Source organism: Bombina bombina, chromosome 4 (genome assembly GCF_027579735.1).
Source record: "Bombina bombina isolate aBomBom1 chromosome 4, aBomBom1.pri, whole genome shotgun sequence".
Classification (NCBI taxonomy): domain Eukaryota; kingdom Metazoa; phylum Chordata; class Amphibia; order Anura; family Bombinatoridae; genus Bombina; species Bombina bombina.
Genome location: NC_069502.1, coordinates 310997698 through 311069786, shown reverse-complemented (window position 1 = coordinate 311069786; position 72089 = coordinate 310997698).

Sequence of the window (72089 nt, the reverse complement as noted above, 5' to 3'; positions counted from 1 at the left end):
TTAACTACTGACTTTTAATTGCGGTAGGAGTCTTGACAGGAGAGGGCTACCGCTCACTTCTTCTAAGACTCGTAATACCGGCGTTAGGAAAATCCCATTAAAAAGATAGGATACGCAATTGACGTAAGGGGATTTGCGGTATGCTCGAGTTGCGGGAAAAAAGTGAGCGGTACACCTGTACCTGCCAGACTCGTAATACCAGCGGGCGTTAAAAAGCAGCGTTGGGACCTCTCAACGCTGCTTTTTAAGGCTAACACAAGACTCGTAATCTCGCCGGATATTTCCTCACTCATCTCCAAATACGCTCTGACTCACCACCTTCCAGAAACCTTTGACCTACATCTCTCATATTATTTATTCTTCCCTCTCTCCAAGCCATCTCATGTGCTGCTCCTGTCCTATGGAATTCTCTACCATGCTCCTTCAGATTGTCTCCAACCTTGTATAGTTTCAGGCACTCTTTAAAACTCCAAAATAAAACTAGAACTGCCTGACTCACTGCACCTTCATCCTGTACATTGTAAGCACTTCAGTGCAGAGTCCCCCTCCTCATGAACTAACTTGTTTTGTTTTGTTTGTTATGAATTTGTATCTTACCAAAAATATTTATTATTTTACTCCCCTACTTTTGTACCCAGTAATACAGAAATTCGTAGAGCTATACAAAGAAATAATAATGATAATAATAATAGTAATAGTAATAATAATAAAAATAATAATAACAGTAATAATATACTATATGATACAAAACTATAATATTCTCCTCTACATGCATTATTTTTTTAACTGTAATATTGCTTAAGGTTATTGTGAGAAGTTGTTTCATTCTACTTATTAAAGGCTTTATAGAAGTCTGGTTACTACCAGGCATATCAAATCAATACTTGGCATAAATGTCTCAATATAAAGTTTTTTATATCTTTTTTTCACCAAAAACTTTCAAGAATAAAGGGAATTCAACATAAAGGAAATGACAGATTCTGGCATACTTCTGGGTGAGTATATAATAGAATACATCTGTAAAAAGTTTGCACTTTTATTATCATGGACAATGTTGAGGTCATGGCATTTACTTCAGAGTGCAGATTTATTTGAATTGAGAGATATTACACAAAATAAATGTCTGTGTTCTTTGAAAGTCAAGTTAACTATATGCAGATGAATAGTAATCTGGTAGCTTTCAAAGATTTTTAGTTTTATTAAATAAAAGAAGGTGAATAGTATTTTGTGAATATTAGAGAGCATTATTTAGGAATCTATAAATTATAATTATCACATATGTGAATTATTTATTTAAAATATGAACACAATCCTTTTTTTAAATGTATTATTAATATTGTTCCTCATGTTAGCAATATATGTAGTGTCATTCATTTTTAAATAACTTTATATACAAGCCTTTATATTACTTGCTTTTTAGACAGTTTTCTCCGAAATTCATTATTTTGTCTAGATTGCTCTATTAGGTAGAGAGTTCTCAAATAGAAAAGGACATCTGGAAAATGCACACATGAAGGAGATTGTACGGAGTACAGTGGAGGGCTGAGTATACCAGGGATAAGGGTTTCACTGAATGATTTTTTCTTTATAGATGTTAATATTAGTAAAATAGATTAAAAAAATATTTTTCAAACATTTAATTTTGTTTTTATACGAACATAACATAAAAAATGACGTCTGTTGACATAACTTATATTGTAATACATATATATACTGATGTTTACAATGGAATGAAAAGGAAAGAAAATCAACACATTTCCAATCAGGTAGACCTAAAATAAATCATCTTAATTTGCTGCAGTGTGGATACTGATTAGCATAGGACCAGTCTGATTTGGGACACCTTGTAATCACTTGGACATCCCCGTCCCCTGGTCTCACGCAAACCCTTGAGTCTTATTGAGTCAAACTAATGAGTCTGGTTTGACTGACATCTGCAACATTTGAGGTTGAATACATATTTAGAAGGAGAGGCCCCAAAGCTGATATGATGTTATGAAACAGATTCATAAAAGAGCACCATTTGAATACATTGCAGAAGGATTTTGGAAACATCTTCCCAGGTGAAATTCATGTATTACAGTGGCCCAAGGACGTATCCAATTGGTTGAAAGAACTTTTCCTTTTGCCGGGTATCATTTGAAAATTGCAATTGGACGCCCTGGATTCCCTGCTGCCTTATGTTCTGGTGAAGCCGTTTTGATTGATTTTTTGTACACTGCTGTCTTTTTACTTTTTTCTAGTAAGTGCATTACTAGCGTGTGTTGTGCCTGAATAAAGTACTCCTACCTTGAATCGGATGTGCGCTTTCTCTTTCTTTTCTACTAAAATAAATCATGTTCCTCAGAAGGGGAGATTATGTCCTTAAATTAACTACATTTCTGCCCTTATTGAGATGTGGGCTATCCATGGTAATGGCCAAAATCTACCATAACATCTAAAGTTTTTTGGGTATGGGTTGAAAAATTACAACATAATGTAGCGTGCCTTAGATGTATGTCAAGGTGAAGATTTAACATTTGCTTGACTACTCATTAATTTAAAGACTTAAGGTTGGTCCGGTCTTAACTTTTTTAAGTATACTCTGCGGGCCTTCCATGCATTGGCCCAAGTTAGGAGGTATGGCAATGTAAGGAGAGGGAAGGTGCACAAAGAAGGGTGAGAGGGCAGGCAGGTACCTAGGAGGGGTCAGAGGCAGGAGAGGACTCATGGATTGTTTTTTGGTCATCCCAAGTTTCTCAAAACATAAACCAGGTTTCCCACGTGGACCAGTAGGACCAGTAGGCATCCTCTTTATTGATATTCTGATAGAAACCTCTTTCCATCTTAGCAAACTGGTCAACTGTTTCAATTACCATAGACAAGGCAGGGTGAGTGGGATTCTTCCATTTTCTAGCCACATTAATTTTCATTGCTGGGAATATGAAAATCAGGAGTCTCGAAATGGTTTTTGACAACTTAAGAGGGAACATATTGAACAGAGCCACCTCTGGCTTTATTTCAACCTTACCACCCAGGTTCTTGTAAAATAGGAACACCTGTCTCCAGGTAGGGGCCAGAACTTGGCAAGACCGCCAGATGTGGAGATCTGAGCCTCTCTCTCCACATTGCCTCCAACCGAGGGGAGAGTGAGAAGGAAACATCTTGGACATCTCAGGGGATTGTAGTGCCAGCGAAGGAGTACCTTCATGTATAATTTGACCAAATTGGCACAATGTAAAGTTTTCTTTGTTAATGTTATAACTATAAGTATCTCTTTATGGGATAAAGATTTGGAACAGTCAGACTCCTAGGCCTTGACCTGCCAGAGCCTATAAATGCTAGAACATTTCAGAATTGCTTCATAGTGCCATGACAGAGTTTTTGGTAATTTGGAGCCACTTTCCCAAATCTTCTCCTAAAGAGTTAGGTCTCTCAATCCGCCTCTGGGGAACCCCCAGGAAATTAAGAGACTACACAGTCTAGTGTATTCAAACACGAGCCAGGGGGGGTTGTTGGGAAGATCTAATTGATTTGAATTGACCTGGTCTAGGGTCTTCAAAGAGTTCCGAGAGTAAAGTTGGGATATCAACAGAATACCTCTCGAACTCCATTGGGATCCATGTGAGTCTGGAAGAGCAGTAAGTAGACCCGGGGTTGAGTGGATAGGGGATGGATGGGGGATGATGTCAGGATAATGTCTCAGGTCTTTCCATGCCTTGAGACCCTCCCAGACAACATAGTTATGTACTTTTAGTTCCTTCAACTTATAAGTGGGGACCCAGGGTAGATCACTTAGTAGAATACCTGCTGACAGTGAGAACTGTACGACACCCTTCCATCTCTGAGTTTCCCCAGAATTAGTCCATGCCAGTATATGAGACAGCCTTGCCACTTCATAGTAAACTTACTATGTTCGGCATAGAGACTCCCCCTTTTTCGAATCTTCTATGAAGATTTTTGTCTGATATTCTTGTTTTTCCTTTCTGCCAGACAAATTTCCAAAACATGGATTGAAGGGTATGCAGGATGTTTTTGGTACTTTCAGTGGCAAACATCTAAAATAATAAAGTACCTTAGGAAGGATTGTCATTTTTTATGGTATCCGTAGACCACCTAAAATCATATGTAGAATGAAGGATCTTCAAACCTTGGTAAATTAAGAGGGAGGGCCTCCGTTTTGGAGAGGTTTACTTTATAATAACACATGGCCAGTTTACAAATTTTGCATTATGAGCGGCTCATTAATAACTTGCAAGTTATTGCCACCGATCACTTTTGATAGCGCTGCTATTACAGGTTTTCCAAAAACCTGTGTTAGCGGGCAATATGGTTGCGTTGAGCACCATACCGCACACAAATACCAGCGCTGCTTTGAGCTGGTTTTACGTGCTCGTGCACGATTTACCCATAGACAATGGGCCTGCTAAAAAAGCCTAACACCTGCAATAAAGGAGCGTAAAGCTCCGTAACGCAGGCCCATTGATTCTTTTGGGGTAAGAAAAGTTATGATTACACCTAACACCCTAACATAAACCCCAAATCTAAACACCCCTAATCTGCTGCCCCCAACATCACCGACACCAACATTAAACTTATTAACCCCTAATCTGCTGCCCGACATCGCCAAAACCTACATTACACGTATTAACCCCTAATCTGCCGCCCCCAATGTCGTCGCCACCTACATAAATTTATTAACCCTTAATCTGCCACCCCCAACGTTGCCGCTGCCACTATACTAAAGTTATTAACCCCTAAACCTCTGGACTCCCACATCACTAACACTAAATAAATATATTAACCCCTAACCCTAAGTCTAACCCTAACCCTAACTTTAATATAATTAAAATAAATCTAAATAAAACTTACTATCATTACCTAACTAATTCCTATTTAAAACTAAATACTTACCTATAAAATAAACCCTAAGCTAGCTACAATATAACTAAATTACAAAAAAAATAAACACTAAATTACAAAAAATTAAACACTAAATTACAAAAAAGAAAAAAGAAATGATCAAATATTTAAACTAATTACACCTAATCTAATAGCCCTATCAAAATAAAAAAGCCCCCCCAAAAATAAAAAACCCTAGCCTAAACTAAACTGCCAATAGCCCTTAAAAGGGCCTTTTGTGGTGCATTGCCCAAAAGAAATCAGCTCTTTTACCTGTAAAAATAATACAAACAACCGCCCAACAGTAAAACCCACCACCCACACAACCAACCCACCAAAAAAAAACTACCTAAAAAAACTAAGCTCCCAATTGCCCTGAAAAGGGCATTTGGATGGGCATTGCCCTTAAAAGGGCATTTAGCTATTTTTCTGTGCCCAAAGTCCCTAAGTTAAAAATAAAAGACGCTCAAAAAACCCTTAAAAAACACTAACCCCCGAAGATCCAATTACAGTTTTTGAAGACCGGACATCCATCCTCATCCAGTGGGCAGAAGTCCTCATCAAAGCGGCAAGAAGTCCTCAACGAAGCCAGGAGAAGTCTTTATCCAAGCGGCAAGAAGTCATCCTCAAGGCGGGCAGAAGTCTTCATCCAGATGGCATCTTCTATCTTCATCCTTCCGACGTGGACCGGCTCCATCTTCAAGACCTCCTGTGCGGAGCATCCTCTTCATACGGTCCCAGCCGTACACTGAAGGTACCTTTAAATGATGTCATTCAAAATGGCGTCCCTTGAATTCCGATTGGCTGATAGAATTCTATCAGCCAATCAGAATTAAAGGGTAAAAAATCCTATTGGCTGATGCCTTCTATTGGTGATTGGAACAGCCAATAAAATGCAAGCTCAATCCTATTGGTTGATTGGGCTTATTAACTTTATTTAGGTTACAACAATGTCAGGGAGTGGCGGGATAGGGGTTAATAACTTTATTTTATATCGGGGCGGCAGATTAGGGGTGTTTAGACTCAGGGTTTATGTTAGGGTGTAAACATAACTTGTTTTCAACCATATAAATCAATGGGATATCTGGCAGCATCGAACATAAGCTTTCGCTGCTTTCAGACTCCCATTGATTTCTATGGCATCCATGGCCTCCAGGGTGACAAATTGAAAACCAGGTACACTGGGCTGGAATAGCAGCGAGTGTAACTGTTAAAAGTTTGATAACTTTGAAAAAATGTCAGATAGAGCCGGATGTGTATTCAGAACATCTGTAATGATGTAAACATCGACCTGCGTTGGATTGAGACCGGCGGATCGTATGTTACGTCACAAATTTCAACTTTTGCCGGTCTGTAGGCTTTGATAACTAGGTCGAATCAATGTCGCAACAATTACGATGCGTTATTCCGGCGTATTTGCGGTTGAGGCTTTGATAAATATTCCCCAATGTCATCCTGACAAAGCATAGACATAACAAAAACGTTTACTGAATGCAATGAGCCTAAATGTGTGATACAACAGTTAGGTAATTCAGTGTGTGCCAGAGAGAATATACATACCTTGTTAGAGGTTATTAATATATGAACAGGGTAGGATAACATATATACAGCAATATTGAGAATACCATATTATGCAACATATGAGCCAGCGAAGAATCATAATACAGTAACATGCAAATAGAGAGTGATAATCCTATAAATCTCTTAGATTTTCAGGTGATACTTCATAACCAGAGACTAAATAGATCTCCTCAACCCCAGCTTGTTAAATAAGCGGCATTGGTAAAACTTCAGTTTACAGGAGTATTAAGTTCTGTGTTAAACATCTTGGTTGACAATAACGCTCTCTTTGCAGTCAATGTGTAGGTGTAAGTCACTTTAGGGGCTAGGCTATATATCTTTGCCTGAAGTCGATGGTCACCTAGAAGTAATAGCAATCTGTCAGTCCACTCCAGTCCTACAGATCATGGCAGCCCGTTATGTCTCTGTTTTGCATTGCGATGTGAGTTAACTGCAGCCGAACCACTGTTTAATCCAAAAGCCACTTGGTAGTTCTGTGACTTTGTCCTTTCTGCTGAGCTGGAGGAAATCTACCGGTATGGTGTGGTCTTGAGGAATAGGGTAGATGTCTAGTTCATCAATACATGTAATCCTAGTACCTAGTGGTTTGTTAGGTTTTCATCATGGGCTCCTGGTTCAGATGCAGCTATATGTTGCACTGCACTAAATCATCGAAGCATGTATAGGCTGTGACCACAAGATCCTTGAGGGAGGCAATGGAAAATGCAAGCCGGATCTCTGCAGTGAGCGCTGTTGTCCAGGAATCAAACAGGTCTGTCAGCCTGGTACACACGACTCTGGAATTAGTCGCCATGGTGTAATAGGTATTTTGAAATCACCTCCCTTGTACCAGTAGTATCTCAGAAATGTTATATGCGCCACATAGACCATCTACTGTACCACATCCATCTCATATATATGGGGTACCAATATTTTTTTGCATAGTATCACGGTGTCCCGTCAGCTTTGTTCTCTGAGATATGTGCAGCCTGTATTTATTGAACCAATGTCTCACTAACTGTAACTCATATGTCCATCTCAAGGATGGTGAGTGAAGGTCCGTGGACTAGTTCGCACCAAAAAAAAAAAAAAAGCTGCTGCTGTATCTGTACTTTGATTGTTAAGTGGTAGTTGCTGTTTCTAGCTTCTATAATATGTCGGAGCTCCGTGAAACTGCAGCTGAGTAAGGTTCACTACTTCCCCCTTGAAATCTGTGTGCCAGCAATGCTGTTCTTCTAGTTTTTTTATGTAGGTGATTACGATATAGTAATTGTGTTCCCGGAGCTCTCTCAAAGTGCGGCCATCATGATCACTGGTCAGCTCCGCCTCCCAGGGCAACGTTTCATTTATATTGAAAGATCAGAAATCTACCCTCTGCGTCATATTCAAGTTATAACTGTTCAATCCTAAATTTTTATGGAAGAATATTGCTTCATCCCTCGATTTGTCAGTGTAAGAGGAATGGACCAATGTGGGATTATTCTGGTAGACTAAATGGTTTGGGAAGTGATGAGGGCCAATGTGTTTCCTGTACGTAAAGGACTGCAACACTAAGGGATTTCATTAAATTATTTAACATACTTCTCTTTGTGGGGGAGTTAAAGCCTTTAGCCTTTAGGGATGCAAATGTGAGGGTTTCTAATGTACGTTCCATCCTCAATCACCCCTTTCTAAAAAAGAATATGTTGATATCAAAAACATAATTTTACAAGTCAAATATATTTTTGAACATAACAAGTTGGTGATCAATGTATTTATTTTATTTATTTAATGAATTTGTAGAGCACCAACAGGTTCCGCAGCGAGATCAATAAAAATGTTAATATTTATGTTATTATAGTCAAGGGATATTTTCTGCTAATTTATTCAGTGTTGCTTATATGTATGAATGCATATTGTTCACTTCACAATCCATCACATGTCTAATTAACTATTTCATTTCAGTTTTGAAAAAAAATAAAAAAAATTCCAATGTCCAAAAATTGGGATAATAAATTATTCTGATGATTGTATTTTAATGTTCAAATTTTATAGTTTACAGCTGTGATTTTAACTAAATATTTAACATTTTATTAAACCTGGAAATGACTGTATTTAATAGTAAAATGGGTGCAGTGTGCACAAATACTTTAACAAAAAAGCTCTCATATTTGAAAAAGACGTAGGACCTTTATGTTTACACATGTACTTAATACTACACACTGTGACATAAAATAAAATACATTTGATATATATTTGTAAATTGGTTTGGAGACTAAGGGCTCCATGTACTAAGCCGTCAATTCATCCGTCATTTTAGTCGCGGCTAAACTCGCCGTTACTCGCCGCGGGCGAAATGGTGTCCGCTGTAGCTATGTACTAATAATCCCACAACAAATAGACACCTCTAGCCCGCCGCGAGCAGTGGCGGAATATTGATAAATTTGACGCCTCGCTCGCCGCGAATAAGCTGATGTACTTAACTTTCAGTTCAATTGTCTGGCCAATTGTTAACACGTGACATGTAAGGTGTCATGAACGTCATAGTAGAAGCGGGAATAGAATTTTGCTCCTATAAATGGACAAGTTTTCTAAACAACTTTATTATTGTTCCAAAATTTTTGGAGAGTAATTACAGAGCGCTCGTTTTTGAGATCTTTATTTACTATTTCGATATGGCTTCATCTGGATCTGAAACCGCTTCAAAATCAAAGAATCCTCACTTTTCTCATCAGCAAAACGTCGTTTTGATTGATATGATTATTGACTCTTATGATTATTTGTTTGGATGTCGTGTCAAACAGACAAATTTTTCTAGAAGGAAGCAGATCTGGCAAACGATCAGCGACGCTGTTAGTGCCCAGGGTCCAGGAAAAAAGGATGTCGATCAGCTGAAGAAGCGTTACAACGACATTAAACGCTTCGCCAAAGCTAAATTGGCCAGAGAGAAAAATTCGGCACGTGCTACCGGAGGTGGACCAGCATATGTGGCAGACCTCAATGACTATGAGCAGAAGCTTGTTCAGCGTCTGGGACCGGAGATCATCACTGGCATAACGGATGATTGTGACAGTGATTTAAGAGGTAAATGTACAACATAGTTGACGTAAATGTTCTTTTTAAAGTTATGATAGGTTATTGTCTCCAATATATATTTCTTTAAAATAACATTATCTGACTTCTTACGCTTCAGTATCCTATATGCCATCTAGGCCCCAAATACTGTAATCATTTATGTCGCATATATGTATAAGGGATTGTACAAGCCATTTAGGCCCCAAATACTGTAATCATTTATGTCGCATATATGTATAAGGGATTGTACAAGCCATTTAGGCCCCAAATACTGTAATAATTTATCTCGCATATATGTATAAGGGATTGTACAAGCCATTTAGGCCCGAAATACTGTAATAATTTATCTCGCATATATGTATAAGGGATTGTACAAGCCATTTAGGCCCCAAATACTGTAATCATTTATGTCTCATATATGTATAAGGGATTGTACAATAATAGTATTGTTATACTGCCTTTTTTTTAATGGTCTAACGGAACTAAAGATTTGTTGATTATTACTATAGTGATCCCTAAAGATAACACCCATGTGTTTATTTTCAAACCAGTATTGCATAGAAACCTTAAAGAGATAATGACAATAGAAATAATGTAATTTGAAACTATTAAAATAATATTGTATGTCCGACATTAATCATGAGACTAACCCCAGATCACATGCCTTCTTAAATTTCTGATCTATTGACTTCCATGTTGCGTTATTTCACTATAGAATATTATTGTTAGCATCTTTCAAAATTGTTCTCCGCTTTATAAACATACATTTTTCAGATATAGCTATGCACATAGTTGACGCAGTCACATGAACCATCTATGTGCATCAACCAATGATCATTTACTGTGCCTGTATAGATTTGCTTTTCCTCAAAGTATAAAAATCCAATGAATGCAAAAACATAATACATTTAAATATTTTTAAAAATGCATTTTCTTATGCAATTTGTAAAGGTAATTATTTTTTTTCATGTCCCTTTAAAGGGCCACTAAAACCAAAATCTTTTATTAATGATTCGGATAGAGAATTGAAATTTAAACAACATATTACTTCAATTTTCTAGATATTCTTAGTTGAAGAAAAATAAATACACATGTTGAGCCAATCACACGAGGCTTCTTTGTGCATCAATCAAATGCTTTTCAACAAAGAATATCTATAGAATAAAACAAATTAGATAATATAAGTAAATTATAAAGATGTTTATAACTGCATTCTCTTTCCAAATCATAAAAAAAGGTGGTTGGCATGTCCCTTTAATGATTGAGCCTGCATTCACTGCTGTAATTATTATTATTAACAGTTTTAACTTTCAGTTTCAAATATAAATAAAAATAAACCTAATTTTTTTTTTATTTTTTTTTTTTTTAAGCAATGCCAACAACAGCAGAGCCTGTGAGGAGTAACGAGGTGCCCACTTGTTCTACTTCTTCTTCTGCGGTTTCGAGACCACCCGGTGCAGCTGTTTCAAGACCTTCGGACAGTTTTACACATGGACAATTTATACGCTCATCATCTAATGTTACACACACAACTTCCTCGGCGGACACACTTCCGGATCTAAGGACCAGCACTCCACAAACTGGTGTTGGTAGAGCAACTGGTAAGTACTTTACAAATGAATAATTTCAATGTTGTGTCTTTTATCTCTTTTATCTCTCAATTTTTTTTTTGTAATTTTTTTTTTAAATGTCAAATGTCATTATTGACATATTCTATTTCGAGATCTTGTACATATTTTTTTAAATGAGGATTCTTGTAGAGCATGCATGCTATATTAATCAACTTTCAATTTTTTTTAAAATTTATCATTATTTTCTTTTTGAGAATTGATCATAGTATTACATAAGAAAGCTGATAGAAATTCCATGCAATATATCTTATTCTCAAAAAGATTATTTTTGCTTCAGTGTCCAGTTAATTGCAAAATACATTTCCATTAATAATTTCGAATATATCGTTACATTGACAAAAAAGCATTTTATTTATTTATTTTTATGTTATTTATTTTTTTATAGGTGATTTGGGACGTCTTTTCCAGAGATTGACTGGACATTCATCTCCATTATTTGATGGTATGTATCACATATGTATATATATATATAATATAACTTAAATTGGTGTATGACGGTTGTATCTGCTCTCTCCTTCTATTCTATTTCTGCAAGTGTTTTTATAACATTTTATTTTTATTTACTAACAATTTGTTATGTCTTGATCTAGAAGAAGAAAACTCATCAAGGGAGATCACTATCAATCTCATGCCGATAGTGGAAAATCCCATTCAAGATGAACCACCAGGAGGGCATGATGGAAGTGAGACTCCGGATATTCTTGAAGATTTGGGAGATGCGCAACCGGATGAAATTCACACACCAGAAAACATTGAGGAACCTGTTGAAACACAGGCACCACCAATTGAACTGCAAACAGGTGGTGTAAATATTGACAATACACCGGCAGAAGGACAATTTGGCGATGTTGCATTGAGGGAAATGTTGACACTGGCAAGGCAATACAGAGAGGACCACAGAGAAATGCTGAATATTATTAACACTAATATTGAACGCTGGGCTGCTCTGTCAGAAAAAAATGTGGAAATCGAAAGGCAAAGGAATGAGATAGAGATGCAGAAATTACAGCTGCAAAGAGAGATGTTCCAGTGGCAGAGGCAGATGGATGAAGAGAAAAACCATCAAATTAACAGAGCTTTGAGCATCAGCGAAAGGACATTACAATCTCTGTTGGCTATTGTCAGTGAAAGGGAGGCGACAACAGACCCAAAGAGGCAACGTCTGGAGTGAAAAATTTTAATTATCTAGTCACTGTTAATTTTTTTACTCTGTATATTGTGTACAAAGTTATTGTTTGTGTATTTTTAAGGGACACTGTACTCAAATTTTTTCTTTTGTGATTCAGATAGAGCATGCAAATTTGATCATAGGAGTACATTTGAAAGTTGCTTAAAATTGCATGCTCTATCTGAATCACAAAAGATAAAATTTGGATACAGTGTCCCTTTAAGTTTAAAATGTTAGTCACTGTTAATTTTTTTACTCTGTATATTGTGTACAAAGTTATTGTTTGTGTATTTTTAAGGGACACTGTACTCAAATTTTTTCTTTTGTGATTCAGATAGAGCATGCAAATTTGATCATTGGAGTACATTTGAAAGTTGCTTAAAATTGCATGCTCGATCTGAATCACAAAAGATAAAATTTGGATACAGTGTCCCTTTAAGTTTAAAATGTTAGTCACTGTTAATTTTTTTACTCTGTATATTGTGTACAAAGTTATTGTTTGTGTATTTTTAAGGGACACTGTACTCAAATGTTTTCTTTTGTGATTCAGATAGAGCATGCAAATTTGATCATTGGAGTACATTTGAAAGTTGCTTAAAATTGCATGCTCGATCTGAATCACAAAAGATAAAATTTGGATACAGTGTCCCTTTAAGTTTAAAATGTTAGTCACTGTTAATTTTTTTACTCTGTATATTGTGTACAAAGTTATTGTTTGTGTATTTTTAAGGGACACTGTACTCAAATTTTTTCTTTTGTGATTCAGATAGAGCATGCAAATTTGATCATTGGAGTACATTTGAAAGTTGCTTAAAATTGCATGCTCGATCTGAATCACAAAAGATAAAATTTGGATACAGTGTCCCTTTAAGTTTAAAATGTTAGTCACTGTTAATTTTTTTACTCTGTATATTGTGTACAAAGTTATTGTTTGTGTATTTTTAAGGGACACTGTACTCAAATTTTTTCTTTTGTGATTCAGATAGAGCATGCAAATTTGATCATAGGAGTACATTTGAAAGTTGATTAAAATTGCATGCTCTATCTGAATCACAAAAGATAAAATTTGGATACAGTGTCCCTTTAAGTTTAAAATGTTAGTCACTGTTAATTTTTTTACTCTGTATATTGTGTACAAAGTTATTGTTTGTGTATTTTTAAGGGACACTGTACTCAAATTTTTTCTTTTGTGATTCAGATAGAGCATGCAAATTTGATCATAGGAGTACATTTGAAAGTTGCTTAAAATTGCATGCTCTATCTGAATCACAAAAGATAAAATTTGGATACAGTGTCCCTTTAAGTTTAAAATGTTATTATTTAATAAAGACAAATTTTTTTATGGCCAAAAAAAAAGTTTATTTACATAAATTCAAACTCACTTTTGATTCTTCAACACAAAACTTTTTCTCAGTTATTAATCATGACAAAACAAAAAATGAAATCAAATTACATATTTACGGTATAAAAAATCTACTTGCTCCATTAACATTGCCAAAGTTGCCCTAATTTTAGAAATTTTTTGTTTGACATGATCTTCTAGACAACTCTGAGTACTTTTGTCTGCAGTCTCAATAGTTGATGTTGAAGATAAATCTGTAGAAAAATAAATGAAAAGCAAAATTTAATTCAATTGTCATATACATATTCAATGTATGATAGGGTTTTTCATCACAAATATTACCTCCTGATGTGCTGTTATCTACGTTATCTACTATATTAGCTTCTACACTTATGTCCACTCCTTTAAAGCTTTCATCTGAGCCAACTCCTATTTGAAATATACAATATATGTATTAGTTAAAACTTGTATTTTCTTAGATTTAAGATTACTGAGTATGAAACATACCTTTATCTACCATCATTGTTGGTAAAACTTCTATCCTTGGTTGAGTATCATCTGAAGTTAATGCTTCAAATATTGTCACACTATCTGGATTTTGAAATTCTTCCATTTCCATACTAGTTTCCATTTCTTCCATGGTAATATCTATGAACGAAATTACAAAGATAGAAAACTATTAAATCAAAAACCTTGTATATATTATTTAAAACAATAATAATAATAATCATTACAAGTGACATAGAAACCAATTTCTAAGTTTCATGATTCAGATAGTGCATGCAATTTAAATAAACTTTATATTTTACTTCATTCTTTTTGTATCTTTATTTGAAAAGCAAGAATCTAAGTTTAGATGCCAGCCCATTTTTGGTGAACCAACTGTGTTGTACTTGATAATTGGACAGAACCAATCAAAGAGTGCTGTCCATGGTTCTCAACCAAAAATTGGCTGGCTCCTTAGCTTAGATGCCCTCTTTTTCAAATAAAAATAGAAAGTAAATGAGGAAAAAAATGATAATAGAAGTAAATTAGCAACTTGATTAATATTGCATGCTAAAACTTTTTAAGCCAAAACCTAAAATATATGATTTAAAATTTAAATAATAAGTCATTACCTGTCTGTGTCTCTTTATGACAAATTGCATATGGATTTGGAGATAATTCAATATCCAATAGTGTTATTGGCAAAGGTGGAGAAAGAGCTTCACTTCTGGGTGTTTGCACCAACATTGACCTTAAGTAGCGTGGTGGGTGTGCACACTTCATTCTCCTACTTCTCATATCTATAAACATATATATAAGAAAAAAATTTAATAAAAAAAATTGAAATAATTATGCTGCATGCTTACTTTTCTAACATGTTTCAATGTTATATAGTAATATATTTATATTTTATTCTACTAACTCAGTTCTGCATGTTTCAATGTTATATACTAATATAGTTATATTTTACTCTACTAACTCATTTTTGTATGCTAAGTTTTCTAACCTTTTAAGTGTATATAGTTATATAGTTAAATTTTAATCTACTAACTCAGTTCTGCATGCTAACTTTTGTAACTTTTTGCAATTGTATATACTAATATAGTCAAAGTAACAGTCAGGAAATATTATTTTCCTGGATTCGTCAATGATGACGCAGTTCAAAAATAAACCCTTTTTTTATATTATTAAAAATTATTTCATATATAATTTTGAAACTTACATGTCCTTATCAATCTTCGAATCGATTTATAGTACTTCGGTTCTCTTCTCTTCAAATCACTATATTTTCTAAGACACTGTCGTCTTGTTCTTTTAATTTTTGAAATACGATGCATTCTTCTCAGCATCTCGTATATAATTTTGTCTCGGCATTCCTGTCTCACTCCCCTCACACCACCAATCCGTTTAGGGAAATATTTATCCATGGCATAAACTAATATCACCAATTCTCCAGCACCAAAAGGTTCAGGACGCGACATGTTTGACGATGACGTGATTAATCGTTATGTCAATCATTAGCGCATTGATCCAGATATGTATCCCCGAAAAATAGAGAAAAATATAATGTATATGTAGATTAATGTATTTTATGAAGGTTTGTAAATATGGATGTTTATAGTTATTACAAATGATATTTGTTTCATATACATTTTCTTTGTTTCAGATGTGTTGATATGTATTAAAATTTACTTTGTTTTACAATTGTTATTTTGTTTCTAAACATTTTCTTTGTTTCAGATGTGTATGTATTAACATTTATACTTTGGTTTACAATAGTTATTGTTTCTAAACATTTTTTTATTTGTTTCAGATGTGTTTTTATGTATTAAAATTTAATTTGGTTTACAATTTTTATTTTGTTTCTAAACATTTAATTTTTTTAAGATGTGTTTATATGTATTAAAATGTTGTTTGGTTTACAATTGTTATTTTGTTTCTAAACATTTTCTTTGTTTCATATGTGTTTATATGTATTAGAATTTATTTTGGTTTACAATTGTTATTTGGTTTCTAAACATTTCCTTTTTTTTCAGATGTGTTTATATGTATAACAAGTTACTTTGGTTTACAATTGTTAATATATAATGTTTAAAGATTATAATTTTGTAATAAAATAATTTATTTTGCCATTATTTTCTATATGCCACTATTCTTTTAACAAATCTTGAATGCAAAAATATATTATAAAGGTTAAGAAAATAAGTGCTAAGAGGTATTTATTTGAATATGGGAAAACCTAGTAGCTGTTAAAAATAGAGGTTAGAATAAAACAAATAAAATTAGCAAGTCTTTTTTAACTCAAAAATCCAATCTGATAACATAAAGCACTGTTGAATATACTGTCGCTTGTTACAGCTACAATTCAATGACACAATACAATGAATTAACATCAGCTATGGAGGGATTACATTACAATAATCACATATGTAAAAGAGTGAGAGCAGCTGTAGACACTAGTGTGATGTCACAAAGACAATGTATTACCTATAATATATTGTCTGTAATAACTTTGATCATAAACTTTATTTATTTGAAACCTTTGATAATTGAAGATCAACAACTGTTATGTATTTAACTGTTTATCATGAGTGATTTTTAATAACCTTAACTCTTAAAAAAAAATGGAGACAAGTTAATAAAGAAAGTTTTTTATTGATCAACTGAAACTTTAATCCTCAAACACAAAATATTGTTCTGAAACCATGTCCCTTGTTGCATTTCCACGCCTATTAGCTTGTTCTACACATATTTCTTCTGGTAAATCATCAGTATCTATTGGATCTTCATCTTCTAATGGACAGCCTCTTTTAATTGCAATATTGTGCAGTATGCAGCAAACCAATATAATTTTGGCAACTTTCTCTGGTGCATACTGCATAGCACCACCAGAACGATCAAGACATCGAAACCGCATTTTCAAAAGACCGAAAGTCCTCTCAATAATCCCCCTGGTAGATCGGTGAGCTTCATTGAAACGTACTTGACTTCTGGTCTGTGGGTTGTTATAGGGAGTCAACAGCCATTCTGTACATGAGTAGCCTCCATCTCCTAATAGAAGATATAATAAATATAAATATTAATATAAGAATAATTATAAAGATTCAGAACTATACAATACAATTAAACTATACAGATTACAGTCGACAAATTGGGCGCAATTTTGGTACATTGAAATGAGAGACATATTAGACGCCAGTTATGCTTACCTAGAAGCCATCCGTCAGGCATATTTCCCTCCTCGAACTTCCGGTATAACCCAGTCTGCCTTAAAATGTAAGAATCATGACAGGATCCAGGAAAGTTAGAACGGACACTGATAATCCTCATGTGGGGGTCACAGACCATCTGGACATTCAAGGAATGGAAATGCTTTCGATTCCTATAGATCTCCTCACGAGCTTGAAGTGGTCTTACAGCAACATGGGTACAGTCTATGGCACCTAGGACATTGGGCATCCCAGCCATCCTATAGAAATTTGACTTGATAGATTGCCATTCTTCAGGGGTAGATGGCAAACAAACATATCGATGAAAAATAACCATCATAGCCCCTATTACTTTGGATAAGTGGCGTGAAAAAGCAGATTGACTCATTCCAATAATGACGCTAGAAACTGCCTGAAAGGAGCCTGTTGCAAAAAAATGCAATGCCGCTAATAGTTTGAGAAGTCCCGGAATAGCTTGTGAACGAGCAGTCATCGGCTCCAAATGATCTTCAATCTCTCGATACAGGTGTAATATCGATTCACGATCAAGCCGGAATCTTTGTATGATCTCTCGGTCAGAAAGGCCGTGCAAACCAACCCGTGGAAGGAATACACGGGGGACTCGAACTCTCCTTCTTCTAACCAATCGATTAGCTACATTTCCAGTATTCTGTCTTCTAGCCCGGATTCGCATCAAACGGAGAATAAACAAAAACAGAATTCTCTCCATAGCTGCTGAAATGAACAATGTAAGTACAATGCTGATATTACTGCCTTTTATATATGTCTAGACTGGCGTCTAGAGTGACTTTCCTATTGTTTTGTACCTTGCCCGCCACCTAAAAGGTGGCGAGGCAAAAATAACGAGGTGGGAGCGGAAATTGACGCGAGCGGACAAATAGATTTTTTAGTACATTCGTTTTTGGCGAGTTGGTGGTCAAATGTGTCTAATTACAGTAAAAAATGGAGAGGTAGCGAGGTATGGCGGATAAGTACGCTCGCAATTTTAAAGATGCGAGTTTTTACATAATTGACGGCTTTGTACATATCAGTTTGCGAGTTTGGGCGCGAGATTTGTTGCGGGTAGCTCGCTGACTGCTTAGTACATGGAGCCCTAAAAGAGAAAAAAATAAATTTTTATTTTTATATAATACAGCAAATGAAAATAAAAATACTAGTTCTAAATCATTTTCCTACGCTACAATTTCTGTTTTCTTGACAGAATATTTCTCTTTTGTAAAATCATAAAAAAAAATTGTATTTAATAAAATAAATTTAAAGAAAATGTTACAAAAGGATATCTGAATGAAAGCTGCTAATGGGAAAGGTTTCCTTTTGATTAAACTTTGAAAATTAGACCAACGAGTAGATTGATGCCTTCTGTAATCTAGAGAAAATCTAATTTAAAAGCTTCTGTGTTTTTCTGTTAAAATAAAATGTATGAATATTATTATTATTAAAAAATAGAGATATTGTTTACTAAAATCTTTATTTTCAATAGCACTTGCATTTGTGTAATCAGACAGAGATATGGAGGCCATGTTGTATAGAGAGGAAAAAAAAACTAAGAATTTCTGCAAAGATCCTTACAGACCCACAGAATGAAAATTGTTCATCTCTGGGGGGGGGGGGGGGGGGGAATTACAGCATAGAAGGCAATGTTCTACATCTCACTCTAATCAGCATGACAACATTACCTGGAAATAAATTGCCACTTCCAAGAGAGATTGCTGATGTAAACAAAAAATAGAAGAATCAACAGACGGAAGTATTACAGTACAGTGCAGTACTACAGTACTGAAACAAAAACTTTGCTGCAACATAGAAAGTACAGTTCCTGAAAATACTTCTGGGTTCAGTGGTGGTAAATTATGCACAATCCTCACATATCATTAGTAAATATGTACTATTAATATCAAAGCTGAATAGTTTTGGAAGTAGTTTTTAGTTTGTTTTTAGTTATAGCTATTTTAGGGGGATATCTGTGTGTGCAGGTGACTATTACTGTGCATAATTATTAGGCAACTTAACAAAAAACAAATATATACCCATTTCAAATATTTATTTTTACCAGTGAAACCAATATAACATCTCAACATTCACAAATATACATTTCTGACATTCAAAAACAAAACAAAAACAAATCAGTGACCAATATAGCCACCTTTCTTTGCAAGGACACTCAAAAGCCTGCCATCCATGGATTCTGTCAGTGTTTTGATCTGTTCACCATCAACATTGCGTGCAGCAGCAACCACAGCCTCACAGACACTGTTCAGAGAGGTGTACTGTTTTCCCTCCTTGTAAATCTCACATTTGATGATGGACCACAGGTTCTCAATGGGGTTCAGATCAGGTGAACAAGGAGGCCATGTCATTAGATTTTCTTCTTTTATACCCTTTCTTGCCAGCCATGCTGTGGAGTACTTGGACGCGTGTGATGGAGCATTGTTCTGCATGAAAATCATGTTTTTCTTGAAGGATGCAGACTTCTTCCTGTACCACTGCTTGAAGAAGGTGTCTTCCAGAAACTGGCAGTAGGACTGGGAGTTGAGCTTGACTCCATCCTCAACCCAAAAAGGCCCCACAAGCTCATCTTTGATGATACCAGCCCAAACCAGTACTTCACCTCCACCTTGCTGGCGTCTGAGTCGGACTGGAGCTCTCTGCCCTTTACCAATCCAGCCACGGGCCCATCCATCTGGCCCATCAAGACTCACTCTCATTTCATCAGTCCATAAAACCTTAGAAAAATCAGTCTTGAGATATTTCTTGGCCCTGTCTTGACGTTTCAGCTTGTGTGTCTTGTTCAGTGGTGGTCGTCTTTCAGCCTTTCTTACCTTGGCCATGTCTCTGAGTATTGCACACCTTGTGCTTTTGGGCACTCCAGTGATGTTGCAGCTCTGAAATATGGCCAAACTGGTGGCAAGTGGCATCTTGGCAGCTGCACGCTTGACTTTTCTCAGTTCATGGGCAGTTATTTTGCGCCTTAGTTTTTCCACACGCTTCTTGCGACCCTGTTGACTATTTTGAATGAAACGCTTGATTGTTCGATGATCACGATTCAGAAGCTTTGCAATTTTAAGAGTGCTGCATCCCTCTGCAAGATATCTCACTATTTTTGACTTTTCTGAGCCTGTCAAGTCCTTCTTTCGACCCATTTTGCCAAAGGAAAGGAAGTTGCCTAATAATTATGCACACCTGATATAGGGTGTTGATGTCATTAGACCACACCCCTTCTCATTACAGAGATGAACATCACCTAATATGCTTAATTGGTAGTAGGCTTTCGAGCCTATACAGCTTGGAGTAAGACAACATGCATAAAGAGGATGATGTGTTCAAAATACTAATTTGCCTAATAATTCTGCACTCCCTGTATTTGATTTGTAGCACTGGGGAAATAGAAAAATTTTACATTAATAAAGTTAATGTTCCAACAAAAGAAGGATAGTCATGGATTACTGTTGTGGATGAAAATTCACACTCACATTTAAACACACACACACTTACACACATACACACTTACACACACACAAATTTGCACCTTTATACACACAAATGCAGATATTCATAAACACATTTAGAGAAGGGCACTAAGACCATATTACTTTAGAATGTACAACTTACTACAAACATTAAGATTCAGAAACCTCTCCCATTCACCCCCCCCCAGTATATGTTATCCTATTTAATACACTTGAAAAATCAAGTTGAATGATAAATGTGTGATTACATTATAGATCAGTTTCTTTCCTAGATTTAAATCCTTTTGAATTTGGCAGAGGCACTATGCATAGGGAGCTATATATATATATATATATATATATATATAGATACGGTATAAATATAGAGTATCTAGAAAATCTAGAATCTAGACCGTTGCCACAAAGGTGTTTAATCCAATCACAACCAGTCACCTATTACTGTATAGAGATATTATTTAAGCTTTAAGAAGTCAAGCAGACTCTTAGACTCTTAGCAGTGATGTAGTCAGTGACGTTAGCATAGGAGTATGTGCATAACAACTCTGTCTCTATCAAATTCAGGATTCAGGAAAGTCATCATAGTATGCCCGCTCCGGCCCCCTCAGAGACCCCCACCATTCCTACCTCACTCTTTCGGTCGGTCTCTCTTCACTCGTTTCGTCTGCAGGCTGGGCGGCAGCATCAGTCACACTCACCTCACGTGGCTCAGCTCTAGATGGTGCAGTGTGCTGTGTGTGAGCCATATGTCATGAGGAGTCAGGCGGCTCATCCTGCTCCCACACAATTTTCTCCCTCGCTCTCAGAGGGAGTCATTCTTCATAGCTAGTAGACAGCTGCTGCTCAATTGAGCTCCGCCTCCTCCACGCTATGACTAACACCACACGCACGCCCACATCCACATTCCCATCCCATATGCAGCCTATAATAATAACTATAAGCGATAGCCAGCCAGCCCAGGGACAGGATCAGGAAGACTTTAGTAGACTAGACTAAGTTGCGTTGCAGGCACAGGAGTAGCCAACCAGAGCCAACGGGTACAGCGATCAGCGAAGAATAAGTTCCACAACAAATTTTTTTAATAAATAATAAATTTAAATCCTCGCAGTCAGCAACGCTCTTAGCGCCCCCCAGATGGTGTGCAATAAGGCGGCTGCCGCCTATACTTCCTTATATCAAACGCCGGCCCTGCTTTGAGGGCAAAGTGGATAGCATTGTTTTTTCTACAGGAACCTATCACCTTGCAACCAGATGAGCATATTCCAGCTGCATGCTCCTGAAAAAAAAGGATCACCCAAATTCTTGGAGTAACACCACGTTTTCAGATTCTCTAAATTAAAGCATCGGTTGACACATCACTTCTGATCAAAGGAGGCACTGAGAGCTCCACATTTACTATTGCTGCTAGAGGCCTGTTGCACAGCAACTCTTCATGGCATGATCGGCAGACATTCAAAGAGTTAGTATCTGTTGCCTTGCCATCTACATGCAGCATTAAGCAGATCCCTCATATCCTGCACATAGTTCTAAAGGCTTCATACCTCTGCTGAATCACAAGTTACTGTTACAAAATCTATAGTTCAACTTATATCATATATTGGCCAGCAAGATAAGCTGTGCAGCCTACTTGAAGACCTTGCTGTTTCTATTAGGTCGGTTCATAAAATAATTAGATGCAGTAGTGAAATAGTAGCATGTGGACATAATTATCATACACAACAGAGAATCCATCTGTAATGCATTTAAATGTTGGTTATTGCTGTACAAGAACATTGTTTAACTTTATGCTTTAACCTTTCCAAAGAAGAGCCTTTTAAGATATTGCAAGGGCATGTGGAGCTCTGACCCTAATTTACCCTCAGCTTAATACTTTGTACTTAGCAATGTTTGGCAGCTTAGATACAGGGGGGTTCTAAAAAAATCTAGGTTTACAAATTCTGTGATCAAGAGCTTAATCGCAAAGCAGGTTATATACTGATGTAATCAGCCAATCAGATTCAAGTTCAATCCGATTGGCTGTTTCGATCAGCCAATAGAATGCGAGCTCAATCTGATTGGCTGATCGGATCAGCCAATTGGATTGAACTTGAATCTGATTGGCTGATTCCATCAGCCAATCAGAATTTTCCTACCTTAATTCCGATTGGCTGATAGAATCTTATCAGCCAATCGGAATTTGAGGGACGCCATCTTGGATGACGTCCTTTAAAGGAACCGTCATTCGTCGGGAAGTCGTCGGTGAAGATGGATGTTCCGCGTCGGCGGGATGACCATGGATCCGGAAGAAAGAAGATTGAAGATGCCGCTTGATAGAAGACTTCAGCCTGATCATGGACCTCTTCAGCTCCCGCTTGGATGAAGACTTCAGTCGGATCATGGACATCTTCAGCCCCCCGCTTGGGCTTGGATCAAGACATCGGAGGCTCTTCTGGATCGATCGGTGAACCCGGCGTGGTGAAGACAAGGTAGGGAGATCTTCAGGGGTTTAGTGTTAGGTTTATTTAAGGGGGGTTTGGGTTAGATTAGGGGTATGTGGGTGGTGGGTTGTAATGTTGGGGGGGGGTATTGTATGTTTTCTTTTTACAGGCAAAATAGCTGAATTCTTTGGGTCATGCCCCGCAAAGGGCCCTTTTCAGGGCTGGTAAGGTAAAAGAGCTTTTCTATTTTAATTTTAGAATAGGGTAGGGCATTTTTTTATTTTGGGGGTCTTTGTTATTTTATTAGGGGGCTTAGAGTAGGTGTAATTAGTTTAAAATTGTTGTAATATTTTTCTAATGTTTGTAAATATTTTTTTATTTTTGTAACTTAGTTCTTTTTTATTTTTTGTACTTTAGTTAGTTTATTTCATTGTATTTATTTGTAGGTATTGTATGTAATTAATTTATTGATAGTGTAGTGTTAGGTTTAATTGTAGGTAATTGTAGGTATTTTATTTAATTAATTTATTGATAGTGTAGTGTTAGGTTTAATTGTAACTTAGGTTAGGATTTATTTTACATGTAATTTTGTAATTATTTTAACTAGGTAACTATTAAATAGTTATTAACTATTTAATAGCTATTGTACCTGGTTAAAATAATTACAAAGTTGCCTGTAAAATAAATATTAATCCTAAAATAGCTACAATATAATTATAATTTATATTGTAGCTATATTAGGGTTTATTTTACAGGTAAGTATTTAGCTTTAAATAGGAATAATTTATTTAATAAGAGTTAATTTATTTCGTTAGATTTAAATTATATTTAAGTTAGGGGGGTGTTAGTGTTAGGGTTAGACTTAGCTTTAGGGGTTAATACATTTATTATAGTAGCGGTGTGGTCCGGTCGGCAAATTAGGGGTTAATAATTGTAGGTAGGTGGAGGCGACGTTGGGGGCGGCAGATTAGGGGTTAATAAATATTATGTAGGTGTCGGCAGTATTAGGAGCAGCAGATTAGGGGTACATAGGGTTAACGTAGGTGGCGGCGGTGTGCGGTCGGCAGATTAGGGGTTAAAAATTTTTAATAGAGTGGCGGCGATGTGGGGGGCCTTGGTTTAGGGGTACATAGGTAGTTTATGGGTTTTAGTGTACTTTAGAGCACAGTAGTTAAGAGCTTTATGAACCGGCGTTAGCCGAGAAAGCTCTTAACTCCTGTTTTTTTTCCGCGGCTGGAGTTTTGTCCTTAGATTTCTAATGCTCACTTCAGCCACGACTCTAAATACCGGCGTTAGAAAGATCCCATTGAAAAGATAGGATACGCAAATGATGTAAGGGGATCTGCGGTATGGAAAAGTTGCGGCTGGAAAGTGAGCATTAGACCCTTTCCTGACTGACTCTAAATACCAGCGGGCGGTAAAAACCAGCGTTAGGAGCCTCTAACGCTGGTTTTGACGGCTAACGCCAAACTCTAAATCTAGGCCTTAGCCTTCTCCCTGTTAATCATGGTACCCTTCACACATTTTATTGTACCTATATTTTCATTTTTAGATTTTTTGTCATTTATATACTATAATCTTCGCATGCTTTGTTACATTCCTTATATATTTATATTGTTGGCCATAACAGCTGCCCTGAAATGCCCCCACAACTTTTATTTTCAGCACTATTTACCTTTATTATAAAATTACCTTGTTCTCCTGATATCTTTTGTAGAAACTTAGTTACTTTTCATAAGCACAATCAGAGGAAGGGACGTGTCCTTGAGTACTACACTAGACGTGCAAACTACCCTGGACCTCAAAGGGTTAAACAACCTCAACAAATAAACTGACCTTAAAGGGGCAGTAAACCTAGGAAATAATGTTATATAATTCTGCACATAGTGCAGAATTATGTAGCATTAGCTTACTGTCATGTTTCTAAAGCAAAGGGTTATATAGATATTTCACAACGAAAACAGAACGCCGCTCCTGGCTCTACTGAGCTGGTCTGTTTTCTTCTCCTAAGCGCATCGCGGGCACACTGTCTAGTCACAGCACACCCGATCGCGCTATCAAACTCAATCTAGCTTGCTCCTGCTCTGGTCTGGTAGCGGGAGTGAGCTACATTGAGTTTAATAGCGCGATCGGGCTGGCTGGGATTAGACAGCGTGCCCAGATGCGCTTAGGAGAAGAAAACAGACCCGCTCAGTAGAGCCAAGAGCGGCGTTCTCTTTTTGTTGCAAAATAGCTATATAACCCTTTGCTTTAGAAATATGGCGGAAAGCTAATGTTATATAATTCTTCACTATGTGCAGAATTATATAACATTATTTGCTAGGTTTACAGTCCCTTTAATAAATTAAATAAACAACAGCCATTAACTAGCTTAACTATCTACAAATACATGTTACATTTTACTGGCTTGACAAAAATAGACATTTAAAGGGACAGTCAAAATTAAACTTTCATGATTCAGATAGGGAATGCAATTTTAAACAACTTTCCAATTGATTTTTATCATTAAATTTGTTTTGTTCCCTTGGTGTTTTTGTTTTAAAAGCTAAACGTAGTTAGGCTCAAACTGATTTATAAACCGTTGAAAACCACCTATTAGCTCAGAGCATTTTGAAAGTTTTTCACAGTTAGACAGTACTAGTACTAGTTCATGTGTTTCATATAGATACACTTGTGCTCACTCCTGTGGAGTTATTTAGGAGTCTGCCTTGATTGGCTAAACTGCATGTCTGTCAAAAGCACTGAGATGAGGGGGCAGTCTGCAGAAGCTTAAATACAAGGTAATCACAGAGGTAAAACAAATATTAATATAACTGTGTTAGTTATACAAAACTAGGGAAAGGGTAATAAAGGGATTATCTATCTTTTTAAACAATAAAAATTCTGGTGTAGACTGTCCCTTTAATGATTTTGTGGCATTATACTTCCATGCATATGGGTGCTATCTAATAAAAAGTGAATGCTTTTGGCAATCAAAATAGAGGCTTATGCAAAACATTTAATCTCCCGTAATAGCTTGGCTTTATCCCACTTGAAAATAAATTACAGAGTTAGCAGTTGTTTTAATAATGTAGATCTAATTTATTGCTTCCTTCATGAACAAGAGCTATGCTGTTAAGAAATTTCAATCCAGATGAGATAAAAGATGTGTAAGGATTTACTGAATGTTTAAAAAAGATGTTCCATATTGTTTTCTGATAAATAGAACATAAGTACACCTTGCTTGAATAATGGTATATTATTATTATTATTATTATTATTATTATTATTATTATTGTTATTGTTATTATTATTGTTATTATTATTATTATTGTTATTGTTATTATTATTATTATTATTATTATTATTATTGTTATTATTATTATTGTTATTGTTATTATTATTGTTATTATTATTATTATTATTATTATTATTATTATTATTATTATTGTTATTGTTATTATTATTGTTATTATTATTATTATTATTCTTATTATTATTGTTGTTATTATTATGATTATTGTTATTGTTATTATTATTATTATTCTTATTATTATTGTTGTTATTATTATTATTATTATTATTATTGTTATTGTTATTGTTATTATTATTATTGTTATTATTATTATCATCATCATCAATAACATTTATTTGCAAACAACTGACAAATTCTACAGCACTGAGTATATAAGCAGAGGCATACCATCACACTGATTTATGGTAAATAAGTAAATAAAAATACAGCTAAATAAAACAGACTGAACAAAACAATCACAAGGAAAAAAAGAAGGCCCTGCTCTAAAGTGTACAGAGTGCAGTGTGCACCTAGAGAATTAGCAGGTCACATTGATATTCTACCTTATTCTCTAAAAGGTACAATAAAGTCAAAATTAAACTTTCATTATTCAGAAAGAGTATTTTAAACAACTTTCCAGTTTACTTCTATTAACAAATTTGAATTGTTCTCTTGGTAGGCTCAGAAGCAGCTTTGCACTGTTGAGAGATAGTGAGTGAGTGGTGATTGCACATATACTATATGGCTAAAAGTAAGATGCCATCCCTACTAATTATTAGTTCTAAAGCTTCAGCCACACATATTGCTAACAGGCACATAAAATCCAGCACATAGTCATGAAATCTCCATAGACAAATGATAGCAGTATAATGGGTCATATTGAGCTCAAAGACTTTAAATAAAGTACTGTCATAGGATGCCAACTTAGCCACAGGTCAGTTTGTGAATTTCTGCCCTACCAGATCTGCTCCGCTCAACTTTAAGTGGATTAATGGTCTGGGGCTGCACAAAATGTGGTCCATGAAAATATGGTTTGATGAATTTGGTGTGGAGGTACTTGAGTGGTCTACACAGACAACTGACCTCAACCCCATTGAAAACTTTTGGGATGAATTGGAATGCCAGTTGTGTGCCAGACCTACTTGTCCAACATCAGTGCCTGACCTCATAAATGCTCTTTAGGCTGAATGGGCATAGAATTCCCCCAGCTACACTCCAAAATCTTGTAGAAAGCCTTCTTAGAAGAGTGGCACTTGCTATAGCCACAAGAGGTGGGGAAGCAACTCCACATTAATGTCTATGGTTTTGGTATGGAATGTCCAACACGCCCATATGGGTGAGATTGTAAGTGTCCCCATACTTTTGGCCATATAGTGTATATGCTTTTTGTCATTGTCCCACCCGATGTGTTCAGCTAGGTAATGGCAATGCATTGTTGCTTCTGATCCTACTCTTCAATTAAGGATATCAAGAGAATGAAGCAAATTTGATAATAGAAATAAATTGTAAAGTTGTTTGAAATTACTTGCTCTAGCTGAAACTAATTAAAAATAAATCATATTTTAGCTAGGTGAATTATCACTAAATGCATCAACAACATAATCCTCTGGAATGCAACCACATCAGTATAAAATAAACATTTGCTTAATATACCGTATAACAGGTGTTTATACAACTAAAAGGTATTTATGGCAGTACTATGTTGCCATTATAGCATTTACCTCCTATGAAAAACACATTATTGAGATTGCATATCATGTTATCATCCAGGCACATTCGTGAAACTTGGGTATGAAGGGATTAAAATTCATGCCTGGCACATGATCTCAATTTGCCTGCTAAAGCATAGTGTACTTATGTTCTTTGCATATTTTAGCAACTTAATATTAATAATAATATCCAATTTTATCATTTGGCTAACTTATGAAGAACAAACAGCATTGGACAAGAACCAATTATCATTATTGATTTTCCTAATTGTATTTGTGTAGTATACCAGATGCAATATTAAATAAAATGCTTAAAGAAACATAAAAAAGTATTCTAAATCTCATATGGTTAAATGAATGAAGCTATATATTTAGAATATCTGAATCATTTTTCACACTTATTTTCTGTCTCGAGAATCTACTGTTGCACTAAGCATTCACAGAATTCTAGGCAAACAAGTTTAGTTCCAAAATAAGAAGGGCTAAAGCTTTTTAAAAATCTGTTTGAATATGAGATTTTTATCTTTTGAAAGCTTCTATGGATAGTGTCACCTATAAAACTGTTCTGTTATAATGCTTGTTGGATGCTTTTTTTTTAGGTGGGATCAGTGCTGTCACATAGTCCATCACTGAGTATTAAGCTTTATGTATTCCTAAAACTTTATGAAGAAAATGATGTCAATGTGTAGTAAAAGCAGTAAAGTTTATGGGATTGTATGAACTATTTTTTAAGTTGAATTATTAGTTATTTTACCAGTTTTGGATAACTCTTGAGGCTTAAAGGAATAGTCTAGTCAAAATTAAACTTTCATGATTCAGATAGAGCATGCAATATTAAGCAACTTTCTAATTTACTCCTATTATCAATTTTTCTTTGTTCTTTTGCCATCTTTAATTGAATGTAAGCATAGGAGCCGGACCTTTTTTGGTTCAGCACCTGGGTAGCACTTGCTGATTGGAGGCTACATTTAGACACAAATCAGAAAGAGCTAACCAGGTGCTGAACCGAAATTGGGCCGGCTCCTATGCTTATATTCTTGCTTTTATAAATACAGATAGTAAAAGAACGAATAAAAAATGATAATAGGACTAAATTAAAAAGTTGCTTAACCCCTTAATGACCAACGACGTATGCCATACGTCCTCAGAAAAAATACAGTTAGCGACCGATGACGTATGGGGTGGGGGAGGTAAGAGAGCTGTTTGGGAGGGATCAGGGGGTGTGATGTGTCAGGTGGGAGGCTGACCTCTACACTAAAGCTAAAATTAACCCTACAAGCAGCCTTCTAAATACCAAAAGGTAATGCCAAAGCCATATATGTCTGCTTTTTCTGTTCAAAGGGGATCCCAGAGAAGCATTTACAACCATTTGTGCCATAATTACACAAACTGTTTGTAAATGGTTTCAGTGAGAAACCTAAAATTTGGAGAAATGTTATGTTTTTTTTATTTGATCGCATTTGGCGGTGAAATGGTGGTATGAAATATACCAAAATTGGCCTAGATCAATACTTTGGGTTGTCTACTACACTACATTAAAGCTAAAATTACCCCAAAAAGATCCCTACATGCTCCCTAATTAACCCCTTCACTGCTGGACATAATTAAACGTGTGGTGCGCAGTGGCATTTAGCGGCCTTCTAATTTTTCCTCATATTTTATAAATTATTTTATAGTAAATTATAAGATATGATAAAAATAATGGTATCTTCAGAAAGTCCATTTAATGGCGAGAAAAACGGTATATAATATGTGTGGGTACAGTAAATGAGTAAGAGGAAAATTACAGCTAAACACAAACACCGCAAAAATGTAAAAATAGCCCTGGTCCCAAATGGTCAGAAAATGGAAAAGTGCTGTGGTCATTAAGGGATTAAAATTGCATGCTCTATCTGAGTCATGAAAGTTAATTTTGACTAGACTATTCCTTTAACAGAAACTTGGGATTTGTCTTTAAGGGACAAGAATGTAAAAATTAAATTTTCATGATTTAGTTGGTGTGTGCAGTTTTGAGGTACTTTTCAGTTTGCATCTATTATTACAGTAGCTGCAATGCACTGCTGTGATCTAGCGAGTGATTGGTTGCTTTGCACATATGATTCTTATCATTGACTCACCAGAAAGATCCCAGCAGTGCACTTTATGGTGCCGATTTACTAACTGTCAGACGGACATGATCCGCTGTAGCGTATCATATCAGCCCGATATAGCTGAATGCCGACAGCATACGCTGTCGGCATTTAACATTGCACAAGCAGTTCTGGTAAACTGCTTGTGCAATGCCGCCCCCAGCAGATTCACGGGCAATTGGCCGCTAGCAGGGGGTGTCAATCAACCCGATCGTATGAAATCGTGCGGATTAATATCCCCAGCCTCAGAGGCGACAGATGAGTTAAGGAGCTGTGGTCTTAAGACCGCTGCTTCTAAACTCCTGTTTCCAGCGAGCCTGAAGGCTCGAGCAGAAACAGAGGCATTGGGGCCGATACAAGGCTTGGTAAATCGGCCCCTATGTGTTTAACCCAATACATAGTTACATGCAATGAACACAGCAATAATAACATGCCCTATGACATTAGAAAAGTGTTGTACTTTTATGTCCCTTTATACATTATGCATTGGGACACTTAGTTATACAGTGCAACATGACAGAGAAATAACAGAGGTACACAACTGGGAAGACAACTAAAGGCCAACATAAGCAGAATTCTAGTTACAAAGTCCCTTACAGATATAAATGCTGGATATGATCACAGTTGATTGATATTTAGAGTGCATTATTAAAGCTTTAGTTTAGTTTGCATTTTTTTGGAAAATATAAAAAATTTTTATAGACAGGAATTTACAATGTATATAGTTTGTGTTTTTAAATGGTTTAAATCATATACACAATTACACTCCCATATAACCGACAATACAAAAATATCACAATACATGCATTTTCTTTGTTTGCACAGTGTAAAAAAGCCTATCCACAGTTTGTGCCAGAAAACAAATGTTGACAGAAAAAGGCAGATTTATTAAGAGTATATCCAAATCTTAGCAATAAATAAACATCCCAAAAGGATTCTCACACTAAAATACTAAGGGCCCAATTCTCTAAAACGCTCTGGTCTGGCAAGATTATGCTTAAGAGTTGTTTATCTCACTAGCCTTTAGCTTTTTATCTCTATGCTTGAGAGCTGTATATGTCACTATGCTTGAGAGCTGTTTATCTCACTATGCTTGAGTGCTGTTTATCTCAATATGCTTGAGTGCTGTTTATCTCACTATGCTTGAGTGCTGTTTATCTCAATATGCTTGAGTGCTGTTTATCTCACTATGCTTAAGGGCTGTTTATCTCACTATGCTTGAGTGCTGTTTATCTCACTATGCTTTAGAGCTGTTTATCTCACTATGCTTGAGAGCTGTTTATCTCACTATGCTTGAGTGCTGTTTATCTCACTATGCTTGAGAGCTGTTTATCTCACTATGCTTGAGATCTGTTTATCTCACTATGGTTGAGTGCTGTTTATCTCACTATGATTGAGAGCTGTTTATCTCACTATGTTTGAGTGCTGTTTATCTCACTATGCTTGAGAGCTGTTTATCTCACTATGCTTGAGAGCTGTTTGTCTCGCTATGTTTGGGAGCTGTTTATCTCACTATACTTGAGATCTGTTTATCTCGCTATGCTTGAGAGCTGTTTATCTCACAATGCTTGAAATCTGTTTATCTCGCTATGCTTGAGAGCTTTTATCTCACTATGCTTGAAATCTGTTTATCTCGCTATGCTTGAGACATGTTTATCTCACTATGCTTGGGAGCTGTTTATCTCAATATGCTTGAGAGCTGTTTATCTCACTATGCTTGAGTGCTGTTTATCTCACTATGCTTGAGAGCTGTTTATCTCACTATGGCTGAGAGCTGTTTATCTCACTATGCTTGAGAGCTCTTTATCTCACTATGCTTGAGTGTTGTTTATCTCACTATGTTTGAGTGCTGTTTATCTCACTATGCTTGAAATCTGTTTATCTCGCTGTGCTTGAGACATGTTTATCTCACTATGCTTGAGAGCTGTTTATCTCAATATGCTTGAGAGCTGTTTATCTCACTATGCTTGAGTGCTGTATAGCTCACTATGTTTGAGAGCTGTTTATCTCACTATGCTTGAAATCTGTTTATCTCGTTATGCTTGAGACATGTTTATCTCACTATGCTTGAGAGCTGTTTATCTCAATATGCTTGAGAGCTGTTTATCTCACTATGCTTGAGTGCTGTTTATTTCACTATGCTTGAGAGCTGTTTATCTCACTATGGTTGAGAGCTGTTTATCTCACTATGCTTGAGAGCTGTTTATCTCACTATGCTTGAGTGCTGTTTATCTCACTATGTTTGAGTGCTGTTTATCTCACTATGCTTGAGTGCTGTTTATCTCACTATGCTTGAGAGCTGTTTATCTCACTATGCTTGAGAGCTGTTTATCTCACTATGCTTCAGCACTATTTATCTTACTATGCTTGAGCGCTGTTTATCTCACTATGCTTGAGCGTTGTTTATCTCACTATGGTTGAGAGCTGTTTATCTCACTATGCTTGAGCGCTGTTTATCTCACTGTGCTTGAGAGTTGTTTATCTCACTATGCTTGAGAGCTGTTTATCTCACTATGCTTGAGAGATGTATATTTCACTATGCTTGAGCGCTGTTTATCTCACTATGCTTGAGAGCTGTTTATCTCACTTTGCTTGAGCTCTGTTTATCTCACTATGCTTGAGCCCTGTTTATCTCGCTATGCTTGAGAGCTGTTTATCTCACTATGATTGAGATCTGTTTATCTCGCTATGCTTGAGAGCTGTTTATCTCACTATGCTTGAGTGCTGTTTATCTCACTATGCTTGAGAGCTGTTTATCTCACTATGCTTGAGAGCTGTTTATCTCACTATGCTTGAGAGCTTTTTATCTCACTATGCTTGAGTGCTGTTTATCTCACTATGTTTGAGTGCTGTTTATCTCGTTATGCTTGAGACATGTTTATCTCACTATGATTGAGAGCTGTTTACCTCACTATGATTGAGCGCTGCTTATATCACTATGCTTGAGCGCTGTTTATCTCCCTATGCTTGAGCGCTGTTTATCTCGCTATGCTTGAGAGCTGTTTATCTCACTATGATTGAGATCTGTTTATCTCACTATGCTTGAGAGCTGTTTATCTCACTATGCTTGAGAGCTCTTTATCTCACTATGCTTGAGTGCTGTTTATATCACTATGCTTGAGAGCTGTTTATCTCACTATGCTTGAGAGCTGTTTATTTCACTATGCTTGAGAGCTGTTTATCTCACTATGCTTGAGTGCTGTTTATCTCACTATGTTTGAGTGCTGTTTATCTTGTTATGCTTGAGATATGTTTATCTCACTATGATTGAGAGCTGTTTACCTCACTATGATTGAGCGCTGCGTATATCACTATGCTTGAGCGCTGTTTATCTCACTATGCTTGAGTGCTATTTATCTCACTATGCTTGAGCACTGTTTATCTCACTATGCTTGAGCGCTGTTTATCTCACTATGATTGAGCAGTGTTTATCTCACTATGCTTGAGCGCTGTTTATCTCACTAAGCTTGAGAGCTTGTTATCTCACTAAGCTTGAGAGCTGTTTATCTCACTATGCTTGAGCATTATTTATCTCACTATGCTTGAGCGCTGTTTATCTCACTATGCTTGAACGCTGTTTATCTCACTATGCTTGAGAGCTGTTTATCTCACTATGCTTGAGAGCTGTTTATTTCACTATGCTTGAAAGCTGTTTATCTCACTATGCTTCAGAGCTGTTTATCTCACTATGCTTGAGAGCTGTTTATCTTACTATGATTGAGCGCTGTTTATCTCACTATGATTGAGAGCTTTTTATCTCACTATGCTTGATAGCTGTTTATTTCACTAAGCTTGAGAGCTGTTTATCTCACTATGATTGAGAGCTGTTTATCTCACTATGCTTGAGTGCTGTTTATCTCAATATGCTTGAGTGCTGTTTATTTCACTATGATTGAGCAGTGTTTATCTCACTATGCTTGAGCGCTGTTTATCTCACTAAGCTTGAGAGCTTTTTATCTCACTAAGCTTGAGAGCTGTTTATCTCACTATGCTTGAGCATTATTTATCTCACTATGCTTGAGCGCTGTTTATCTCACTATGCTTGAGCGCTGTTTATCTCACTATGCTTGAACGCTGTTTATCTCACTATGCTTGAGAGCTGTTTATCTCACTATGCTTGAGAGCTGTTTATTTCACTATGCTTGAGAGCTGTTTATCTCACTATGCTTCAGAGCTGTTTATCTCACTATGCTTGAGAGCTGTTTATCTTACTATGATTGAGGGCTGTTTATCTCACTATGATTGAGAGCTTTTTATCTCACTATGCTTGATAGCTGTTTATTTCACTAAGCTTGAGAGCTGTTTATCTTACTATGATTGAGCGCTGTTTATCTCACTATGATTGAGAGCTTTTTATCTCACTATGCTTGATAGCTGTTTATTTCACTAAGCTTGAGAGCTGTTTATCTCACTATGATTGAGAGCTGTTTATCTCACTATGCTTGAGTGCTGTTTATCTCAATATGCTTGAGTGCTGTTTATCTCACTATGCTTAAGGGCTGTTTATCTTACTATGATTGAGAGCTTTTTATCTCACTATGCTTTAGAGCTGTTTATCTCACTATGCTTTAGAGCTGTTTATCTCACTATGCTTAAGATCTGCTTATTTCACTATGCTTGAGAGCTGTTTATTTCACTATGATTGAGAACTGTTGATTTCACTATGATTGAGAGCTGTTTATTTCACTATGATTGATAGCTGTTTATCTCACTATGCTTTAGAGCTGTTTATCTCACTATGCTTGAGTGCTATGTATCTCACTATTATTGAGAGCTGTTTATCTCACTATGATTGAGAGCTGTTTATCTCACTATGCTTTAGAGCTGTTTATCTCACTATGCTTGAGTGCTGTGTATCTCACTATTATTGAGAGCTGTTTATCTCACTATGATTGAGAGCTGTTTATCTCACTATGATTGAGAGCTTTTTATCTCACTATACTTTAGAGCTGTTTATTTCACTATGCTTAAGATCTGCTTATTTCACTATGCTTGAGATCTGTTTATCTTGCTATGCAGAGTTCTGGATGTGAAAGAGAGACACCTACATTACAACATAAAATCTTAAAAGGCCTTCAAAGATTCTGTGGGATTTCTCCCCATGTCGCAAGTTTTGGATTACTAGAGCCTAAAAAAATTAAGAATTTATAGACAGAAACCCATATAGTACAATGTCTGTCCAGATTTCTAAGCACTATGTAGTTTGAGGACACATACCTTCCTCATGTACTAGTTGGTGATGTATCTACAAATTCTTCATCTTTTATTTGTTGTTATTTATATCTATATTTATATAGCTAATTGATATGGTCACCTTTTGAAAGAAATAGATCCTTAATGATTTTCCATTATTCAACCTTTACAAAAATCAATTTGTAAGGGGTATCATGGTACAGTGGTTGAAGGACTAATCAGCAACTAAACATTTATAATATTCTATATCATTAAAGGGACATGAAGGCTGAAATTATTCTTTCTACAATCAAATTTTTTTTTGACGTATCCCTATGTACCCCTAATCTGCTGCCCTAACATCGCCGACCCCTATATTATATTTATTAACCCCTAATCTGCCCCCCACAACGTCGCCTCCACATGCCTACACTTATTAACCCCTAATCTGCCGAGCGGACCTGAGCGCTACTATAATAAAGTTATTAACCCCTAATCCGCCTCAATAACCCTATAATAAATAGTATTAACCCCTAATCTGCCCTCCCTAACATCGCCGACACCTAAATTCAAATATTAACCCCTAATCTGCCGACCGGAGCTCACCGCTATTCTAATAAATGTATTTTACAGCTCTTTTGCCTGTAAAAAAAAACATACAATACCCCCCCCAACATTACAACCCACCACCCACATACCCCTAATCTAACCCAAACCCCCCTTAAATAAACCTAACACTAAGCCCCTGAAGATCTTCCTACCTTGTCTTCACCATACCAGGTTCACCGATCGGTCCTGAAGAGCTCCTCCGATGTCCTGATCCAAGCCCAAGTGGGGGGCTGAAGATGTCCATGATCCGGTAGAAGTCTTCATCCAAGCGGGGCAGAAGAGGTCTTCCATCCGATTGAAGTCTTCATCCAGGCGGCATCTTCTATCGACATCCATCTGGAACGGAGCGGCAGCATCCTGAAGACCTCCGACGCGGAACATACATCCTGGCCGACGACTGAACGACGAATGACGGTTCCTTTAAATGACGTCATCCAAGATGGCGTCCCTCGAATTCCGATTGGCTGAGAGGATTCTATCAGCCAATCGGAATTAAGGTAGGAATATTCTGATTGGCTGATGGAATCAGCCAATCAGAATCAAGTTCAATCCGATTGGCTGATCCAATCAGCCAATCAGATTGAGCTCGCATTCTATTGGCTGTTCCGATCAGCCAATAGAATGCGAGCTAAATCTGATTGGCTGATTCCATCAGCCAATTAGAATATTCCTACCTTAATTCCGATTGGCTGATAGAATCCTATCAGCCAATCGGAATTCGAGGGACGCCATCTTGGATGACGTCATTTAAAGGAACCGTCATTCGTCGTTCAGTCGTCGGCCAGGATGGATGTTCTGCGTCGGAGGTCTTCAGGATGCTGCCGCTCCGTTCCAGATGGATGTCGATAGAAGATGCCGCCTGGATGAAGACTTCAATCGGATGGAAGACCTCTTCTGCCCCGCTTGGATGAAGACTTCTACCGGATCATGGACATCTTCAGCCCCCCGCTTGGGCTTGGATCAGGACATCGGAGGAGCTCTTCAAGACCGATCGGTGAACCTGGTATGGTGAAGACAAGGTAGGAAGATCTTCAGGGGCTTAGTGTTAGGTTTATTTAAGTGGGGTTTGGGTTAGATTAGGGGTATGTGGGTGGTGGGTTGTAATGTTGGGGGGGGGTATTGTATGTTTTTTTTTACAGGCAAAAGAGCTGAACTTCTTGGGGCATGCCCCGCAAAGGGCCCTGTTCAGGGCTGGTAAGGTAAAAGAGCTTTTAACTTTAGTAATTTTGAATAGGGTAGGGCATTTTTTATTTTGGGGGGCTTTGTTGTTTTATTAGGGGGCTTAGAGTAGGTGTAATTAGTTTAAAATTGTTGTAATATTTTTCTTATGTATGTAGATATTTATTTATTTTTTGTAACTTAGTTCTTTTTTATTTTTTGTACTTTAGTTAGTTTATTTCATTGTAGTTATTTGTAGGTATTGTATTTAATTAATGTATTGATAGTGTAGTGTTAGGTTTAATTGTAGGTAATTGTAGGTATTTTATTTAATTAATTTAATGATAGTATAGTGTTAGGTTTAATTGTAACTTAGGTTAGGATTTATTTGACAGGTAATTTTGTAATTATTTTAAATAGGTAACTATTAAATAGTTCTTAACTATTTAATAGCTATTGTACCTGGTTAAAATAATTACAAAGTTGCCTGTAAAATAAATATTAATCCGAAAATAGCTGTAATTATAATTTATATTGTAGCTATATTAGGATTTATTTTACAGGTACGTATTTAGCTTTAAATAGGAATAATTTATTTAATAAGAGTTAATTAATTTCGTTAGATGTAAATTATATTTAACTTAGGGGGGTGTTAGTGTTAGGGTTAGACTTAGCTTTAGGGGTTAATACATTTATTAGAATAGCGGTGAGCTCTGGTCGGCAGATTAGGGGTTAATAATTGAAGTTAGGTGTCGGCGATGTTAGGGAGGGCAGATTAGGGGTTAATACTATTTATTATAGGGTTAGTGAGGCGGATTAGGGGTTAATAACTTTATTATAGTAGCGCTCAGGTCCGCTCAGCAGATTAGGGGTTAAGAAGTGTAGGCAGGTGGAGGTGACGTTGTGGGGGGCAGATTAGGGGTTAATAAATATAATATAGGGGTCGGCGGTGTTAGGGGCAGCAGATTAGGGGTACATAAGGATAACGTAGGTGGCGGTCGGCAGATTAGGGGTTAAAAAAATTATTAGAGTGGCGGCGATGTGGGGGGACCTCGGTTTAGGGGTACATAGGTAGTTTATGGGTGTTAGTGTACTTTAGAGCACAGTAGTTAAGAGTTTTATAAACCGGCGTTAGCCCAGAAAGCTCTTAACTACTGACTTTTTTCCTGCGGCTGGAGTATTGTCGTTAGATGTCTAACGCTCACTTCAGACACGACTCTAAATACCGGAGTTAGAAAGATCCCATTGAAAAGATAGGATACGCAATTTACGTAAGGGGATCTGCGGTATGGAAAAGTCGCGGCTGAAAAGTGAGCGTTAGACCCTATTTTGAGTGACTCCAAATACCGGAGGTAGCCTAAAACCAGCGTTAGGAGCCTCTAACGCTGGTTTTCACGGCTAACGCCAAACTCCAAATCTAGGCCTATGGAAGGTAAATATACATTTACATGTGTGATATTAATCTATCACAATCCAAAGCTATCCTCACCACTGCTAAACCATCTAAATGCCATTTATTTGTCGATATGATGGGCACACTGGCACAATTGCTTAATCATTATATTCTTACTTAATATTTGAAAAGTATTGTTTGTTACAATATTTATATTTATTGTTTGAAAATGCAGCATTTCCAGTTGGACATGATCATAAAACCGAATGGAGACTATGGGTTTCTGTTACAAACTGTGAAGCGTGAACTTGATTGCTTGGAACATGCTATCGCCATAGGAGATGTTCAAACAAGATTGTGCCTTTGTGACAGGGTTTTTATTGAGGATGTACCGTCATGCACACTAAGCACCTACATTAAGGAAATCCTAAATTGGATCTTACCTTCATGAACGTGTGTACTGTCTACTGTAGACAGCCCAAACAACAGTGATGAACAGAGCTTTAAAGTGCCATAAAACATGTTGAGATCTGTGCATATCCTAAAAGGGCTAATTAAGTTTAAAAATTGCTGGCATATATTTTAAAATAATATTCAAAAATAAGCAAAATTTGTTACATAGCTATGCTGTCTGGAGAAGTCTGATCCACCTCCCCTTATCAGTTTTTAGCATCATAAATACAGGCATTGTATTTCAACTGAGTTCACAGCACCTTATTTGCTTCTAGGCATGCTCCAGCAGATAAGGAGTGTTAATGTCTTGTAGTCTACCAAAGCAAAGGTGGCTATAGATACAGCCATAGAAGGAATTGTGTGGGGGGAATTAGAGCTGTACAATTCAGAAACTTAAAAGAAAGGGTTAATGGCGAGAAACTGCAGTAAAATTTGCAGGTAAAGTAATTAAAGTACATATTATTATATTTTGTCTCTATCCCAACTTGTTTTATGTCCCTTTAATTAATCAATACCATGCATGTTAATACATCTGTAAAATATCTTATGTTTCTTTCAAATGCCAATACTGTTACTAGATTTTATCATAGGAGCTGCATTTTAGTGAAAAGTATAAGCAAAAGGAACTATAAGATTAATCTTGTTGACACATACAAAAATATATTCTTGTAGTATCGATTTAAAAAAAATTCTGCTTAACACAGTTTGTTCCATTCACCTTTTTCTCTACATTTGTGGTATTTTGCATCCTATATAATGTGAACCAGTGGTTATTTGAAAGTCTGAGTCTAAATTGTATCTCATAAAATAGGACATGGAATTTATAATGACCAGATTTTATTTGCTTTCCTTTTCGTTTCTAACATTATGACTTTACTTATATAGGTGACCTTTTCTGTTTAATATTTCCATCATCGAATGCTCATAATTCTTACCTGACATAAGTGATATTTAAGGACTTGTTGCTATTTCTAGATGGATTCTTGAAGTTCTATAAATATTTAAAGAGTTTTTGCATCTAATATATATGACCTTTTTTTTCATTAAAATTATGTTCTTTAATGTATATAAGATCAATGTATGCTTTCTTTAAATCTGTTTTTGGATCAGATATTTATAAATTGATGTATTCAATATTATACATGTAAACACTTTTAAAAGACCAAACACTGAACAGCAGTGTTTCTGAAATCCAGTCATCAAGTACCAGATTTTTATGAAATATTAACTAGATCACAGGTGAAATATCAGCGGATCAGTGATCATGGTTTCTAACCTACACCCATCAGCTGATTATTTAAAGTGAAGGTAAACTTTGATGAATGAAAGTCCGTTTTTTAAAAAATACTATTAAAAACAAGGGCACTTTCATTCATCAAAGTTTAGAAGGCAGCCGTTTTAATTAAAAACTTACTTTGTTTTTTTTTCACAGCCAGAGCAGCTTCCCCCATCCGTAGATCCTCTCTTTACACGTCATCAATGACAAATCCAGCTTCCTCCAATCACGGCATGGCCTCAGGTAATACTAATGACTACCCTGGGGGAAAGCTGTGATTGAAGGAAGCTGGATTAGTCATTGATGACTTGTGAAGAGAGGATCTCCGGGTGGGGGAAGCTGCTCTGGCTGTGAAAAAAACCAAAGGTAAGTTTTTTTTAATTTTTAATTTTTCAAATCAAGCTTTATTGAAGTAAAAGGAAGCAGTAAGCAGTAATACAATACATAGTATAGATAGATCCGTTTGACAATGGTATTTCCCTTTTTCCCAACATAGTGTCCATGTGTTCATAAAAGTCCTTACTAGATTACGATCTGGTGTCTAGGAGCACCATCCTCTGCACCTAAGGTGCCATTTGCTTCCGTTATATTTAACTTTGAGCTTGTTTCAATGAGTGGAGTTACTCGTTGTTCTGTATAGTCCATATCAGTACTCAAACATGTTCATTGAAACTTAACACCAGATTTATAGTATCATTAACATATATGCACTCAGCATCTTTGCTACATAAAACTGAGTTTTATTGGTCCCTGATGTTGCCACCCAGATGGGTGGAGAGAAAGGAAGTCAGAATGAAAGGTGTTAAAGGGTATATGAGGTAAGTTATATGGGAAAAAGTGAGAGAGAAGGAAGAAAAAAAAAAAAGGGAAGGATGGGGAAAGGTTGGGAAAGGGGGGAGGATGAGGGGGAGGTGCCTTCTTCTAGAAATGTAGGGCCGAGTTTCTTATTCCATTTGCTTACACATAACCCAAAAGACTACACTACAACCCTCTGCCTGTCCAAGTCAGTGTCATCATTTCGTGTGTAGCAAGTTTGCCGACTTTGAGGTAGTGGTATCTCTCCAAGCTTAGCAGTTCCCCCACCTTAACCCTCCATTCTTGCAAGCTTGGTACTCAGGCCTTCTTCCAATGTTTTGGAATCAGTCCCTTTGCACTGTTCAGCATCAGCAAGAGAAGTAGACAAAAAAAGACAGCGCCTCATAGTGCAGACAACTTCAAAAGTGGATATCAAACTTGAAAAGAAAAAGAAGATGTACTCACAAAGGGATTGGCACTCTTGTGAAAAGAAGTGCAAATGTGCAGGCTGACCTTTAACAGCAGTCAGTACGCTGAGAAGTGGATCCTCCAAAGGGGACCGGTGAATGCAGCCGTGGAATCTCCTTGGAACTCACACGGAATCCTATGCCAGTGCACTAAGAGATGGATCCTCCAGGGGATCGGTGATGCAGCCGTGGACTCTCCTTCAAACTCACACGGAGCCTTGGATGTCAGCGTCAGGTCTGAATGTCTAGATGATCCTGTGTCAGGATCAAGCAGCACAATGTGCAGTAGATGGTTTGGGAAATAATATGAAATAAAGACCTCTTGCGAGTCGTGCATGAAAAACAGTCCAAATCTTTGTAAAATGGAAACCGCAACAAAGTATAATTAAAAACAGTTTGGTTTTAATACAAACACTTGGAATTACAAGTAAAAGAGAGCTTAAAAACGCGTTTCTCGGCCACTAGCTCCTGGCCGTTTCCTCAGTTAGTTTACATCTGTGTGAATCAGAGAAATTTAAAAAAGGTGCCATGAAATACAATTGGTCGAATTTTAACGAATCAGAGTATAGTATGCATTGTGAGCTCACATAATGGTGATCAAACAGACCGCTTGTTTAAACAATTAAATGTCAGTATAAACAGGAGAATAAACAAAAAACCAGTATAAATAAAACTAATATTTGCATAAAATTAAATCAATCGCATGCTGATACCACAGCAGATATAGGGTGCTGACTGTCCCTCAATGGCAGTGTTGCCTCTATGTTGAAAAAAGAACTAATGTCTGCCTGTTGCGAGTTGGTGAGTTGGATAAAAAGCAACTTATTTGTAACATACTCATAACAGTTTAGAGTATGTTACAAATAAGTTGCTTTTTATCCAACTCACCAACTCGCAACAGGCAGACATTAGTTCTTTTTTCAACATAGAGGCAACACTGCCATTGAGGGACAGTCAGCACCCTATATCTGTTGTGGTATCAGCATGCGATTGATTTAATTTTATGCAAATATTAGTTTTATTTATACTGGTTTTTTGTTTATTCTCCTGTTTATACTGACATTTAATTGTTTAAACAAGCGGTCTGTTTGATCACCATTATGTGAGCTCACAATGCATACTATACTCTGATTCGTTAAAATTCGACCAATTGTATTTCATGGCACCTTTTTTAAATTTCTCTGATTCACACAGATGTAAACTAACTGAGGAAACGGCCAGGAGCTAGTGGCCGAGAAACGCGTTTTTAAGCTCTCTTTTACTTGTAATTCCAAGTGTTTGTATTAAAACCAAACTGTTTTTAATTATACTTTGTTGCGGTTTCCATTTTACAAAGATTTGGACTGTTTTTCACGCACGACTCGCAAGAGGTCTTTATTTCATATTATTTCCCAAACCATCTACTGCACATTGTGCTGCTTGATCCTGACACAGGATCATCTAGACATTCAGACCTGACGCTGACATCCAAGGCTCCGTGTGAGTTTGAAGGAGAGTCCACGGCTGCATCACCGATCCCCTGGAGGATCCATCTCTTAGTGCACTGGCATAGGATTCCGTGTGAGTTCCAAGGAGAGTCCACGGCTGCATTCACTGGTCCCCTTTGGAGGATCCACTTCTCAGCGTACTGACTGCTGTTAAAGGTCAGCCTGCACATTTGCACTTCTTTTCACAAGAGTGCCAATCCCTTTGTGAGTACATCTGCTTTTTCTTTTCAAGTTTGATATCCACTTTTGAAGTTGTCTGCACTATGAGGCGCTGTCTTTTTTTGTCTACCTCACAGATTCACTGAAGGATCACTCAGTCCAAAGACCAGCTGCCGAACGTTTTTTAAAAGTACTTTCACTACCTTTGGAGAGACTATCATATTATACTTATACATATCCTTTTTGAACATATATACATATTTTTTTTAACTTTTATCCACATCAATATTTATTATTCAATGATTTTTCTTCATCTGAGTGTTTTCATATTGGTTTAAAATTGCACCAAGATAGCTTTTTGTTTTTTCCTAAATATTTTTTCTTTACTTTTCATTAACTAAACATTGGTTTTAATTTCATTATATGGTCATATTTTATGGTTATATTTTATGGTTATTTTTTCTGTAGCCGGCGCATACTAATACTATATATCTTTATATAGTATTTTTCACTCAGCAAGAGAAGTAGATATTTGTCTTCCCCTACAATTTTGGGTAGGTCGTGATAAATCAGGTATGCTGGTTTTGGTGGTATAATGACCTTCAGTATTTTGCTCATTTCTCCCAGCACCTCCTCCCAATAAGATTGTATGAGTGGACAGAACCACCAGATATGAAGGAGGGTTCCTTCTCCTCCACAGCCCCTCCAGCATCCCCCGCTTGTATGTGGATACATTTTCTGTAGTCTGTGAGGAGTCATGTACCACCTGCTCAACAATTTATAGTGTGCTTCTTGTATTCTCATTGATACTGATGCCCTCCTTGCCCTGTTAAAGATTTTAAGCCAGTCTTTATATTCTATCACCTGGTCTAGATCTGTTTGCCAGGCCGATATGTATGTCGGGAGGGCGGTTCCTTCCTTTGTTAAGAGGATTTTATATATTTGTGATATTAAATGTGTCGGGGTCTGCAACATCGTGCACAGGATTTCAAACAATGATCTACGCCTGGTTAGCGCCGGTTTGTCTTGTGTGTATCAAAGTAGTGTGTTATCTGTGCTACTCTATACCACGACGCAAAGATATCTGGGGCCCATTCAAAAAGTTCTGTTTGTGTTTTAAGCTTACCATGGTGCAATATTTTGGTTATGGAAATCTCTTTCAAGGTGTAATACACTCCTGAGGTATGCGGTTTATGTTCAATCCCTATGTCCGGATTCTCTCGGATGGGAGTGTTTGGTGAGTGGTAAGAGTACAGGTGCGGGTTCTCACTAATTAGTTTGTCCCACATCCTGAACATCTCCAGGATCATGGGGTATTGCAGATCGAAGTTGGGTGATTTTTCACGGAAATCCAGGCTAGGGCTCCAACATTACCACGTTTCAGTAAATCAATGTCTATTTGTACCCAAGCTTTATTACATAGGTTCTGACTCCACTCCACCAACCTTTGCAAGTAGATGGCTCTCTGGTATTCCCTCAAAAGTGGGACCCCTAGCCCTCCTCTGTCTCTGGTCATATAAGTAGTATGCTTTCTAACTCTGGGCTTCAGCCCATTCCAGATATAGGCTTCAATAGCTGATTGAATTTGCCGAATGTATGGTGTTGCAGGGGAGATCGGGACCGTCTGCATAACATATAACACCCTTGGTAGAATGTTCATCTTAACCACCCCAATGCGCCCCATCCATGAGATGGTTTTGTTTTTCCAGTTAGACAAGTCCTTAAGGACTTCATCTCGGATATGTTTGTAGTTAAGCTCTGCTATCTCATGTATATCTGGCGAAATTAAAATCCCCAGGTATTTGATGGTGTGCTGGGCTATTTTGATAGGGCAAGTGACTTGAAGGGCACTGAACAAATTGGGTCGTTCCGTGATGTTCAGGATTTCAGACTTCTGTGGATTAAGAAGGAAATTCGAGACCTCTCCAAAGGTGGAAAACTCTGCCAAAGCCTCGTGCAGTGAATTAGAAGAGTCTGATATGGTCAGCAGGATATCATCAGCGTACATCGAGAGCTTGTGCTCTGTACCGCCAATAGAGAGTCCTTTGATCCGTGTGTTGGCTCTAATTTTGCTCGCCAAGACCTCAATCGTAAGGGCAAATAAGAGCGGCGAGATGGGACAGCCCTGTTTAGTTCCGTTTTGGATCTTGAAGGTACTGGAGAGCGTACTGTTAACCCTGATTTTGGCGTTTGGTGTTGAATAAAGGGACATAGCTATGTTTATAAAGCTGGGCCCGAAGCCGAATTTCATCAGCATGTGCCGAATAAATGATCAACTCACCCGGTCAAATGCTTTTTCGGCATCCGTTGTGTCCAGGGAGAGTGGCTGTTTATGAATTTGGGCGTATGTGATCATTTGAAGGGTTTTCAGAGTGTTGTCCCTTGCCTCGCGCACCGGGACAAATCCAACTTGATCTGTGGATACCAAGTTTGGCAGCAGTCTGTTCAGACGATTGGCTATCACCTTGGCCAGTATCTTCACATCTAAATTCAATAGGGATATTGGCCTATAGTTTTCAGGTTTATCCTGAGGCTTCCCAGGCTTGGGGATCACGGTAATGTATGCTTCTAGCATGGTGCCTGGTAGATTTGGCGAGTGGGATAATGCATTAAATAAGTTTATTAATTTTGGGGCTAGAATGTCTGCATATTTTTTATAAAATTTAAGGCCGAAGCCATCTGGCCCAGGGCTTTTCCCCAATTGGAGGTCTTTGATTGCTTTTTTAATTTCTCCTATTGTGACTGGAGACTCCAGTGAGTCCTTTTCTTCTGCTGTGAGCCTAGGGACATTAGTCCCCTCTAAGTATTCTAATACTCTTTCATCATCCTGCGACAGCAGGTGGCTTAGATCGCCCTCTCCACTAGCATGTCGTATATTATACAAAGACTCATAGTACCTTCTAAAGGTGGCTGCTATGGAATCAGCATCTGTCTTAACGTTACTCTCCCCATCCACCATCTGATGCACATGAGTTTTTAACTTTTTACGTGCAATTGCCCTTGCTAAAAGCTTTCCGGCTTTGTCCCCCTGCTCGTAATAGAGCTGCTTCAGTTTTAGTGCCTGCTTTTGGTAATCTTCCTGTAAAAATTGTAATAAAGCCTCTCTGGCCAAGACCAGAGCTCTCATACCTGCCCTGTCTGTGGGCTGCATTTTGTGATTCAGCTCCGCTCTTTCTACCTGTGTCAACAAATCTTGATAGCGTTCCCTCCTAGCCTTTCTGATCCCAGATCTCTTTATAAGGAGGCCTCTAATAGTGCACTTATGTGCCTCCCATATGGTGGACTCTTCCATGTGATCATCTGCGTTAATACGGAATAATTCTAATATGGCTTTATTTATTTCATCACTAAACGTTGGGTCATCTAGAAGGGTATGGTCCATTCTCCACATATAGGGAGTTATTGGAATATTGGGCCACATGATAGAGCAGCCCACAGGGGCATGATCTGACCAGGTGATAGCATAGATATTACTGCTTTTCGTGATCATAAGACCTATTGTGTCTGTGAAAAGATAATCAATTCTGGAATACTTTCTATGGGGATGTGAGTAAAAGGTGTAATTTTTAACAGATGGATGGTGTGTCCTCCAGATGTCGTGTATAGCTAGTTCTGTCAGTGAAGTGGTCATGCGTTTCAGTATTTTGTGGGGGATGCTGGATGAGCCATTGGAGGTGTCCAGCGAAGGAGCAAAGGATTGTTCTTCCTGCTCCTGTTTTCTAACAAAGGTAAGTTTTTAATCAAAATGGCTGCCTTGTAAACTTTGATAAATGAAAGTGCCCGTGTTTTTAATAGTATTTTTTAAAAAATGGGCTTTATTTATCAAAGTTTACCTTCACTTTAACCTGTGCTCTAGTTAAAGGAACACAAAACCCATTTTTTTCTTTCATTATTCAGAAAGAGCATGTGATTTTAACCCCTTAAGGACCTGGCATTTTAGACAAAAACTTCCCCAGAGCATTTTTAGCATTTTTGCTATCACTACATTTAAACAGAAATAGAGCCTTTTTTATATCTATCTATCTATCAAAACTATATATTTTATATATATAGTAGACAACCTAAAGTATTGATCTAGGCCCATTTTGGTATATTTCATGCCACCATTTCACCGCTGGATGCGATCAAATTAAAAAATATCGTTAACTTTTTCACAATTTTTGGTTTCTTACTGAAATTATTTACAAACAGATTGTGCAATCATGGCAAAAATGGTTGTAAATGCTTCTCAGGGATCCCCTTTGTTCAGAAATAGCAGACATATATGGCTTTGGCGTTGCTTTTTGGTAATTAGAAGGCTGCTAAATGCTGCTGCACACCACACTTTAATTATGCCCAGTAGTGAAGGGGTTAATTAGGTAGCTTGTAGGGTTAATTTTAGCTTTAGTGTAGAGATCAGCCTCCCACCTGACACATCCCCCTCCCTGACCCCTCTTAAACAGCTCTCTTCCCTCCCCAGCCCCCTAAAGTTCACCCCCCTCTTAAGTACTGGCAGAAAGTTTGCCAGTATAAAAATAAAAGTTTGGTTTTTTTAAATATATTTTCTGCAGGGTAGTATCCGCCCTTACTTCCTAACCTCCCTTATCCCGCCAAACAACTCTCTAACCCTCCCCCTCTACATATTTGCCGCCATCTTAAGTACTGGCAGCTGTCTGCCAGTACCCAGTTTGCTGCTAATTTGGCAGATTTAAAAAACAAAACAAAAAAAAAACTTTTTTTCTCTAGTGTAGCTGCCCTTCCTCAATACTCTACCCCCCCTCCCAGATCCCTTTTTGGCAATGGATCCCACATAGCATCCCACTCATTGCCCCTCCTTCCTGCTTTCCACTCACTGTGACGCATGTTAATTTTTTTTTTCAAATGCCTGTAGCGTGGCGTAGCGGTCCCACCTTCACCCACCCTCCTCCCGCCCCCTACAGCGATGGGCTGTCTCTGTATCTGTAACTCTGCAAATCTATTTATGCAGTGCCCCACTCATGGAGCATGCCGAAATAGTGCAATCTCGCTATTTTGAGCGAGATCGCGGCAGAGAGAAGCCCAGGACTGCAGCGACATACAGGGTACGTCGCTGGTGCTTAAGGGCATAACGACTAGCGTTGTACAGGGTGCGATACTGGTCGTTAAGGGGTTAAACAACTTTTCAATTTACTTCTATTATCTAATTTGTTTTGTTTTCTGGTATCCTTTGTTGAAAGGTATACCTAGGTAGGTTTAGGAGCTGGTGATTGGTAGCTGCATATATATGTTTCTTGTTATTGACTCAGCCAGTATGTTAACCAGCTCCCAGTAGTACATTGATGCTTTATTAAAGATACACTAAACCCAAAATGTTTCTTTCATGAATCAGGTAGAGAATACAATTTTAAACAATATTCCAATTTATTTCTATTATCTAATTTGCTTTATATTTTAGATATCCTTTGTTGAAGAAATAGCAATACACATGGGTGAGCCAATCACACAAGACATCTATGTGCAGCCACCAATCAGCAGCTACTTAGCCTATCTAGATATGATTTTCAGCAAACAATATCAAGAAAATGAAACAAATTAGATAATAGAAGTAAATGAGAAAGTTGTTTAAAATTGCATGCTCTTTCTAAACCATGAAAGAAAAAAAATTGGGTTTCAAAATGCCGGCGACGCTGAATTTTGCGCTGGTTTGGTATCCTATATACGGCGTAACCTAGAAGTTACACCAGTATATTTCTGCCGTCGCCCGTAGTTTTTTGGGCCATAGGCAGGTATACCAAACCCGCGCAGTTTGGTATCCAATACACAGCGTAATTACTTACGTGGCGAAAATGGAGAAATCTTACTCCATTTTCACCTCGCCACAAAAAGCAGCCGTAGTAAGCCTTACGCTGTCTATTGGAGCCCCGTAGCTCCCTAAACTACCTGCCAAATAAACCTAACACCTAACACATGCGCAATGTCTATATACCTGTCAACCGCGATCTGCTAAATAAAACCTAACACCTAACGCATGCGCAATGTCTATCTACCTGTCAACCGCGATCCTCCGCCGCAATCCCTAATAAAATATTTAACCCTTAAACCGCCGCCCCCTACATTAACTACCCCCTAATGTGATCCCCCTACACCGTCGCCAACTATATTAAACTACCCCCTAAAGTGAGCCCCTTACACCGCCGCCATCTACCTTACCTACCCCCTAAAGTGAGCCCCTTACACCACCGCCATCTACCTTACCTACCCCCTAAAGTGAGCTCCTACCCCGCCGCCATTTATTTTAAAATTAACCCCTAATTTAATCCCCCTACCCCGCTGCCACCTATATTAAATTATTTAACCTCTAAAATACTTAACTATCCCTACCACTAAACCTAAGTCTAACCCTACAAATAGCCCTGAAAAGGGCTTTTTGCGTGGCATTACCCCAAAGTAAACTGCTCTTTTGCCAGCCCTTAAAAGGGCTTTTTGCGGGGCATGCCCCAAAGAAAACTGCTCTTTTACCAGCCCTTAAAAGGGCTTTTGGCGGGGCTTTGTCACAAAGTAAACTGCTCTTTTGCCTACAATCTAAATCCCCCTACACCGCTGCCACCTATAATAAATGTATTAACCCCTAATCTAATCCCCCTACACCGCCACCAGCTATATTAAACACATTAACCCCTAATTTAATCCCCCTACACCGCCGCCAGCTATATTAACTATATTAACCCTAATTATATTAGGGTTAATATAATTATTATATTATATATATTAACTATATTAACCCTAATTATATTAGGGGAAATATAGTTAATATCGTTATTATATTATATATATATATATATATATATATATATATATATATATATATATATATATATATATATATATATATATATATATTAAGTATAATAACCCTATCTATCTCTAACATCCCTAACTAAATTCTTATTAAAATAGATCTAATTAATATTAATATTATTAATGAAAATATTCCTATTTAAATCTAAATACCTATAAAATAAACCCTAAGGCCTAGATTTGGAGTTTGGCGTTAGCCGTGAAAACCAGCGTTAGAGGCTCCTAACGCTGGTTTTAGGCTAACTCCGGTATTTGGAGTCACTCAAAATAGGGTCTAACGCTCACTTTTCAGCCGCGACTTTTCCATCCCGCAGATCCCCTTACGTCAATTGCGTATCCTATCTTTTCAATGGGATCTTTCTAACTCCGGTATTTAGAGTCGTGTCTGAAGTGAGCGTTAGACATCTAACGACAAAACTCCAGCCGCAGGAAAAAAGTCAGTAGTTAAGAGCTATCTGGGCTAACGCCGGTTCATAAAGCTCTTAACTACTGTACTCTAGAGTACACTAACACCCATAAACTACCTATGTACCCCTAAACCGAGGTCCCCCCACATCGCCGCCACTCGATTAAATTTTTTTAACCCCTAATCTGCCGACCGCCACCTACGTTATACTTATGTACCTCTAATCTGCTGCCCCTAACACCGCCGACCCCTATATTATATTTATTAACCCCTAATCTGCCCCCCACAACGTCGCCTCCACCTGCCTACATTTATTAACCCTTAATCTGCCGAGCGGACCTGAGCGCTACTATAATAAAGTTATTAACCCCTAATCCGCCTCACTAACCCTATAATAAATAGTATTAACCCCTAATCAACCCTCCCTAACATCGCCAACACCTAACTTCAATTATTAACCCCTAATCTGCCGACCGGAGCTCACCGCTATTCTAATAAATGTATTAACCCCTAAAGCTAAGTCTAACCCTAACACTAACACCCCCCTAGTTAAATATAATTTAAATCTAACGAAATAAATTAACTCTTATTAAATAAATTATTCCTATTTAAAGCTAAATACTTACCTGTAAAATAAACCCTAATATAGCTTCAATATAACGAATAATTACATTGTAGCTATTTTAGGATTAATATTTATTTTACAGGCAACTTTGTAAATATTTTAACCAGGTACAATAGCTATTTAATAGTTAAGAACTATTTAATAGCTAAAATAGTTAAAATAATTACAAATTTACCTGTAAAATAAATCCTAACCTAAGTTACAATTAAACCTACCACTACACTATCAATAAATTAATTAAATAAAATACCTACAATTATCTACAATTAAACCTAACACTACACTATCAATAATTAAATTAAATACAATACCTACAAATAACTACAATGAAATAAACTATCTAAAGTACAAAAAATAAAAAAGAACTAAGTTACAAAAAATATTTTTTTTTTACAAACATAAGAAAAATATTACAACAATTTTAAACTAATTACACCTACTCTAAGCCCCCTAATAAAATAACAAATACCCCCAAAATAACAAAATGCCCTACCCTATTCTAAATTACTACATTTCAAAGCTCTTTTACCTTACCAGCCCTGAACAGGGCCCTTTGCGGGCATGCCCCAAGAAATTCAGCTCTTTTGCCTGTAAAAAAAACATACAATACCCCCCCCCCAACATTACAACCCACCACCCACATACCCCTAATCTAACCCAAACCCCCCTTAAATAAACCTAACACTAAGCCCCTGAAGATCTTCCTACCTTGTCTTCACCCTACCAGGTTCACCGATCCGTCCTGAAGAGCTCCTCCGATGTCCTGATCCAAGCCCAAGCGGGGGGCTGAAGAGGTCCATGATCCGGCTGAAGTCTTCATCCAAGCGGGAGCTGAAGAGGTCCATGATCCGGATGAAGTCTTCATCCAAGCGGGAGCTGAAGAGGTCCATGATCCGGATGAAGTCTTCTATCAACGGCATTTTCAATCTTCTTTCTTCCGGATCCATCTTGCAGACCTCCGACGCGGAACATCCTCTTCTCCTGACGCCTACTAGCCGAATGACGGTTCCTTTAAGGGACGTCATCCTAGATGGCGTCCCTCGAATTCCGATTGGCTGATAGGATTCTATCAGCCAATCGGAATTAAGGTACAGCCAATAGAATGCAAGCTCAATCTGATTGGCTGATCGAATCAGCCAATCGGATTGAACTTGATTCTGATTGGCTGATTCCATCAGCCAATCAGAATATTCCTACCTTAATTCCGATTGGCTGATAGAATCCTATCAGCCAATCGGAATTCAAGGGACGCCATCTTGGATGACGTCCCTTAAAGGAACCGTCATTCGGCTAGTAGGTGTCGGGAGAAGAGGATGTTCTGCGTCGGAGGTCTGCAAGATGGATCCGGAAGAAAGAAGATTGAAGATGCCGTTGATAGAAGACTTCATCTGGATCATGGACCTCTTCAGCTCCCGCTTGGATGAAGACTTCATCCGGATCATGGACCTCTTCAGCTCCCGCTTGGATGAAGACTTCAGCCGGTTCATGGACCTCTTCAGCCCCCGCTTGGGCTTGGATCAGGACATCGGAGGAGCTCTTCAGGACGGATCGGTGAACCTGGTAGGGTGAAGACAAGGTAGGAAGATCTTCAGGGGCTTAGTGTTAGGTTTATTTAAGGGGGGTTTGGGTTAGATTAGGGGTATGTGGGTGGTGGGTTGTAATGTTGGGGGGGGGGTATTGTATGTTTTTTTTACAGGCAAAAGAGCTGAATTTCTTGGGGCATTCCCCGCAAAGGGCCCTGTTCAGGGCTGGTAAGGTAAAAGAGCTTTGAAATGTAGTAATTTAGAATAGGGTAGGGCATTTTGTTATTTTGGGGGTCTTTGTTATTTTATTAGGGGGCTTAGAGTAGGTGTAATTAGTTTAAAATTGTTGTAATATTTTTCTTATGTTTGTAAAAAAAAATTTATTTTTTGTAACTTAGTTCTTTTTTATTTTTTGTACTTTAGATAGTTTATTTCATTGTAGTTATTTGTAGGTATTGTATTTAATTTATTTATTGATAGTGTAGTGTTAGGTTTAATTGTAGATAATTGTAGGTATTTTATTTAATTAATTTAATGATAGTATAGTGTTAGGTTTAATTGTAACTTAGGTTAGGATTTATTTTACAGGTAATTTTGTTATTATTTTAACTAGGTAACTATTAAATAGTTCTTAACTATTTAATAGCTATTGTACCTGGTTAAAATAATTACAAAGTTGCCTGTAAAATAAATATTAATCCTAAAATAGCTACAATGTAATTATAATTTATATTGTAGCTATATTAGGATTTACAGGTAAGTATTTAGCTTTAAATAGGAATAATTTATTTAATAAGAGTTAATTAATTTCGTTAGATTAAAATTATATTTAATTTAGGGGGGTGTTAGTGTTAGGGTTAGACTTAGCTTTAGGGGTTAATACATTTATTATAGTAGCAGTGAGCTCCGGTCGGCAGATTAGGGGTTAATGTTTGAAGTTAGGTGTCGGCGATGTTAGGGAGGGCAGATTAGGGGTTAATACTATTTATTATAGGGTTAGTGATGCGGATTAGGGGTTAATAACTTTATTATAGTAGCGCTCAGGTCCGCTCGGCAGATTAGGGGTTAATTAGTGTAGGCAGGTGGAGGCGACGTTGAGGGGGGCAGATTAGGGGTTAATAAATATAATATAGGGGTCGGCGGTGTTAGGGGCAGCAGATTAGGGGTACATAAGGATAATGTAAGTAGCGGCGGTTTACGGAGCGGCAGATTAGGGGTTAATAATAATATGCAGGGGTCAGCGATAGCGGGGGTGGCAGAATAGGGGTTAATAAGTGTAAGGCTAGGGGTGTTTAGACTCGGGGCACATGTTAGGGTGTTAGGTGCAGACGTAGGAAGTGTTTCCCCATAGCAAACAATGGGGCTGCGTTAGGAGCTGAATGCGGCTTTTTTGCAGGTGTTAGGTTTTTTTTCAGCTCAAACAGCCCCATTGTTTCCTATGGGGGAATCGTGCACGAGCACGTTTTTGAGGCTGGCCGATTGCGTAAGCAACTCTGGTATCGAGAGTTGAAGCTGCGTTAAAAATGCTCTACGCTCCTTTTTTGGAGCCTAACGCAGCCTTTTTGTGGACTCTCAATACCAGAGTTATTTTTATGGTGCGGCCAGAAAAAAGCCGGCGTTAGCTACGCGGGTCGTTACCGACAAAATTCTAAATCTAGGCCCATGATAGCTACAATGTAATTAATAATTACATTGTAGCTATTTTAGGGTTTATATTTATTTTACAGGTAACTTGGTATTTATTTTAACTAGGTACAATAGCTATTAAATAGTTAATAACTATTTAATAGCTACCCAGTTAAAATAATTACCAATTTACCTGTAAAATAAATCCTAACCTAAGTTACAAATACACCTACACTATCAATAAATAAAACTACAAATATCTAAACTAAAATACAATTAAATAAACTAAACTAAATTACAAAAAAAACAAACACTAAATTACAAAAAAATAAAAAAAAGATTTCAAGATTTTTAAGCTAATTACACCTATTTTAAGGCCCCTAATAAAATAATAAAGCCATCCAAAATAAAAAAAATTCCCTACCCTATTCTAAATTAAGCAACTCTGGTATCGAGAGTTGAAGCTGCGTTAAAAATGCTCTACGCTCCTTTTTTGGAGCCTAACGCAGCCTTTTTGTGGACTCTCAATACCAGAGTTATTTTTAATAGCTACCCAGTTAAAATAATTACCAATTTACCTGTAAAATAAATCCTAACCTAAGTTACAAATACACCTACACTATCAATAAATTAAACTACAAATATCTAAACTAAAATACAATTAAATAAACTAAACTAAATTACAAAAAATAAAAAAAAGATTACAAGATTTTTAAGCTAATTACACCTATTCTAAGCCCCCTAATAAAATAATAAAGCCATCCAAAATAAAAAAAATTCCCTACCCTATTCTAAATTTAAAAAGTTCAAAGCTCTTTTACCTTACCAGCCCTTAAAAGGGCCTTTTGCGGGGCATGCCCCAAAGAAAACTGCTCTTTTGCCTGAAAAAAAAAACACAATACCACCCCCAACATTACAACCCACCACCCACATACCCCTAATCTAACCTAAATCCCCCTTAAATAAACCTAACACTACCCCCCTGAAGATCTCCCTACCTTGTCTTCACCCAACCAGGCCGAACTACTCATCCGATCCGGGCGATGTCTTTATCCAAGCGGCAGCAAAGTCTTCTTCCATCCGGCGGCATCTTCCATCAAGCGGCATCTTCCATCAAGCGGCATCTTCAATCTTCGCTCCTCCTCTGCGGAGCATCCATCCCGGCCAACGACTGAACGATGAATGAGGTACCTTTAAATGACGTCATTCAAGATGGCGTCCGTTGAATTCCGATTGGCTGATAGGATTCTATCAGCCAATCGGAATTAAGGTAGAAAAATCTGATTGGCTGATTGAATCAGCCAATCAGATTCAAGTTCAATCCGATTGGCTGATTGGTTCAGCCAATCGGATTGAACTTGAATCTGATTGGCTGATTCAATCAGCCAATCAGATTTTTCTACCTTAATTCCGATTGGCTGATAGAATCCTATCAGCCAATCGGAATTCGACGGACGCCATTTATCAATTGCTCTTGGGTCACCCTAAGAGTAAAAGGGGAAACCAGACGTGGACTCCTTGCACACATGCGACTGTACCTCACTGATGAGGCCCACAGAAGGCCAAAACGATCGTCTGGGGTTGTTGTTTCTCTTGTTCAGAGAAGAATTGCCTGGTATTTCGGTGCTGGACTGTCATTGGGCAGGGTCAGACTGATATGCTACAGGATATTTTTTTCTCTGTGAAGGGGCATAGTGTGCTAAAAGAGTATGCACCCTGAGTGGCACTGAAAATGAACAGGCACAGAAGTTTTTCTAGCTTTTGTTCTGTCTCAGCTGAGTGCATCGCTCTCTCTTTTTATAAACTCCTACAGCTGAACAGGATCAAACCTTCACAGGTATAAATGAATGGAGGTTTAATGAATTGATACCATCTATGTTAACAAACCTCTAATATGTCTCCAGTGGCATTTCAGAGTGTTTTACAAATGTTCAAACTAAAAGATGGTTTGAAAATAGCCGTGAAATAGTCAAATAGGTGTCTGTAAAGTCCTTCTGAGGACTTATTAAGGGCCTTGAGGTGCCCATATTTGATGAGCCAAAACAGGGCTAAAAAGTACTTGAGAATTAAGTTGAAAATGTATTAGGACATAGGATAAATAGGGCTTTTTTTGAGGATCCAAAAATATGTTTGCAAATGTGGGAATCAGCTGAAATAATGCTATTGTGATTGTGCTGATTTAAAAACACGGCTCCTGATAGATTGTGATCAAGACCATAAACAGGCCCTTTTACAACTTGACACATTACACATACCTGGATCACCTCAATGTAAACTATTGCTGTATTCAAGGACAAAAGAGACTGGATCATAAAATAAATGTATGGATTTTGATTTATAGGCCTGGATTACAAGTAGAGCACAAAAATAAAACTACTTATATCTTGTGCAAGTTGAAAGCAAAAAGTTTTCGCTCAAACAAAAGTCTTTGATGCCCTAACATCTGGAGGTCGGATAGCTTGGCGGTGCTAACTGTCGCTATTTATAAATATACATATTTATTTAAAATAATATATATATAATATTTTTTTTGACTGAGTAAAAAATGCTTTACACTTTGAAACCTGTGCACAACTTAAATATGATCATCAGAATGACACAAATGTACGTGTGTCAGTGGTTGAAAATTTAAAACATGTTAGTTATCAGATTGTATTAAATTATATGAATTAACTGCACACATCATTAATTGCTAATTTACAGAAACGTTTGTTCAAGCTCATTAAGCAGCATCATCAATATTAAATAAATTAGCTTGTATGATTTTCTTTTGCTGTGACAGTTTATAAATTACTGCAAAAGACTTCTGAAAAAACCTGTGAGAGGTTAACTTCATTCATTTTCTTTTTCATTTTGTGTTTTTATGACGTTATATATTTAAATTGCATGGTTTTAGAAACAAGTTCTCCAATAGCTCCGAATTGTTTAGAAAAACCGCACATGGGGTGTAACTGCTGAAACCTGCGTCGTCCTTAATTGTACCTGTAAACTGCTGTAAGCCGTAATAAACTAGCGATGTCCAGAAATGTGTGTAAATACAAATTTCTGGAGTCACCAGTGACTTACGGCACTTTAGAAACTGCCGGGTGCCTAAGAAAATAAATAAAAAGTAAAATCTCTGTAAAAGTCTAACCCGCTCCCAAAAATAAACCTGACGCGTAAAACTCCTATATCCGCCATCGACCCCCCCCCCGTATTGGAACTAATAATAAAGTATTTACCCCTATCCGACAACCCCCCACATCACAATCTAACTAATTTTTAACTATTAACCTCTAATGCTCCATCCCCCCACATCGCAATCTAAATAATAAATGTATTAACCCCTAATCCGCCATTCACCCACAACGCCAACTATCTAATTAACCTATTAACCCCCTAAACCGCCAACCCCCCACAATGCAAATAACTAATTTAATTACTAAGCCTCCTAATACTAAGTTACAATTAAAATGAAAAAATGTCTAACATTACGTAAAAAATAATAAGATTAGATTAAATAAATCTAAAATTACAAAAAAATAAAAAGTCTAACATTACAGAAAATAATAAACCAAATGATCAAAAAATAAAAAAATTAAACCTAATCCTTATTAAAATAAAAAAGCGCCTCCCAAAATAAAAACACTCCCTAATCTAAACTAAACTACTAATAGCCCTTAAAAGGGCCTTTTTATAGGACATGTCCTAAGGTAAACAGCCCTTTTACCTATAAAAAATACTAATTCCCCCCCAATAGTAAACCCCCCCCCCCAAATAAAATAACCTAAACTACCCATTGACCCTAAAGAGGCCATTTGTATGGGCATTGCCCTTAAAAGGGCATTCAGCTCTTTTTCTACACTTAAAAGGACATTTAGCTATTTTACAAATGCCATGAAATCCCTAATCTAAAAAATAAAAAATAAAATAAATAAAACTAAAGCCTAAGTCTTACCCCCAAATAAGTACTCACAGTTCCTGAAGTCCGGTGGTGAAGTCTTGTTCCAGGCGGTAAAGTCTTCTTCCAAGCGACCAACATCTTCTTCCAAGCAGGGACCTCATCTTTCTTCATCCAGGACCAAGTCGGCGGGAGAAGACTGCGGAACAGAATACCGGTGACCAGCAGAGCCATAGAGCGTGGAGATCCTCTTCGTAAGATCACTGCGGCACACTGAGGATTTAATTAAAGGTTCCCATTTAAATATGGGGTACCTTGCATTCCTATAGGCTTACATTTGGGATAATTGCCCTCTCAGCTCACTCGGGTCCTACGTAATAATACAGAGGCATGTAACAGAGAAATTCAATTGGAGGGAGATGTCTAACAAGTTAATCGCACGTGGCTATGATAAGGAATTGGTGAGAGAAATTAGAGACAAAGTGATGAAAACAGTCTGAGGGCGCAATAGTCGCCACAAAGGACAACACTACAAACAGATGAATGTCTCAACTTCATCACTACCTTTGATCCCATGCACCAAAAAGTGAAGGATACAGTTTCCAAACATTGGGACTTGATTAATACTGACAAAACATTACCATTTCTGCACAAACAACCTCCTAGGGTAGTTTACCGCCGAGCCAAAAAACCTGCGGGACTTATTAGTAAAAAACTGACCCTATTACGTGTTATGAGGGTAACACCTGGCTGAAGTCAAATAAGAAGGGTTGCTTTAATGTGAGGATTGTGTGACCTGTGACAGCATGTTGAAAGGAGACACGTTCCAACAATCCACATACCAACAAGCGCTATAGAATCAACTATAGACTCTCATGCATGAGCACCTATGTAATTTATATGTTGATTTGCCCATGCTCCCTTGTCTACCATAGGCAAAACGGTCACTACATTCCGGGGAACGTATGGCTAATCATCGCTGTGCGATTAGAGATGCTCTGCAGAAGGGTGACTCCGATCAGCCAGTAGCTCGCCATTTTGCCCGGTGTAAGCATAGTGTCTCAAGTCTTAGAACTATGCTTATAGACCATGTGCCACCATTAACAAGGGGAGGCAATAGGGGCAATCGATTTCTCAGACTTGAGACCAGATGGATATACATGCTGGACACCCTAACACCAAAGGGGCTGAATACTATGCTGGATTTTTCACCATTCTACATGGAATCCTAAATAAAACATCAGTTGGTTACAGACTCTCTGCATTTATCTGAATGACTTCAACTAAGTTCATATGCAGCACTTGGCGTGACATCGCCTTGATACATGTATCGCACCATCTCCCCTTAGAATTCTTGTTCATGACCTCTGGTATCCATGTTTCTACCATACTTTAGGATACATGATTTTTTAAGGATATATACTAGATTGATGATTAAGCAAAGGAGTTGGTTAGGAATTATGGTATATTATATATATGGATTTTCCCACTCCTGTTACATGGCTGATGTTTCATCTAATCTTATACCTGTATATTAATCATGTTCTTATATTGTATTTATTAGTCCTCCATAGATGTAATTAGATTTTCTTTTTAAATATGTTTTTAACTTTTTGTTAGCATCCATTTAGCAGTGCCTCATTGCGGTTATTATACATACAGATTATTGTGCTTAAAGAACAATTGGCCCATTTTGTTTGTAAACAGGTATCCGCGCAATGCTATTGGCTATTAAGATGACACATTGCGTCTGTATGTTGTCTTGGTTACAGACGTCTGAGCGTGATGCACGCCGACAATGTCACTTCCGCCCTGGCACTGCACACGGGCCGCATTTGCGGCTCGACGTCTAATGGAGCTACACACATGTATTTAAGGTGATGGGGTAAACAATGGGGTATACTACTTTTGTGATTTCCTAAGTTGTATCATGCATTTGAGAAAGGGGGTGTAATACCTCCGAAACGTCATGCAATTTTTAATATAACTTATTAAATGCTAAGTTTTATTTGACCAGTGAGTGCCTTTTTTTTGCCTGCGATTTTGGATATTTTTCAAAGTGCACCCTGGAGCTGCTAATATTTATGGAGTGCCTTTTCTTCTGACTACGTGTTATATATATATATATATATATATATATATATATATATATATATATATATATATATGATATTTCTATATGAATATATACAGGTATATATATATATTTGTTTTTTTTTTTTTATTTATTTAAAAATACTTAAACATTTTCCTCTAAGTGAAGAACATTGCAATGTAAAATATTTACAGTAAAAACACATTATTTAAAAATATTAAAATTGATTAAAAATGATTTTTTTTCATGTTTTATAGTATGCATTGTTGAAACTTAAAAAATGTGAGGTTGATTTATCTTTACATGGCAGTTTAGGGTACACAATATCCCTACCATAGGCAGAGATAACCTTGAGTTCCAGAAAAAAATGGTGCTATATTCTAAATAAGTGCTACCTTAGATTTAGTCTGTTGGTAATTGAGGAAGTCACCACTCTCTTGACAAAGATAAAGTCGAGATACACACATTTAAACAGACACATAACAGCACTCCGGTTAATTACCAGAAAGAAAACTGGCTAACCAGACTTAACCAGCAAATAGATAAATATCAGAGTGAACTTATCATATTAAAAAATAGGAAATTAGACACAGTCAATGCAGACTATGCACAGGGCAGAGTGTATAAGTGGCTTACAAACTCACAAAATGGACATAATAGGAGATGACAGAGGACACAGAGGGTGCGTTTTGAGACTGTTGACACAAGTGGGGCGGACTCTTCCGATACCAATTGAAACTTTTCAGTGACATCCCAGTCCTCATCTCCCTCAATTATTACTCCAAATACACGTGGTTTCCCTTTTGCGCATAGGGTACAATCTACCCTGAGTAATTTTTTAAGGGTAACCACGAGGTCCAGAGGGGGAGGAACCATAGACCCCATATTAGGAGGGCACAGCATTAGACACAGACCCCCCCGATGGGGCAGGCAGATGACATAGTTGTAAACTTAAGTACACATATCTTGACACCAGGCTGAACGACAGATACTTAACAAAGGCCTATCATTTGTTCCAAGTATGAATATTTCTGAGTTAGACCTTAGGTTGGATATCTACAAATTGATTAAAGTGCTTAAGGTTAAAGAATACCAAGCCCTTTGACTACAAATGCAAAAAAACAAGTAGTTTTGAGCCTAAGAATTGTAGCCCTAGCACTAAGACCTTTATTAGGTTGGTGACACAGGATTTGGATTATGAGCACCAGCACAAGGCATGGAAACACAATTTAAACAAAACTTAAAATTGAAGCAATTAAAACATTACAAAATTAAATTTTTATTGTCATAAGACCAGCAGACAAGGGCAGTGCCATAGTTCTATTAAACCTTGCTGACTATAGAAGTGACATTCTTGCACAACTATCAGACATGGACACATGCAAAGAGTTGCCCCACAAACCACACACAAGTTTTAAAAAAAGAATTGGATGAATTGGTACAATTTCGGTACGATTTGGGTTTGAACAGAGATATATTTCTGAACAAATTAAAGAATTTGCTTTACCCAGTATCCCAAAATCCCCATATTATACATGATTCCTAAGATCCATAAAACACTTGACTAACCCCCGGAACGACCTATTGTCTGAGCTGTTCAGTCACTTTTACAACCAGTAGCTCAAGTACGTAGATGTGGTTTTACAACCCATTGTTAGGGGTATACAGTCATTTATTTTGGACACTAACAACCTCATCAAGCAGCTTAAAGGGGTACAGATCTTAGCAGGGACATTCTAGTCATCCTTGATGTAAACAGCCTACATACCATCATTCCCCACAATATTGGTCTATTAGCAGTGAAAGAACACTTACAACACAACCATGACTACAAGGGGCCACCGGTAGATTTTTTTTTTGATGCTCATTGAATTATGTTGGAATAAGAACTATTTTCGTTTTGAACAAAAATTCTATCTCCAAATTGCTGGAACAGCGATGGGGTCGAGTATGGCCCCATCCCATGCAACCATATTTATGTCCCACTTTGAGGATGGATATCTTTGGGGCAACAATGATGAATCTATTATCTTCTATCAAAGGTATATAGATGATGTCTTTCTTATCTGGCATGGGGGCCAACAAAAACTCCTTGATTGGTTTGACAGAATCAACAACACTGAGACTACAATTAGATTCAAACTGATGATGAGTGAACAACAAATACACTTTTTGGATCTGAGTAGCTATATAACTGCTCAACAATGAGCACTACGCTGTACAGTAAACCCATTATAGGAACTCTATCCTGAGGGCAGACAGCTGCCATCCCCCGGCATTACTAAGGGTAATAGTCAAGTCCCAAATGATGAGGACAATAAGAAACAACACAGATAGGTCAGTAGGGGTATCCCAGTTGGAAGGAGTGAAAGAGAAATTCCTCCAAAGGGGTTACCGGATGCAACTAGTTAACACCACCTTGGATGAAGTACAAGAACTCACTCAAGATGACTTTATCATTTTGAAACACAAGACAACAGATGGAGACAGACTTATTATGGTGACTACCTTCACACTGAAAATGACGACTGCAGGCAAGATCACTGGGCCGATTGTGACATCAGACCCTAAATTACACTTTACGCGGAATCTAAAACCAATGGTGGGGTATAAAAGAGGGACCAACCTACGTCACCTGCTAGTCAAAACAGACCCTAAACAAAGTTACACAACAAAGCCTAAGGGTAACATCAAAGGATCATATAAGTGCCTGGGTTGCACAACATGTAATGGGCTTATTGCGACAAAAACCTTCCATCATCCTCATACCAACAAGCTATATACCATCAGGACACTCCCTCTCTTGTAATACTACACATGTGGTTTACCTATTATTTTGAACATGTTCAAGCTTCTACATTGGAAAATATATAGGAACTTTATGGGAGCGTATGGCAAACAACAGGCTGGCGATTCCGACAGGCCCTCAAAAGAGGTTAATCAGAACAACCAGTTGCAAGGCATTGTGCAGAGATGGCACACCCAGTATCATCAATACGCTATGTACGGATTGACCACATACCTAAATTGGATAGGGTGTGTGACAGAAATAAAGCATGGTTGATTAGTGAAGCCCAGTGGATTTACAGACTGGGTACTGTACACCCAGGAGGATTGAATTCAGCACCAGACTTCAAGTTACTGATATAAACAAAGATGGTGAAACATACCTGGGGTGCAATTCCTGCAGTTGTGTGTCCAGATTGGGAAAAGGGGCAGGATGCTTGCCCTTGTATGGCTATCCTGCCCCAGAGTACCTAGAGCCGACATGTGTTTGGAGCCTGAATAAGCCTCAAACGCTGCCGGTGGAACCCAACAAGATTAGAAGTCACTCATTATACACAACAATCTTGGCCACAGTAAAAGTCTAATAACATCAGAGACATGACAATCCATTTACTAACATCAAAGAGTGCATACAATTGAGCCAGAACTCCTAAGGGTAATGGTAGGTACATGGACCAGGCTTGGCGACAGTACCCTGTAATGATGCCCTTAAGGGGACGAATATTGGGAGTTTCTCACTTCACCTGGAGTTGGCTAATATGAGTTGTCACTCTGTAAAATATACACAAACATCCGCAAACCTTGGAGTGTCAGATCTAAAATTATGTGACTAAATGCCATAGCATGTATATGTGTGAAGCTAGAATTGCATAGCCTATATATATGTATACATATATATATATATATACGTTTAAATTATGATGATAACAATTTCTATAATTTCGCACTGCCGGAAGTGATGTAAGTGCACTTCCGGTTTCATGAAACGGTGGAATGCAAGCTGCATTCCAATACAATTGCTTGGAGGGGGGTAGGTACTGTGTTTGTTTGCAATATTATGAGCACTATATATTTGTGTATTGTACACACTGTTTTCATGCTGATGAAGGAGAGTTGATCTCCGAAAACCTTCCAATATTTTTTTTTTTTTTTGTGTCGAAGTCCTGTGAGTGCATTCGGTGAATATTTAGATTATATTTTTGCACCCAGGCATTTGGCTTTTGGTGGGTTGGTCTGAAGAGTGGATTACTCTTTTATATATATATATATATATATATATATATATATATATATATATATATATATATATATATATATATATATATATATATATATATATATATATGTGTGTGTGTGTGTGTGTGTATATGTATTTACATGTAAATACATATATACACACACACACACACATATATATATATATATATATATATATACTGTATATATATATATATACTGTATATATATATATATATATGTATGTTTTAACCCTTATTAAAAAAATAACATTTATATGAGATATGTTTATCAGAAAGTGTATATATGAGTATAATACTTTATTTTAATGTGTTTATGTTCTGCTTTGTTTTTAACACTTACAATTTACGGTAGGTCTTCAGGCACGCCAATTCGTTGAGCACAAATTTTGCTTGCGCTCAAGCACAACCATTTACTTTCAACTTGTTATATGCTAGGAAGTTAGCTTATCATGACCCCGTCTACTACCTGTAATCTAGCCCTCAAAGTTTTAATTAGATGCAAACTATTTGGGAAAGGGTTTTTTTGGAGTGAAAGGTTAGTAAATTGTTTCTACATTCAATAATACATATTGGGTGTGCATTATATGGAATACATTCACATGTAGTTTTTCAGGGGAGTTGGATCCTAAGAAACCTGTCCCTATGGCCTTCACAGTGATAAATTTAGTCAAATAGCTGAAAGCTTCTCTCACTCAGTGGCTTACAATTATAGTAATTTAATGCTAGGGTTCAAAAACTCATTGCACATGTAACATAAAAAATGTGCATGTGTGTGTACCCACAATTCCTTGCAGAAAGCAGTGGAACCTAACTGCTGAATACACAGCAAACAACAAATGGCTGAACTCAGTGGAGTTCAAATTTGAAAAATATAATTTTTTAATATGAGGCTGCATTAGCAATTTTTATCAGATAATGAGATAAGCACCAAATGCATATGTCCAGTGCCAATTTTAGACTTTACATTGGTTGGTGGATAGGCTTCATATATAAGCCTGCCTATCATTCAATGTCTGACAGTGTAAACAGTGTGCTTTTCAATCAATGACTATGTATGCTCTCAAATTTACACCTGATGGTGTTTTAGAGGTGTTTATTTCTGTGTTAAAGGAATATGTTTAACACATTTTTCCTTGAACGGGTGCTGGAGCATACTTTCGTGTTCATGACCCTTTAAATGATATGTTTACCAGTTGTTTTTGAGCAGTAGGTATTAAAACCTCAAAGAAAATATTTACGATAGACAGGTGATGGCCTCAGTGAGGAGAAAGTGCCATCTGGAAAAGAAACATAGAAGAGTGACATCACCATAAAGGCTTTACTAAGATTCTATGTCTCATTGTGGCTTACTCTTATTCTAACCCCATTGCTTCTGTCTTGACCCATCAATTTACTGAGAATCTAAAAATATTTACGGTTTTCATGCTATTTTTGTTAAGTGTTATCAAGAATGTATTGATGTTAAAATTGTTTACTATCACTTGGATTCTAGGTACTGTTGTATGAAGTTGGGGTTGGACAGTGATAATAACGATGATGAATATTTTAGTGACTGGTGAATAAATTAAAGGGAAATTTGAGCACAATATAATTTGGGGTTAAGTAGCCCTAGTGTACATTTCTAAGCAACTTAACAATACGATTCCTGTTTAAAAAGAAAATTGTTTTAGCTTCTCACCTCTAATATCAGCACAATTTACAGGTGCAGATCTTGGATCATATGCATTTTTAGATTGGTGGATGAGCTCTTTAATCAAATACAGTTGATCATCAAATTCCTGAACAGTGCAGATACAATAATCATGGGATATCTAGGTTCCTGCATTTCTCCAGAAGTGTGCACAAGGTACCTATCTTTGAGCAAAGAAATGTGAAAGTAGCATTGTAATATATTGAAAAGTTGTTTAAGTAATACAATGTTGGAGCCCCAGCATAGTCTGCGTTAAAAATATATTTTTAATAAACTCATACATTTAGGAAAAATCTCATCTAAGCTAAGAAAATACCTCATCATTTATAACTTCAAAAAAATATTTTGTTTAATAAAAATAACAAATAATGTAGATTTAGATTTCATTTGCTGAAGCCTAGCAATGGCATTTTTATTTATTTTGATATCCTGTTGTATCAAATAAACTCTACATAATGATACATTTTGTCTTTGACAGCCTTTTACTTGCTAGTTTGAACAATTATTTTGCACAACATATTGTGGAAGCTTTGCATTTCATAGTTAATTTGATCAACAAAATATTTTTTACCATGAGATAGCAACATTTTTAACAAAGCAAATATGAACAAGTCGTCTGCCTATTTTTCACTGAAATGTTTGAATTATAATATTTTATATTTGCCATTTCACAGTAGCAAATGTCAATTTATAATACATTTAATGGACTAATGTGCATTTAAGGGTCAATATCATGATATTTACTGATTGTTATTTATCTCACCATAATTTTACATGGTATATTCACACATTCTTTGCTTCTTAATTATTGACAAAGAGCTGATGTTAGTGGATATTTGTATTTTGAACATGGTTTGTAGAAAAAAATCAATACATTTTTAAATATATTTGACAAAGAAGATATATTTATTTTTTATAGATTCATATGTGAATTTACAAAATAACAAGGCATAAGGTGACATGATTAGTTGCATTGATTGAATTGCTTAAAATCAAACTTTGCATTGCATTGAAACATAAAATGTATTTTACATTGGCAATATATTGAAATATATTTATGGACTGCAGAGAATATACGTCAAGTGGAGGCAGCCGTGAAACAACAAGTCGATTATTCATCATCTTTCTATGGAGCCATCATCATAATAATAAATACAATTTTGCTGTCTAGAAGGCTTAGCAGTGTAAGCATTGAAATAATCTCTGCAGCATATCAATAACTAGTCACAGCAATTCATTCACATGCTATGCATAGTAGACAGAACAATAACTGTGCAGATATAAAAAGACAACTCACACAGTACTATCATTCTAAAGTGGTAAATTTATATAGATATAGAAGAAATATACAAAACCTAATAATTTGTAAAGTATAGTAGAGAACACAAATCTGGCTTTGAAAGGGTTAAGCTATACCTGTCCTTTACATCAGCCTTACATCATGTCCTCTTAAAGGACCATTGAACATAGTAGAATTACAAAATCAACAAATACATTATGCAAAGACAAAACAATAGAACTTACTTTGAATTTTAAATGAGTAGTAGATTTTTTTTTATATTGCAAATTTCACATAATTCAATTTTTCTGTCCCCTTTATCATGTGACAGACTCGTCCAATTACAAAACGCATATCTGTATATATTCTGCACACTCTTGCACATGCTCAGTAGGAGCTGTGCCTCAGAAAGTGTGCATATATAAAACAGACAGTACATTTTGATAATTGGATTTTTTTTAAGTTGTATTCTCTATCTGAATCATGAAATAACATGCATCATATTAATAAATTCTGATCCATTCTCCTGCAGTCGGCATGCACACATATAAATATATAGCTGGTAGTGTACAGAGAATGGAACAAGCTTTTCATGAGCTGGTACCATCTGGCTTTATTGTTGAGACTTAGGGACCTATAGTATACTATATGTGATCATGTGTGTGTTATAATGATCATGTCTTCTCTTTATTTTGTAACTAAGGGGCCAATTTATCAAGCTCTGTACGGAGCTTGCCGGAAACAGAAGTTATGAAGCAGCGGTCTAAAGACCGCTGCTCCATAACCTGCCCGTCTGCTCTGAGGCCACGGACAGAAATCAACCCGATTGAATATGATCGGGTTGATTGACACCCCCTGCTAGCTGCTGATGCAATGATAAATGCCGACAGCGTATGCTGTCAGCATTTATCGATGTGCGGCGGACATGATACGCTACATCGTATCATGTCCGCTCGCACATTAATAAATATAACCCTAAGTATGCACACTGCATTATTATTGATTGGCTGCAACTTTTGAGGGGAGGGGTTTTGTTACATGTATAAGTTTGTTCACTTTTCACAAATATTTTTTCTGAGGAAGGGGTGAATACCCCGAAACGTCACACGAGTAAAATTGTGTTTTGTTAAACCCAGAGAGTGCACTTTTTCTAGGATTTATGCTTTATTACCTTTTTGCACCCTGTTTTTTTAAGAATTAAGTTTGGTGAGAGTGCTTATTATTATTATCATTATATATATATATTATATATATATATATATATATATATATATATATATAATATATATATATATATACATACGTGGTGTTTGTGTGTATAGATTTTTTTCAGAGCAAAATTGCATAAAAGGAAAATATGAAAATGTATATTGTTTTCTATTCATAACTAAAATGTTATATTAAATAGATAGGAAAGTCAAAATGAAACTTGCAAGAATCAGATAGAGCATGTACATTTTAGACACTTTTAATTTCACTTCTATTTTCTAATGTGCTTCGTTCTGTTGGTATCCATTTAAATAATAATAATAATATACACATATCCCACACTAGTAGAAGCTAGCTGCTAATTGCTTGGTGCCTGCACACATCTGTCTCTTTTTTTATAATCTTGATTATTCTTTTTTTAAACTAGTAAATAGCCCAATGCAATAATATATATCAATAAGAACAAGACATGTTGCCCTGTAAAATGTGTGTTTTAGGAAACTGAGGGTATGCTATAAATATTCTCTCTAGCTGGATGTATCCGTCAAATAGTGTGAGTAAATCACAATAAAATAGTTTTAAATGTGCTGCTTTTTAATCAGTCACCAAGAGCAAGAACAAGACCTACTTAATTATTTATATAGGGTTAGGAAAGTCAAAATTAAACTTGCATGATTCAAACAGATCATGTAATTTTAAGACACTTTTAAATTAACTTGTATTTGCAAATGTGCTAAGCTCTCTTGGTATCCCTTGTTGAAAAAGAATACGCACATATCCTACACAAGTGAGAGCTAGCTGCTGATTGGTGTCTGTACAAATTAGTCTCTTGTGATTGGCTAACTAGATGTGTTCAGTTAGCTGCCAGTAGTGCAATGATGTTCCTTCAGCAATGGATAACACGAGAATGAAGCAAATTTGATCATAGAAGTAAATTGGAAATTGTATGTCCCATCCAATTTATGAAAGAAATATTTTGGGGTTTCCTGTCCTTTTAAAATCTGAGGCTGTTTGCTGACCCATTAACATGAGTTATAGATTACATAATGTTTAAGGGAAAATAGTGCAGAAAATGATAAAAACAATGGTATTGGGATTTAGTAGCTTTGGCTTCCATTAAAATTTTCGGATAAATATAAAATGTAACTTTAATAATTTTTGTCATTCATTTTTAAGGAATTCAAATGCATTTATAGAGAAATTGGGCATTCAAACATAGCTGTGTATGTGTGGAAATGACTTCTAAATAAAAAAAATTAAAAAAAGGAAATTAAAGAGCTTTGCTCAGGCTTGGAAATATGTGAACTAAGACTGCACAAAAAACGTAAACATTGTAAACATGTTGCTTGAAAGACAAGTTATGCTTTTTGAAAGAAATCAAAATTTGTCTTTAAGAAGTCAAATAGAAAAGTAGCGTCCAGCACACTAAAGTCCCAGGGAGGAACAAACTTCCAGGAGCTACTGCCAGGCTCCAAGTAATATCAGGAAAAAGTCAATGGAGAAATTCCTCATATGATAAACGAATATAATTTATTTCATGACAGGATCAGACAAAAACACGACGTTTCGGGGCCATTGCCCCTTAATCATGATTAAGGGGCAATAGCCCAGAAACGTTGTGATTATGTCTGATCCTGTCATGAAATAAAGTATATTCGTTTATCATATGAGGAATTTCTCCATTGACTTTTTCTTTAAGAAGTCAAAGCTGTTTAAAAAAAAAGAACAAAAATCTAATGGTCCATAATCATAAGAGCACTCTAACCAAGATTACAAGTTGTGTGGTAAACCCGTTGCGTACATAACGCATGAAATGGATCCATACTGCTATTTCTATAGTACCGCCATTACAAGTTGCCAAACTTTCTTTTGTTGTGCAGTATGGTGCGGTAAGCCGCATACCGCACAAAATTCAAGTTTCGACTTGGTGTGCTCATGCACGCATTCCCCCATAGAGATCCATGAAGAAAAAATGTAGGGAAAAACCTAACACCTGTGATTGCGAAATCGCTACCCACATTTTCTCATTCCCCATTGAAGTCTATGGAGAAAAGAAAGTTTTACAAAAACCTAACACCCTAAAATAAAACCCTAGTCTAATAACCCATAAAATGCCGTCCCCCCACATCGCAACTATTAAAATAAACCTAATTACCCCTAAACCACCCCCCCACATCACCAACACTAAATAAACGTATTAACCTCTAAACCGCCGTCCCCATCACCATAACTAATTAAAGCTATTAACCCCTAAACCACCGTTGCCCCACATTGCCAACACTAATTAAAGTTATTAACCCCTAAACCGCCGTCCCCCCCACATCGCCAACACTAAAATATACCTGTAAACCCTAAACTGCCGTCCCCTACACCACACGACTTGTAATACCGAGTAGCTGACCATTCCACATGCAAAGACCATTTTTTAAGCAGTAAAGCTATACCGCACAACTTTTAATCTTGGTGTAAGGTTCTTCAGGAGAGATTAATACACTGGAAGTGTTTAATTATAGCACTTGAATTAAAGTGCCATAAAACATGTTGAGATCTGTGAATATATTAAAAGGGCTAATTAAGTAAAAATAGTTTGCATCAAAAAATGTTTAAAAATTGCTGGCAATTTGACAAATAATCAAAATTACGCAACAACCTAAATTAAACTATATTAACCCCTATACCTAACACCCCCTAACCCTAAACCTAACCCTAAACCTAACACCTCCTAACTATAACATAATTAAAATATAACTAAATAAAGTTACAATTATTAACTAGTAATACCTATTTAAATCTAAATACAAAGTAACTTACCTATATTAACCCCTAAACCTAACACCCCCTAACTTTAAACCTAACCCTAATCCTAAACCTAACACCCCCTAACTTTAACATAATTAAAATATAACTAAATTAAAGTTACAATTATTACCTAATAATACCTATTTAAATCTAAATACAAAGTAACTTACCTGTGAAATAAAACCTAAGCTAGCTACAATATAACTACTAGTTATATTGTAGCTAGCTTAGGTTTTATTTTTATTTCACAGGTAAGTTTGTATTTATTTTAACTAGGTTGACTAGTTAGTAAATAGTTATTAACTATTTACTAACTACCTAGTTAAAATAAATACAAACTTACCTGTGAAATAAAAATAAAACCTAAGCTGCCTTACACTAAAACATACCATTACAAAATAAAAATCCTACCATTAAAAAAAATAACAAACAAAATTATACAAAACAATAAAAATTATTCCTATTCTAATACCCTTTAAAAAAAAAAAAAAAAACACCCCCCAAAAAAAAAAAACTCTAATCTATAATAAACTACCAAAGGCCCTTAAAGGGCCTTTTGGGAGCCCTTAAAAGGGCCTTTTGTAGGGCATTGCACTAAAATTAAAAGCTATTTTGCTACAAAACAAAACAAACACCCCATAACAGTATACAAACCCCCCAAACCCACAAAATAAAAATAAAGTAAAACCAGGGGGGCGGAGCCAACAGCCGAGGAGAATGGACGTGTTTTGTTAGAGCTCCAGGAAAATATAGCAAACACACTGGAATTCTATGGTTGTTG